The 72089-nt window shown below is 34.4% G+C and overlaps 2 protein-coding genes and 1 non-coding gene across 4 annotated transcripts; 1 reads left to right on the forward strand and 2 right to left on the reverse strand.

Annotated features, from left to right (window-relative positions):
• The first annotated feature begins 7775 nt into the window (after positions 1-7775).
• On the forward strand, positions 7776-7882 carry LOC139894978 (small nucleolar RNA R71). Its single transcript, XR_011775450.1, has one exon. It is a non-coding gene; the product is annotated as a small nucleolar RNA R71 (small nucleolar RNA).
• Positions 7883-25947: 18065 nt separating this feature from the next.
• Positions 25948-32031, reverse strand: LOC139893827 (filament-like plant protein 6). Of its 2 annotated transcripts, none has more exons than XM_071877016.1 (6): positions 31830-32031; positions 30112-30240; positions 29719-30031; positions 27559-29632; positions 27423-27468; positions 25948-26573 (listed from the first exon to the last, which is right to left on the reverse strand). In XM_071877016.1, exons 2-6 carry the CDS (start codon positions 30229-30231, stop codon positions 26166-26168), a joined length of 2961 nt encoding a protein of 986 aa, XP_071733117.1. In that variant the 5' UTR covers positions 30232-30240; positions 31830-32031; the 3' UTR covers positions 25948-26165. The 2 variants fall into 2 exon arrangements, with proteins under 2 accessions (XP_071733117.1, XP_071733118.1); XM_071877017.1 differs by having other exon boundaries at positions 31805-32031.
• Positions 32032-34503: 2472 nt separating this feature from the next.
• On the reverse strand, positions 34504-35421 carry LOC139890183 (uncharacterized). Its single transcript, XM_071873079.1, has 3 exons — positions 34998-35421; positions 34807-34925; positions 34504-34713 (listed from the first exon to the last, which is right to left on the reverse strand). Exons 1-3 carry the CDS (start codon positions 35419-35421, stop codon positions 34504-34506), a joined length of 753 nt encoding a protein of 250 aa, XP_071729180.1.
• Between the last annotated feature and the right edge of the window lie 36668 nt (positions 35422-72089).

The raw sequence follows: 72089 nt of genomic DNA on the forward strand, positions 1-72089 counted from the left end.
GGAACAACTATTTTCATTCAAATTTAATTTCATATTCGGATTTTGATCGATCAGAATCCAAGTCAAGATTTGACAAGTGGCATAATGAAGAAAAATAATGAACAAAATAAAATTGATTAGTAACCAATTAATTAACTACGAAAAACTTTAAAACTATATTAACCAAATCCTAGCTAACTGTTCCTAACTAAGTGTCCCTATATGACTATTTCCTTAAAATATACTAGTTTTGGTGGAACTATTGAACTATTGAACTATTGGACTATTGGACTACTATCGTGGACAATTAAAAAGTATTACAAGAGTAGGAAATATTAATTACAACACATTTTGACTTAAAAGAGCGTAAATAAATTACATCTACTACAGTTAAATATTTCCTCAAGTTGCCACTTGATTTCATCTTAAACCTCATTTGTATCTTGACGATTACAATCCGCATTCAAACCCTTTATGATCCTTGAAACCCCTCAATTAAGAAACAATATAGAGGATGATCCAACCACACGTATCTGTGTCATAACATGTCTTTCCATGACATTTCACAACAAGAACTCTATTCATTGTATAGCACGCATTCAAAACTGCTTCACTCCAAAATGTAACTGGTAATTCTGAGTCAGCCAACATGGTTCTGGCAGTCTCAATTAGAGTACGATTCTTTCTTTCAGCTACACTGTTCATCTGCAGAGTGTACGGTGAACTAAATTGTTGTTGAATTCCTCTTTCATTACAGTACTCCTCCATCTTTCTGTTTTTAAACTCTGTCTCATTATCTGTTCGGATCCTTCTTACCCTTAACTTATATAACGTTTCAAGTCTCGTGATCAGCAATCTGATTTGTTCAAATATATCAGCTTTACTTTTCAGCATCACAACCCACGTAAAACGCGAGTACTCATCGGTAACCACCAAGCAATATGAATGTACAGTGATACTCTTCTTGTTGATTGGACCAAAGAGATCCATATGAAGAAGCTCAAGAGGAGTATTAATGGGATTATGTTTCTTAGCTGTGTGTGGTTTCTTGGCTTGCTTCCCTTTCTTACACGGCACACATCCATCAGGAACATGAAACCCTTTTACATTAACACATTCCACCAAATAATTGTGAACTAAATGGTTCATTTTCCTGAAGCTCAAATGATCCATCCTCTTATGCCATAACATAGACTCCTGTTTAGTAGCCTTGAACACAAAAGCCTGATGCCCTGTAGCTGCTTTCACATAGGCATTAGACATATCAAGAATGTATAAGTCTTGATATCTGGGTGCCGTCATAAGAATCATATTTTCTGGAACTTTATAATCCTTTCTCATAATGTAACATTGTTGCTCGTCAAATAGAACTTTATGCTTCTTATCACACACTTGAGAGACGGACAACAGGTTATTCGACATTTCCTTCACGTAACTCACTTTGTCAAAACTGGCCGAGGAATTTGAAATCATCCCTTGAGCAGTTATAAAACCTCCTTGATCACCTGCAAAAGAAACTGGTCCACCTTTAATTGATTTAACATCATGAAGCAGAGACATGTTTCCTGTCATGTGCTTGGATGCTGATGTGCGAGAGGAGGTATGTGATATACTATTATTTTTAATATGGAATACGATACTAATTACACAAGTTTTATATATTAATTTACAGATGGGATATACCTAAACCTTGCTACAACACTTATAGGCAGTGTACCTAATCGTAGAGTAGTGTAGTTTTTAGTAAGTCCGGTTCGTTCCACAGGGAGCTGGTTGATTATGTACTATATTTTTATAAAACTATATATATACAAATATATATATGTATATATATATATACACACACATACATACATACATACATACATACATACATACATACATACATACATACATACATACATACATACATACATATAAGTGTTTATTATTATTAAAGGGGGTTTTACCGTTTAATGACCGGTTTGTCGATTTTATATTTTTAAGTGTAAAGATAAATAACAATAATTAAAGTGCGTAAAATAAATAACGATAAATAAATGATGATAAATCAAATAACAATAAATAAAATTGCGATAGAATATGAAATGAAAGAATTATGCTTATTTAAACTTCCGTAATCATGATGTTTGACGTTTTGATTTTAATTCATTACTATGGGATAATTGTCCTTTATCCTGGATTTATTTGAAACCTATCTGGTTTTTGTCCATAATAGTCCATCGGTCATAATTATAAAATGCTCGTCAAATTAACCTTATTCTCGAAGTCAAATATTTCAACTAATTAGGGATTTAAACTGTAACAAGGTTTTAATACTTTGTTAATAATTACACCAGGTTATCGACTGCGTGTAATCCAAGGTTTTAATACTTTGTTAACAATTACACCAATTACCCTTGTATGTAATCCACCCCTATTTTAATAAGATATGAACATTAATTTACCCACTTGATCAGTTTGAATAATCAATTACCCAACCCGAATAATTAATTAAATGATCGTAAAAGATGTCCTATAAACGTCACTAAATAGGACATGCATAATCATTTAATAATTATTAGATTAACTAATTTGAAGATAGGTTCGACAAATTCTAATGAGTTGTCATTCGATTAGACAATACCCCTCATCTATTAATAGTCCATAATCCAATGTCCACAAGTGTCGGTCTTTTGTCCAAACCCGAATTATGGTACAAAATCCAATAACCCCGTCTTAATATTTAGTCCAACATCATGATTACTTCGGCTCAAATAAGCATATTAATAACTTAGTTACGAGATATTAATTTAAAAAGAAAGAACATAGCTTACAGTGATTATTAATCGTGTAGCGTTACACGGACAGAGTTTCGACTTTAAAACCCGTAAAACATTCCTTACAATAACCCAATTATTATTAACTTAAATTAAAATTATAATTATAAATATAAATATAAATACATATAGAGAGATTGAGGTTGGAAAAATGGGTGCCGAATTCGTCGATCAGAGGCTGGCTTTTATAGGCATTTTTGTCCCAGGCAGCTCCGTGATCGTGGTACTTTTGTGCCTTAATGCTCCACGATTGCGGAGGTTCGAAATCCAGCTCATCCAATAAATACAAAACGTGGGCTGCTGGTATTTTTTAATATATAATATAATATATATAATTTTATATAATTATATATATTATATTATATTCTTGTACATAGTTGACTTATAATTTTAGCTCCATTGAGTCGTACGTTGATAGTTGGTTCATGTCTCGGTTCCGGATTTTCGAACGCCTTTTCGTATGATTTAATATCTTGTACTTTACGTTTCGCGACTTGCACTCTTATCAATATTTAGACGTTCTTCATTAATAATTGAACCACTTGGATTGTATCTTGTATATTTAAGCTTTTTGGTCATTTGCATCTTCAAATCTTCAATTCTGTCTTTTGTCTTCGCACTTATTTATTTAAACGAATATTACTTGGAAATAGAACAATTGCAACTAAAAGCTTGTCTTTCTGGAAGGATAATGCTATGAAATATATGTTCGTTTTTAGCATTATCAAATATCCCCACACTTGAGCATTGCTTGTCCTCAAGCAATACAGAACTTGAAATAAAACAAACTTCACTAGAATCACTTTTTTATTCTCACACTTTATACATCAGTGATTTTGATACGGCGGTATAAACAATGATAGTAACGATGTAGTTTACAGTCCCACATGACTATGAAAATTTAGATCCTTTAAGGAAATTGAATCTTTATGAAAACATTTGATCTTTTGAAAATTTATTCTAGCTTACACCCTAGATAAGTTTTCTGGAATAACCCTTTACCGGTGTTTGAAAATGTTTTTATGGGTTTTGTGGGTTTCAGATTTTAAAATTTTAGCTCAAAACTTGCGATTTTGTGTCACCCACTTGCTAACCTTGTATTAGGAAAGCACACGTCCAGTATACTTGCTCTGTATATTACCTTTCGGTAAACTACCATCCGGTTGTAAAGGAAAGCGATGAACAAGCAACTGTTAAGGCAATGTCTCATGACATGCAGATAATTGTGGTCAAAAATGTGTCGGATGCAATTACTATCCTTTGTAGGAGAAATAGTAAAGATCACCCTATAATTTTTCGGTCTGGCACAAGGTCCTATCTTCAACCATGCTATGCAACCACCGTTCTTACGGTTGATACCCAATTTGGTTCAAGTGACCTAATGAATTTCGGTGAATTCTTAGGATTTTACGTTCAATAGTAATGAATGCATTGAAAATAGGTTTTCAGAAAACAAATTGGTTTTTAATTTTGATCAAAATATTTTCTCGTTCAAGCTCGAGTTTAGATATCATCGAATTTCATGAGTTTGTAATTCTCAATCTTTAAGGTCAATCTCTAGGATTGAGTAATATCAGGCTTAAATGCTGATTTTTAATCTTTAAGGAGATTATCCTTTTTGGGGGGTCTAATTCATTAGTCTTATCAAGCTAATTTGCACGGATCTCTCCCCATTTTACGAGACAGATTCTCTCATGGATAGGATAAGTCTGACCACATGGCGACCCTGTTTGATGCTGAGGTCCGTGGATTTCCTGCTAATTTTAGAGATGACTTTTCTAGATTTTTCGTCAACCTACAACTGGTCTGGACGACAACTTCTTGACCTAAATCAAGAAGCGTGTGTCTTTTTCAGAAGACTTTACTTCCATTTAATGATGGAATTGATTCATCGTGTAGATCTATCTTTCTTTCAAATATATTACAGTAAATCGGTTAAAACTGATTAGTTTAGTTCAAAGCAAAAGTCCCTGCAATAATCTGAACAAAAATATTTGATATATGTTTTAAAGAACTTGGTGAATTCTTCCCACACTTAGCTTTTATTTATTTATTTTTTCTTTGCCTTTTTATTCTCCTTTATTCCATTTTAAATGAATTCGAACGTTTTTGGTTGTTTCTCAATTTATGTCCTTTCTGAGGCAACAATAATTTCGGTATTAACACCTAGTTTTATCGTTCATAAATATGTATAAACATGATTTTGAGTTCATTTAGTTGAAAATTTTTCAAATTTTCACAAAATTTGGCAATTAAACAAAGTGTAAACCCGAGAGAATTTATAACCCTTCCCCACACTTGAGATCTTGCAATGCCCTCATTTGCAAGAAATCAGTAAAAATTTAAATTCATGAGGTTGATTATCGTAGAAAAATGATTAAAAATACCGAGTTTGCAAACATATTGTTTTATATCACATTTGATATTTTACGTCTTGTCGTTAAAATTAGTAGCTTTTGCTGAACTTAATGCCAGTCTTTGAAAGTGTTGTTTTACCCTGTTTTGTATATAACATAAAATACAAATATATATATATATATATATATATATATATATATATATATATATATATATATATATATATATATATATATATATATATATATATATATATATTTTTAAAGTTGGGTATATCACTCCACGTTCAAAAATTTATAAAATCTAATATATTTTTTTTTTGGCATACTTTAGATCAATAATATTAAAATAATGATAAAAAAAATTTCGTCCCGTCCTTGGGTGAAGCAATTTCGGTTCCATGACCTAGTCTTTAACTTACGACGAATTTAAGAAATCATTTTTTAAACTTAATGAAATAAAGTAAATTTTATTTTTAAATTCAAACAAAACTTAAATTTAAAATGCATATTAATTTTATACAAAACCTACAAAACAAAAATTCTGAATGGGGGGAAGAAAACTAGTTCTTTAGTGTCTGCTAGTGAAAAAGACCAATCAGATTCCATTCTCGGAACTACACGAGAACAGAACAACTAACTCTAGACATCATTTTTTCTTAGAACATTTGAATCTCCCCACACTTAGGTAGCTGTGGTGTCAAAATTGTGATTAGCTTCATTGTCAATTTCTCTTGGACCATAATCAACTTGCATATCTGTGACTTTTGCTTTAAGCCATTGGTCGAATTCCTATGTAATTTCCACAAATTCAACTAGTTTCGCCTTTTCTTTAGGTGATAGATTAGATACTAACCGGTTACATAACTTAGAGTTCCCCTTGGTTCTAGCATCGCGAATTCGTTTAATAAGTTTCTTCATTGAATTATTAATAACGGGGTCATTTAATTTCGTATCAACAACGGGGTTCTTTGTTATCAAGTCATCATTAGGTGTTACTTCATCTTCCCCACACTTAGGCGTTTTATTATTGCTAAGTACTACCGTTGGAGTTGGTAAAACAATATGCTTCTCATCGATCATTTTTATTGGTTCAACGGTTTTGGTTGGTGGAGATTTAGACTTTCGAATCACAAAGCTGATCGATTTTTCACCATTACTAAGTGTCATTCTACCCTCTTTTACATTAATAAACGCCCCCGTGGACGCTAAGAATGGTCGACCTAAAATTAGAGGAATGTTTGAGTCATCTTCTATGTCAATGACAATAAATTCGACTAGAAAAGTTAAATTACCCACTTTAACGGGTAGGTTGTCAGCAATTCCAACTGGGTGCGTAATGGTTTGATCAAAGAGTAGAACACTTATTTTCGTTGGACTTAACTCACCTACTCCTAATCTCTTATATAATGAAAGAGGCATAACACTCACACTTGCACCTAAATCTGCTAGTGCATCATACATGACATAATCACTAAGTAGACAAGGAACAATAAATTCACCCGGATCACCCAACCTGGGTGGAAGTTTTGGTGGAACTGTCTTCACCGGGTTTACTTTTACGATTTTTATTTCTTTTACTTTCTTATTCTTCTTCTTCTTTCCAGAGGTATCACAAACTTTATTACCTATTACTTGCTTATACTCAACTCCTTTTCTTGGAAACGGGAAGGGTGGTCTGTATGGTGCCACCACTGGCTTTACATACTCGGGTGGTGGTGGTGTTGTAACTTCTTCATTGTTACTCACATCTAAAACCTTCCCATCTTCTGGTGCTGGTTTTTCAGAATTCGTTGAAACCATATTAACATTCTCACTCCAAGGATTTACTTCGGTATTACTCGGTAGCTTTCCTTGATCCCTCTCACTCATCATGCTAGCAAAAGTACCTAAGTGTTTTTCTAGATTCAAAATGGAAGCTAGTTGAGTTCTAAATGACTGATCAAACCTCTCATTTGTTTGGGTTTGAGATGTACTAAATTGTGTTTGAGATTCAACTAGCTTTTGTACCATTTCTTCCAGATTTGACTTTTTCTCTTCGGTTTGTTGTGGTGGTTTATACAAGCTAGGTATTTGTTGATTGAAAGTGTTGTTTTGAGTTGGTTGGTTATTCGGAACTTGTTGGTTGTACGAGTTATTGTTGGGTCCATTTGGATTGTAAAGAATGTTTTGATTTTGATTGAAGTTTGGCCTTGGCGGTTGATAATTATTTTGATAACTATTTCCCGGACTTTGGTTCATGTAGGAAACATTCTCACGTTGTTCCATCGTTTGCTCAATGTGACAATCTTTCGTTAAGTGTGGTCCACCGCATTGCTCACAACTGATTCGTATTGCGTGAATATCTTTAGTCATCTTTTCCATTCGTCTCTCGAAAGCATCTATTTTTGCAGAAATGGAATCAAAGTCATGGCTAGAATCGGCTCTAGCCACTTTAGATGAATGAAAAATATCTTTTTCCTGGTGCCACTCATGCGAGTGGGAGGCGGTGTTATCAATAATTTTGTGAGCTTCGTTTGCGGTTTTCTTCATAATGGAACCACCAGCTGCTGTGTCGAAGTCCTTTTGTGTAGCGACGTCAACAACTTGGTAGAATATTTGTACTATTTGATAAGTGTCTAAACCGTGCTGAGGACATCCTCTCAACAACTTTTCGAATCTTGTCCACGCTTCATATAATGTTTCATTTGGATTTTGCGCGAACGTAACAATTTCTCCTTGAAGTCTCACAGCTTTAGATGCCGGAAAGAATCTTTTAAGAAATTTCTCAACTAAAACATCCCATGTGTCAATCGCTCCTCCAGGTAACGATTCTAACCAATCATTGGCTTCTCCCTTTAAAGTCCAGGGAAACAACATGAGATAAATCTGTTCATCCTCAACTTCTCTGATTTTGAATAGAGTACATATCCTATTAAAGGTTCGAAGATGTTCATTTGGATCTTCTTTTGGCGTACCACTAAATTGGCATTGATTAGTTACCATATGTAGGATTTGTCCTTTGATTTCATAATCTGGCGCATTAATGTCTGGCCGAATAATGGTGTAACCTTGGCCAGTGCGTGTGGCTCTCATTCGATCTTCCATAATTTGAGGTTCCATTACTTCCATAATTGAATTTGTTGAATACGAATCACTAGAGAATTCTGATTTAACGGTTTGTGGTTCAGGAGGAATGATTAGTGGTTCAGGATCTTGAAATTGTCCTTGAATATCTCCGGGTTCTCAATTGTGAAGTCGGGTTCAAAAAATGGATTATCAGAAATTTGAATTGGAGTACTTGTTTGACTTGATAATGATTCTAAAGAAAAATCAACGGCAATTATATTGGCTAGATGTCTTGATTGAGTTACAGGAGGTGAACGTATGAAAGGTGGTGAACGTTTTGCTCGGTGCATTCACTGAATATCTTATTAGTTATAAAGATAAAAATTATATAAGTTATCAAATTATATATAAAAATTATATAAGTTATCAAATTAAGTTATCAAATTAAAGAAAATTCTATGCCCTAAAAACTAGCGCGTAGAAACGAAAAAGAGCGTCGAAAAACGTCGAAAAATAAAAATGAGAAAGAAAAAGGTCGAAACTTAAAAGTCTAAAAATTAAATCTAAAAAGTTGCGCCTAAAAGTATTAAAGCTTAAAAGGAACTCTATATCCAAAACGGCAATAACTTAAAAGGTACTAAAATCTAAAAACTGCGTCGCAAAATTCTAAAAGCGCCTAAATCTTAATCTAAAGAAAAAGCGCTTAAGAGATTTTACGGCAAAACCTAAAAATCTTGAAGTCTAAAAATAACTACGGCAAAAACTAACTTAAAACTAAATACGAACGACAAATATAAAAATTAGGAATTTAAATAAATAAAAAGATACAAAGTATAAAAAGAAAACTAAAGTAAAAAAAATACAATTTTATAAAAATATTATATTTATATTTATATTTATATTATTTATATAAAAGTATTAACCTATATATTTAATAATAATATTTAAACTTAATATTACAAAATATATATTAAAACTAAAAACTAATAACTAATTTAATAAACTAACCCTAATTAGGTTTTATTAATAATAATTTAATTAACCCTAATTGTGTAATTAATGATCCTAGGTATTAACTGTCAGATCCTCTCCTAGATCGCTGCGGTTTGTTACTTCTCAGCTCCGAGATCGCGGAGTTTAATAGTTCCGGGCTGGTACTGGGCTAAAACAGGTTCGGCCCAATTCGAAATTTTAATTAAAAACTAATTTGGGATTCGAATTAACTAGCCCAGTTTGTTTTTTATATTTATTTGAATTTTTTTTTTAATTTTCTAAAATAAAAGATAGAAAATAAAAATAAATTTATATTTTAAAAACTTAATAAAAATACTTTTTATAGATAAATTCTTAAATATATATATATATATATACACACATTTTTTTAATTTTTTTTTTTACTCTTATTACAAAAACAATATATTTTTAAAAAATTAAAAATAAAAATTATATATTAAAAAAAATTGAAATATAGTGTTTTGACGGGTCTCCGACAGCGGCGCCAAAAACTTAATGGATGCAGCGGAGGTGTACGAAATATACTATTATTTTTAATACGGAATACGATACTAATTACACAAGTTTTATATATTTAATTTACAGATGGGATATACCTAAACCTTGCTACAACACTTATAGGCAGTGTACCTAATCGTAGAGTAGTGTAGTTTTTAGTAAGTTCGGTTCGTTCCACAGGGAGCTGGTTGATTACGTACTATATTTTTATAAAACTATATATATACAAATATATATATGTATGTATATATATGTGTATATATATATATATATATATATATATATATATATATATATATATATATATATATATATATATATATATATAAGTGTTTATTATTATTAAAGGGGGTTTTACAGTTTAATGACCGGTTTGTCGATTTTATATTTTTTAAGCGTAAAGATAAATAACAATAATTAAAGTGTGTAAAATAAATAACGATAAATAAATGACGATAAATAAAATAATAGTAAATAAAATTGCGATAGAATATGCAATGAAAGAATTATGCTTATTTAAACTTCCGTAATCATGATGTTTGATGTTTTGATTTTAATTCATTACTCTGGGTTAATTATTCTTAGTCCTGGATTTATTTGAAACCTATCTGGTTTTTGTCCATAATAGTTCATCGGTCATAATTATAAAATGCTCGTCAAATTAACCTTATTCCCGAAGTCAAATATTCCAACTAATTAGGGATTTAAACTGTAACAAGGTTTTAATACTTTGTTAATAATTACACCAGGTTATCGACTGCGTGTAATCCAAGGTTTTAATACTTTGTTAACAATTACACCAATTACCCTTGTATGTAATCCACCCCGGTTTTAATAAGATATGAACATTAATTTACCCACTTGATCAGTTTGAATAATCAATTACCCAACCCGAATAATTAATTAAATGATCGTAAAAGATGTCCTATAAACGTCACTAAATAGGACATGCATAACCATTTAATAATTATTAGATTAACTAATTTGAAGATAGGTTCGACATATTCTAATGAGTTGTCATTCGATTAGACAATACCCCCATCTATTAATAGTCCATAATCTAATGTCCACAAGTGTCGGTCTTTTGTCCAAACCCGAATTATGGTACCAAATCCAATAACCCCGTCTTAATATTTAGTCCAACATCATGATTACTTCGGCTCAAATAAGCATAATAATAACTTAGTTACGAGACATTAATTTTAAAAGAAAGAACATAGCTTACAGTGATTATTAATCGCGTAGCGTTACACGGACAGAGTTTCGACTTTAAAACCCGTAAAACATTCCTTACAATAACCCAATTATTATTAACTTAAATTAAAATTATAATTATAAATATAAATATAAATACATATAGAGAGATTGAGGTTGGAAAAAGGGGTGCCGAATTCGTCGATCAGAGGCTGGCTTTTATAGGCATTTTTGTCCCAGGCAGCTCCGTGATCGTGGTACTTTTGTACCTTGGTGCTCCGCGATTGCGGAGGTTCGAAATCCAGCTCATCCAATAAATACAAAACGTGGGCTGCTGGTATTTTTAATATATAATATATTATATATAATTTTATATAATTATATATATATTATATTATATTCTTGTGCATAGTTGACTTGTAATTTTAGCTCTATTGAGTCGTACGTTGATAGTTGGTTCATGTCTCGGTTCCGGATTTTCGAACGCCTTTTCGTATGATTTAATATCTTGTACTTTACGTTCCGCGACTTGCACTCTTATTAATATTTAGACGTTCTTCATTAATAATTGAACCACTTGAATTGTATCTTGTATATTTGAGCTTTTTGGTCATTTGCATCTTCAAATCTTCAATTCTGTCTTTGCACTTATTTATTTAAACGAATATTACTTGGAAATAGAACAATTGCAACTAAAAGTTTGTCTTTCTGGAAGGATAATGCTATGAAATATATGTTCGTTTTTAGCATTATCAGACGCCCCGCTATCAACAATCCAAGCATTTTTGTTTGGACTGTAGGTGACCTCCATAAATAAAAGAAAAATGATTAGTTTGAGGGGGATACCCATGCCTTTTTGGCAATGGGTTTGCCGTTAACGGTGACAACCTTTTCATTTTCCTTACAAGCGGTACCCGAACCACTGGTCCCATTAAATCCCTCCTTGGTTACCCACATTTAATTTTTATGTAAAGGTTTCTTAAAATAAACATTATCTTGCATAACCCTTTTACCATTATCAGTCTTGGAAGAATTTTCTTGAATCACATGTTTATCATACCTTTGAGAGTTAGGTCTAGACGACATATGAGTCTTAGGAAGAGAAGCTGATCTAAACTTTTGAGACCTTTTAGGGGGACTCAGCTCAATCCTCCTCCTGGGTGCTATGAAACGTTTGGAACAGTGTATAGCCCTATAACCTCCCAACCCGCAATGTAAACATGAACGCGTAGTCTCAATATTTTCATCTCTAAAATAGGAATCAAATCTAGGTCTATAAGCAGGTGGAGATCTATGTCTCCGAGGTCCCGGTGGAGACCTCCTGCTTACAGGAGATTTCTCAGGAGTTCTAACTGGAGGCCTTTTAGGTGGAGGAACGTACTTCAGTGGTGAGTTACAAGCTGGTTTCAAGAAGTCCTCCTCCTCAAAATTAGGACCTTTAACAAATTTAATTGGAGATCGGTTCCTAATCCCGATAGGTCTCTTTTTAGCTGGGTTTTTCAAAATCTTAACATGTTTAGGGTTAGGTTTATCTACCTTCTTGGTATTATCTACCCCTACTTTAGGAATCTCTGATGTACCTACCCTTTTACCCTTTTCTTGTTCGGTCTCAGTTGGTTGAATTGGAACATAATCCTTGTTTCTCAGGTGGTGAAAAGCTATAATCGTGCTCAAAAGGTGGAGGACACTGCTTATAATCACCATTAGTTTCTTTTCCTCCTACATTTTGACAATACTCTAGAACAAAAGCAGACCTCTTATAGATATAAGCCTTATCTCTTTATGTCTTATAACTAATCCTAAAGTATTCTTTTTCTCTCTTAAGCTCATATATCTCAGTGATCTGTCTCATAATAGTCTGAGTATTTAATAGCACATTTGACTTCAAATCTGTCACCTGGTCGTCTAATGTTTTAATGATTTCCCTAAACTCTTTTTTCCTAGATTTCAAGAATAAATTGTCCTCATACTGCTTCTTAAGAACCTGATTACCTTTTTTAAGCACATCAATTTCCTGTTCTAAGGCAATACATTTATTACAGTTTAGGCAAATGTCAGACAACCTTTTAACCTGATCCTCTAAAGTCACACATCTAGTACACGTCTTTACTGACTCCCTAAGTTCATTTAATTGTAAATCTAAGCTAACATAATTATTACAAACATTATTAGTTTCAGGTGTTACCTTAGATTTGTTTAAAGAGTCTGCGATAAAGGCATATAGACGTGGAGCCTTCTCTTTAACTTCACCAGATTCTTATTCAGATTCCGATTCTGACTCTGAACTTGAGCTATCCGAACCAAGATCCAAGTTGACCAACCTTTCCTTATTCAATTTCTTCGTCTTAACAGTTTCTGAGTTGCACACAGAAGACTGACCAACATACACACCAGATTTCTTTGAGTCGTCGTCTGAAAAGGATGACTCACTGTCTGTCCAAATGTCTCCATCACTGTGAATGACCCACTTAAACTTTTCTTGCACCATTTTGTTTACGTACCCTCGACGCAAGTAATTCTCCCAGTACCATGCTCTGTCAATCCTATCTTCCATTCTGCATCCAAGGCACTTGCATTGCTTATCTCTACCAACACAACCCATCTTTTCTCTCTCAGCCTTTTCCTTTTCAACCTCTTCCTTAGAAATTTGAACCCTCACAACATTCACATGATGATCGAAAGCATCAGTTACATCAAGAGACCAGTCATAAGACTCATCATCATAAGTAACGGCTAAGGCCTTTGTAGACTCATCCATAACTGGAACGTTAACCGTATTTTTTGATTCTCGCTTCTGATTATGGAATGGATTATGAAAGCCTGTTTGCTTCGGCTTAGTGCAGTTTCTCTTAAAGTGACCCAACTCATGACAGTTGTGACACCTGACTTTGTTCATTTCGAAGCCAAACTTGGTGTTCATGCTCACACCCAAGTGTTTCTCACCAGTCTTCTCAATATATCTCTTGGCCCTACGAATAACACTACCCATAGCCCAGAGGATATCCATCTTTTCCATTTCATTTTCATCAATCTGATCGTAGTCCTCCTGTTCTAAATGACTGTTCCCAAACCTTCCATGCAACAGATCATTGTAAGAATTCACAACCATAGTGACCAACGCCATATCCTCCTTAACCCCTTGAATTGTACGCAATCGGATGTTTTCAGTTCTCAAGACCTCGGTACTTGCATCTTTTCTTGAAGCGACTTGATAAAGAACACTTTGCGCTGCAGGAGTAACATAGCTAGACATTATCTTCTGAGTGTTTAAAGTAAACGCTGTCTGAGGTGGTGCGTGTTTCTTATTAGCAGAACCAATTTCAGGAGCTTTATACACCACAAGGTTCTGAACTGTCTCCAAGCTTTTCAACCTCTCTTGAAATTCAAGCTCCTTTGCTTGTAGCTTTGTAACAAAAGCACTAAACGAGTTATCCAGAATTGCAAAGGACTTCTCAATCTCTAGAATAATGGGATCCCACTTTATCGGTAGACCCTCACGAAAACACTGTACTATCTTCTTATTCAGAAACACAATATCAACACGTTTGAGCTCTGTCAATAAGTGAAGATATCTAGCAACAGCATCTTTCGATGATTCATCGGGCTGAACGAAAAAATTCTTCCATTCTTTCTTCAGAACCTTACCCTTTGTTTTTCTATACTCAGCAATCCTCTCATTTCCACCCTCAAGAGCATTTCACAAGGCGTATGTGGTCAGATGCGTCTCAAACTGATGGAAAATGTCCTTAGAAAGTGCCTGAGTGAGATGACTGTAAGCTTTGCATTCTAAATTGTAGTCTTCTCTTTCTGCTGCACTGAGTTCCATTAGAGTCTTGGACTCACCATGATCCATAGTTGGAAAAGTATATTCAGCCTTTAAGAAATTATTCAATCGAGAGTCTATTCAGTTTAATGAGATCAAAAACCTAGGTTTCCATTCTGCAAAGTCATCCAATGATTCTAGCCCAGGTACACGATAAGAACTACCAATCTCATTTTCTGTCTTTAGTAAGTGATGAAGACCCGACGAAGAAGCACCAACAAGAGCTGACTGCATTTCTGAAGTTTCAAAGCTGTCTGACATTGTTACCATACGGTTGCACTATACGGATGCAGAAGTAAACACGGTTGCACTACCCGGGTGCAAAATTTAACACAGATGCAGGTTACACGGTTGCAAAGTGTAACCGGATGAGATTATACGGTTGAAATGTATAACCGGACGGGTACAGGGTGTATCCGTACGGTTGTAGTGTTACACGGTTGGAGTTTAAACGGATGTAAATGACACGGATGCAGAGATGTATCCGTGCGATTTTAGTATCCGGGTGGGGTATCCGTACGGTTGCAGGTTGTAACCGTACGGTTGTATTCTTGGTCAATTCTGGGCAGAAAACTGCATAGTAATTAGGGTTAATGGTTTGGGTTGATCTAGCACTCGATCTGGAGCAAAATCACTGATTGTTTTACGTTCAAAATAATGTTTTTGACCAGATTAACAACTTTCCATAACAAAAACACGGATTATTACGTAAAAATTATGAGATTTTAATGATTTTTCTAGAAAAACACAAAAACTCAACTTTTCTATTCGATTTTGATTCAAACCGATCGTTCAATCAATCACACAAGCTCTGATACCACTTGTAGGATCGTGTTAACATGATTAAACGATCTTAGATTCAATAACGAGTGCGAAAAATCTCGTTATTAGGTTTTATACCAAAATACTCTAATAATCTTTAATCTTAAAGAAGAAAACGACTTTCGTATGTTAAAGATCGACTTAGATGAATGCTAGAACACTAGGGTATCGGTTTAGACGTGTAGGATAGGTTAGCATTCGTAACCCTAACAATGAACCCGTAATCCCCATTATATACACACAGCACGTGCAATCGTGCGGTTGCACCTTACAACAGCGCGGTTGCATTGTCTATCCGTACGGTTGCTACCTGCAACCGTGCGGTTGCATTCCAACAGTGAAAGTTAAACGTTAAAGCATTTCAACATGATTGTAATGAACTCGGGGACTATAATGCACCAACATATCCCTAAAATATAAAATGTACAATTAATTAAACACAATGTACAAGCAAAAAAACACATGGTCCCACCAAAACTCGTTAAAGCTTCGTTGCAGAAGCAACGAACGGATCAATTGAGATTTGATCCTTATTAGTATGAGCCTTTGGCTATCAAAAGAGGGCTTTCACAGAACGGTCTAAGGAATTAAATTCTGATTTTATCAAAATCCCTTGAGATTACATGAGTCAAACGGGGCCTCATACACGTAACTTTATAATCATGTTCAATAAAATATAATTCAACTACTTAATATATTTGTATGAAGATTCTAAAATTTGTATTTGTATAAGCAATAATAACAAAACTATATTGTATAAAAAGTATAACAATTCCGAACGAAAGGTCTGAATATATATAAGGAAATAATAAAAATGAAAATTGTAGTTGTTCGAGTTGCGAACGTCCTCGATATTGAATCAACTAAATATAAGTTTGTATAAAAGAAATATGCCCTAAACGGTGACAGCTCGCAAATTTCGCGAGCTTTCACTATTTTAGCGAGATCTTCTTTATGCAGACTTCGAGATTTTAGATTTGAGATTCGAAATTCACTAGAATCATATTCATATTTTATTTTAGTGTTATAGTAAAACTGTAAGAAATGATTATTCATATTCATATTTTAGTGTTATAGTAAAACTGTAAGAAATGATTATGAGATAATCCGGCTAAACTACAAGCAAAATATTCGTCTTCTCTCTTATCACTAAAAACCTTGACCGTTTTAAGGGAATTTAGAGGTGGCATAGTTGATTACATATAGGCGTAAGATTTTATTTCAGAAAAACAATTTATTCATAAATATTTATAGGAAATATAGAGTGGTCCTAAAATTAATCTTATGGCAGGTGTCTATCTAGTTGTTATGTAGCAACATCATGTGTTATAACTCTATCGAACCACGAGTTTGTGGTAAGTTCTCTCAACAAAATTGCTACTTATAAAACAATTTTATAATGTTTCAAATTAATTGTTATGGAAATAAATAATATGTTAAAAAAATTTATGCCTCTACTTTATTCATGTAGGATAAAAATATAGGTAAAAAGTAAATGGTAAAACTAAAAAGTTAACAAAATGTACATGTGACATGTAATTTTTCTTAAACTGTGTATTTTTTCTGAGGACAATAGATTTGCGAAAGAGGGAGTATCTTATTGTCCATCATTATCTTAAAGATTAATAATTTAATTTATATAAATTAAAAAAAAAATATAATCAAATGGTCGTTGGTCTAACTGTATCGAGGTTCTCTTCTAATGTTGAGTTTATGAGTTCAAAATTCAAGGTTGACATTATATATATATTCGTTTAAAAAATCGTGTTGAATGTGTATGTGTTTGGTTTTTATGAAAATTAGTGTGTCACCAACTCCCACGTATCCTCCATTTGATCAAGGTAGCCATTGCGAATAGAAAATACTCCATTCGTCCTATAATAAGTGTCATATTATATAATGCGAATAAACATATAAGGATTATTCTGACGACAATTCTTAGCGTTGTCATTAAGGTGCATAAAAGTCTTGTCCAATTTTTATAAGAGTCACTAAATTAGAAAAATAGCAGCTACATACAAGATCTTTTTACACTCTAATGACAAACGTTAGAAAAATCCTTTTTAAAGGTAATAATTTGTATATTCAACTGTTTTGCACAAATGAATTTGTATTACGAGACACTAATCTTATTTTTTTCAACGTGGTTGGTCTTCATGGTTTTCAGTAATCGTGTAATTGATATTTCTCACTAATAACCCTTCCAGACGTTCTAGTGGCGAATTGGATATCCTTAATGAGCTACTTGTTGGTGCGGTTATCGATCCCTTAAAGCATGATTCATGGAGGTGGAGGGCGGGAGGCAACAACGAAAAATTTACAACAAAGTCACTAACGGCGATGATCGAAGAAAACTAATTCCTCGGGGTAATCATAATGATGAAACTCTACGCAACAAGTTAGTACCAAAAAAGATAGAAGTGTTTGTGTGGCGCGCAAGGAGAAAAAGGCTTCCAACGCTAGTCGAATTGGACAAAAGAGGGATTGATTTACACTCGGTTCGCTGCCCACTTTGTGACGAGGTCATTGAATCGGTCGATCACTCCCTATTTTTGTGCAAGCATGTCATCGAGGTCAAACAAGTTCGGGACTTGGTAAGAGCATTTGGCACGCGGTATTATAGTCAAGTTGCTACGTTATTTGGAAAAATCGTAACCAAAAGGTTTTTTCGAATAAGACTTGGAATTTACCCGTTGCTCTTAATGAAATCCAAGTGAAAAGCTATGAATGGGTCGCGAAGAGGAGCAAGGACAAGAATATCGATTGGCACAATTGGATTCATAATCCACAAGTTATTCTTCAATGAGCTTCGAACAAATTGCGAGTTTCATGGTTCAAGTTGTCACCTTGACATCTTCATCTTGGACTTACTGTTTAAAAATTTATGTATATAATTTGGGATGCTGAGAACATTAGATAGATCCTTTCTTCATGTAATTGTGAATTTTTTTGAGTAATAAAATTATATTGCCTTTCAAAAAAAAAAAAAAAAAAAAAAAAAAAAAAAAAAAAAAAAGATCTCGTTCAGTAATGACATGTATCTAACACCAGAAATATTTTGTGAGTTGGACAACTAAATGTTTTTAAGGCATCTCACGATTTTCATGTATTTTATACTTCAAAAATAAGATAAAAATATGATTCGTGCAAATCCGATAGACCTTCAAATCCAAATACACCTCCAGGACAATTAAAATGTATTTACGTATAACTAATTAAATCTCAGTGTCCAGCTATAAATATCAATTTTAGCTAGCAGGAGGTACAACTATAAAAAAAGTGTTATGTCGTAAAAGCTTACAAGCAGTATAAATATAAACCGGTTTGTCTGTAACTCACTAAATACGATGGTCGATGGACATGTAGCGAAATGCTTCAAATAATGTTGAAATACAAGTCCCTTCGCGATTATATGTGTTCATAATAATACCGCGAGGGAACATGTATATCATGAACAATTGAACATGAACTCCGACAACATGGTATCTCATGAAATGGAGGTCAATTATGTTTCGTCCGTCAATGATAAACTGGATTAGACGGAAAATCTAACTGATCTTGTTATCACAACAAACTAGAGTGAGGAGGACAACAAGCTGTGAAGCTCACGTAAAAGATTGTGTAACCAACAAGTTTCTAGAACCGCACTAGCGACACCAAGATAGTCGGCATAAATGATGTGTGATGCCGCTTTGATGGCCATGACAAAAGGATATTGTTGAGAATGACACAATACTTGGATATAGATCGACGAGTAGTCGAGAAACTTGCTCACTCGGCGTCCAAATAAGCCTCGAGAGATGTAGTAAATGATGCAAAAGCTGATCAAGTCCCATATCCAAAGTCCGTTGACTTCAGCGAATGGTCCTCTTAATAGCCGACCGGTGAGGTCGTGATGATCATACATAAATAAACATATTTTTTGAACTGCATAAGAGATACAATAGTGTTAAAGTGAGGTACATAAGTGCTCCTTCAAAGCTGCAATAGTGCAATGTAAAGTAGTATCGTCGAACCGAAGCTTCAAATCGGTGTAAACTCGTCCGGTGACCTGCTCCAATTCGTCTCACCCCCATCACCCTGCAAACTCGTCCGGTGATCCAACCATCACGCCGGAACCTATTTTCTCCGATGGCGCCGCGTTAGGGCGCGGTGGGGGCGTGATGCACCCAAAAAAAAGTCCGATCGCGCTGGGTTAAATATGGTCTAAAGTGTCCATGTAGCATACTAATTATGTGAGAATATTCTAGCTGAGGTCCTAATAACAAATGAGACGGTCAAATATCGTAAGTCCAAACAACTCAAAAGTCTCATCTTCAAAGCTGATTTTGAGAAGGCACTCGATAGTCTTAAGGAGTGTAGGGGTTACCCACGCGTTGCTGCGGACAGAATGATTATTGTTGTACAAAATTATATATTTCTGGTACAAATATTTTAGCCGTATGCTTAAAGAAAACAAAACAAAAAAAGTCACTTAAACATACCAAAACCGCATAATTTAATTATCTATTATCCCGCTAATCAAACCCACATAATTTTTGTTACGAAAATTTGTTTGCAATGATAGATTTCAGTATATGAATTAAAAATTTATTCTAATAGTTTACAATTAAAATATGCATATCAACGATTGTCACAAGGATATATGTTTCCCATTAGACTATTTTACCCGCAATGAACCTAAAATAAAAACAATCTAATTAAATTGTTAGTATATATAATTTGATATATATTACTTGAAAAATTAAAAAATATAAAAAGAATACTTTAATCATATTAGATATATCAAATTAATTGTTATAGATAGTTAGCATATAACCTATAATTAAAAAATGCTATTGAGTTAAAATATGTATTAACCAAATTCATAAATGAAAATAAAAAATTTAAAAAATATTGAAAATATGAAAGAAAATTAAGAGACTCATACTACTTAGAAATCTATATATATATCTAAATTTTGACTCCCATCTCCAATAATTAGATCATTAACTTCATTAATTTAATTTTTTTTACCCATCTTAACACTTAACCACATGATAAATCACTTTTATTTAAAAAAAAATATATTATTGTTTGCCATTAATATAATAATAATTAATAATATATATATATATATATATATATATATATATATATATATATATATATATATATATATATATATATATATATATATATATATATATATGTGTGTGTGTTCATTAACCCAACTTAATTACTATTATTTTTTATCCAATATAATCTCTTAACCACATGGTAAAAATTAATAATCTTATCTTTATTATTATTATTTTATTATTTTATTATACACTTAAAAATTGAGTCCTAGACTCATAAATATAATTTAACTCATTTATTAAATTATAGTAAAACGGTAAAAATTTTAAGGTAAAAAATAAAACTTTTAACCAAACATTTAATAATATTAAAATAGTAAATAGTAACTAATAGTTAAAAAGTTAACTAATTTAATATCTAAGGTAAATAAATTTTAAGCCTATTGAAGTTATATCTTAAATAATAGTAATAGTTATAAACTTTTCATTTTTCTTTAATTAAATACCTCATCTTACAATTCCTTTCATTTTCCATGAGATGTTACAGTTTTTTTTCTCCTATAAATACTCATTCTCATCTTCACATTACTCACATATTCAAATGTAATCCATCATCATCATCATTTTTGTAGGTTGTTTTGCTCTTTTTATGTTGATTTCATCAATGACATAACATCGAACGTATATTGCGATATCACTATATAAAGATGTTATTGAGGTTCATATAATTTTTTTCTTCAATTTTTGTAATTGTTTATCAATAATGATAGTAATTTAGAGTTCATTTATATATGTATATTTTTTATACAAGTTATTTTATAATTATATATGTAGTTTACTTTCTTAGATTTCATTCTAATGTTATTAGCATTTGTTTTGTATTTGTATATTAGTTAAGTAATTACTCTGTAATATGTAACAATCGTTTAATTTGTGTGTATGTATAAACAATATAAATATTAATATTATGATAATAAGAACAAAATTATTATTATTATTGATTTTTTATTCTAAAAAGAAATAATTTAGAATTGTGATTAAAATTTGGTATAGTTCAAGAAGACTTGCAAGAGAATATAAGGTTTATGTTTTATTCTTTTATTTTTGAGATTTAATGTAATAAAGGGAAATTATTTATAATATTATTTTTTTATTATAAAAAGAAATAATTTAGAATTGTGATTAAAATTTGGTATAGTTCAAGAAGACTTGCAAAAGAATATAAGGTTTATTTATTATTCTTTTATTTTTTAGATTTAATGTAATAAAGGGAAATTATTTATAATAAATAAAGATAAAAAGTATTAAATTAGTTAAAATTGTTCGTGGTTGATTTTTATTTTTATATGATTATATATTGTATTATATGTATTATATGTCCAATAATAAAGTGTACCTATAAATAACACTTGAATCTAAATTGTAATGCGCAAATGAATATCTACACGACAATTGCTATATATTAAACTAAGTAAAATAATTCAAAACAATTGATATTATCAAAAACGTAATAAAAATTGTATGTTCATTATAATTAAATGTATGTAAACTTTGATAAATTTAATTGATGTTTATTGTGCTAATAAATTTTTGTTCATTTGAATTTTAATACATTAGTCATACATTTTACCAATGTGGTGGTAACTATTTTTCTAGAAGAAACGATTTTTTTTGTTTACTTTGGTGTTTATTGTTTATTTTGTGACATATCGGTTTTAAGTTGTTTGATAAAAGATATAACCTTAATACATTTTATTATCGAAAGCTATGAGTTTGTATAGAACAACATCATGGTTTACACAAGATTTTATGTGATTATTTACATTTGTTAATTGATTTTACATGAATTTGCAATGACGTACTCATCAAATATCTCAGCCAACTCGATGATGGAATCATTCAAAAAATTATTATCAAAATCTTGAAATTTGGGGACAACCCGTGCAACGTACGGGCATTGTCTACTAGTATATATAGTACTACAAATATTAGAGTATTAAATGGTGGTTATGTTACACCCTACATCCAATGTCGTTCTACAATGTTAAACTTCAAAATTAAGGAGCTATTTTAGTATAACAAGTTTTCCGATCAGTCGCGCACTGGGCCACGAACCCTTTACTTTTTATATATGACATAACAATTTTATATTTATATTAAGTACTTAAAAGTTTGTAACCCCGAAAAAATCAAAGACAAAATATGTTTCAAATCAATAATTAAAATCAACATTACTTGAATATTCTTGGTATTTAATAGTATAGTGTGGGAGGAAAAAATTGTAAAGAAAAAGAGAAAAGAAAGAAGTAAAATAATATATATATATATATATATATATATATATATATATATATATATATATATATATATATATATATATATATATATATAAAAGTGGCTAGAAAAAAATAAAAGAATTGATATAAATATTGTAAAAAAAGTTAAATTAAAAAAATAAAAATAAAAGGGTGAGAGGACTGAATTTTAAATAAGAAATATTAAGGGATGCATTATAAAAATATTTATAAAAAAAAGGGGGTTAAAGGAGTAAAATGTAAAAAAGCAAGAAAAAGAATGAGGGAGGGAATTATGTGAGACTCGAAGCTATGACACTTTAATCAACAGAAATCGAATTTAAGCGTTGCTCCATGCTTAGATTTGTTTTATAATTACCATATTTGATATTTAAGGGTTAAGAAAATCGATTTCAGAATTAAACTACAACTGAATTTTATTGTTCATTCATTTTTTCAAGTGAATATATATACAAATTAAACTCCAATTGAATTTTATTGTTCATTATTTTTCAAATGAATATATATAGAATATGTAAACTGGAACTTGCTAGTTGAAGTTATGAGAAACATGGAATTTGATACTCGTTGGAGGAAATAGATATTATTGTATCTCAAATTAAAATTAGCCTCAGTTTTAATATTGGTGAATGGATCCCCTACTCCTAAATTCCATTTCGGAAAAACATATTCCCCAAAGTAAGCCACTCTCACCTTTCATATTCATCATCGTTGTAGAAGGTCTAAATATTCTTACAAAATAAACCATTGAAAAAGGAAGATTCAAGAGAGTTGAGGTGGTTTAAATAGAGTATTAATTTTGCATCTCCAATATGCGGATGATATTATTCTTTAGAGAGTGGAGTATACTTAGTGTCGTTAAATGATAAAACTCTTGAAGTATTTCGAGTTATCTTCTAGTTTGAAAGTGAATTTTAGAAAATGCCACATGTTTGGTATCGGAACAGATAATAGTGAAGCCATCAACATTTCAAGTCGTATGGGTTGTGATGTAGGTTCTTTCCCCTTTGTCGATCTAGCTCTTCATGTGGGATCTAACATGAATAAAAGTGATGCTTGGAATCCGATGGTAGAAACATTCAAAAAAAGGGGTTAGTAGATTGAGGGCAAAAACTATTTAACTTGGAGGCCGCCTAACGCTAGTGAAATCCGTCCTAAACTGTCTTCCTTTGTATTATATTCTTTCTTATGTCCCTCGCAATGTGTGATTAATAAGTTAAAATGCTTTATTAGGAGTGACGTTCTTTTTGGGAGTCGGGTTCCGAGCACAAAAATGCTTGGGTTTAATGGAAGAAAACTTTCCTTTTCTATTCATATGGTGGGTTGAATCTTGGTTCACTCAAGTGTAAAAACCTTGCTCAAATCAGAAAGTGGTGGTGTATATTTAAAACTGAACCCACGTCACTTTGGTGTTTACTCATTAAAATTTTTTTTTAACAGCAGTACGGATCACTCAGGAGTGACTTAACCACCTCACGTGTTCATCTTTCACAACTGCATAACTCGCCCTCAACTGGCGCCCAAGAGGAAACCCGGCCCATCCGAGGGCATGAGCGGTAAAACCCCCTCCCCCACTGCCCCGCAACGCGATGTGCGAAAGGCACTATTGGGTGGAATTCAAGGGTAATGGGGCAACCTTGTGTGCAATGTTGCACCCCAAGTATCTGTTAACATTCACGCCTCAAAGAGTATTTTGTCTAATATTCTTATTCCAGGTGAGACTATTGATGCCAAAGGCGTACAATTCAGAAATTGTGACGGAGCAGATACAAGGTTTTGGAAAGAACCATGGTTAAGTGAATATTTGATGAAGTCCAAATTCATGAGGATGTCGCTATTGGACATGGATATCGAAGATTCAGTTCGTGACAAAGGGAGGTGGATTGAGAATGGCTGCCTTCACTCAACTCGGCTGCCCAATTTGTGACGAAGACATGGAAACTGTAGAGCATTCCATACCATTCTATAAGGTGGTGCCGGATATTTGGTGTAGAGTATATAAGTGGTCGGGTATTGATGTTGTCCAGAACTTAAGCATTAACGAAGTTTTTTGTTGTTCAGCATGAATATTTGGAATCCGTATTATCAAAAGAGATATCACTTTTGATAATTCGAATTGAAGCATGATATAGAATCGGAAGAGTTAGCGCACTGATCCTTATTACTATTGTACACATTTCTCTTCTAAAAAGTCTATATTCATATATTCAAGTTTTGATACCGTCAATATTGTACGAGTATTATTTTTGATGTAATTTGTATTATTATTGTATGCATTTCACTAAAATTCTTTTGATCTGTATCTACTTACTCATTTTAATATTATATTTTTTGAGGGAAAAAAGAAGTAGTTGAGTAGAAATGAAGTAATTGGTGGATAATGAAGTGGTATTGAATGTTAGGAGGCAGGTCGAAGATTGAACCTACCATAAAATCACGATTGAGCTTAAATTTAATACTCCCCTGTTTGGTGAGATGCTCTGCTATCCACTCTTTTGGTCCTTTCATCATCTGACCAGCACTTGCTCACAAAAAACCCAATTTTACTGACTGCTTCAAAATTAATCATTTCTACTTTTTATCATACCACCAGTTTCCACAATTTTAAGCTACCCAACAAACAATTGACAATCATCATTCATCATACAAATCATTCAAAGAATAACAACATTGGGTGCCGTTTACTTTTTTTCTGAATTAAGCTATGTTTCCATATGCCTCTTATTCTAAAGGAGTATCTGATTCTATGTCTCCTGAAACCAGATCCATTTTCAGATTAAGTGGGCATAGTAAGTGACAAAAAAACAGTAATCTTACTTAATTCATTACTGAATTAAGAAGTGTACAAAAACAAAATATTCAGTGAAAAGTAAACGATAAACAGGCCCTTAACATTACTATATATTATGATGGAACATGGAACATGGAAATGGAATAAAGCACTCTGTTTTGTTATTACCAAAACAACATTGTAGTAGTAAGACAACATAAAGTTGTTTCAAGTAAATAAAAACATATTTCATAAAAAAACTTATGTCATGTCCTGTCAAACAAACCAAAAAATAAAATAAACATACACTAGCTTAACCATTATATATGGTGGTGGTAGATCAAGATGATGATCATGACCAACAACATCAACATCAAATACAGTCATGTAATACAAAAATTTACCTCGCAAATTCACGACTTTCCATTTCAATAGTATCTACATGAACAAACACACGGGTCTAGGTTCACTTTGCTTTTGCAGAAAAGAATCGGCTGAACCCACGAGTGTTCTTCTCGGGCGTAGGGTTAGATGACGATGATGAAGACGATCCTGATTTAGTGGGTCGATGTTTTGAGGTTTTTGAACTCACGGGTGATCTATCTGGACTGAATACGGGGTTGTCTAATTGAATAGGGGATTCGTTTCCAAGCTGCTGGTTCATGGCGCTACTAGTTGTTAATTCTTCTTCTTCATCATCATCATCATCATCGTCTTCTTTTTCTACTTCTTCAGCCAAGGTTTGACTCTTTTGAGTCAATGGAGACCCCATGAAGTCAGATTGCGGACGCATGCCCTGCAACTGCTTTCCTAGAAGAAAAATCGTTTCTTGACACTCTGCTAGTTTCTCTGCAGCAGCTGCCAGTTCTTTCTCCTGACAAGGCGAAAGATAATATTTATTAAAGTTTTTTGATAATATTTATGACTATAATTAATGCTACAATATATTAAATGCTATTTGTTCCATTAACTAGTGATGTTGATCAGAAACTGAATTAAGTGCTTAACTACAAGCAAAAAGTCCTGCAAAGTCTCGGTTGCGAGAAAATTATGCAAATTACGTGAATCAATCCAACAACTTATCAAACAAGATATATATGCAGAAACGTAGTTTGAAATTTCAAAGGTGCCAGGAAAGGATATAGGATTTTGCTAACAACGGCCCAGAGTTGTCGTTAACATGTTTTATATTATAGTAGAATTTTATAACCACCAGTTAAAAACTAACTGATAACCGCTATGTAAAATGTTAACGACAGCCCAAATCCTATATTAAATTATTATATTAGAGAATTTATATTTATATTTTTAAATTATTTATATTATATTATTATATTATATATTATTATACGAGAACACAATAACATATTTCGCAGGGAGTGAACGATGATGATAACTATATTTGGCTTGAAACTCGCTGATAGTATAAACTGCGTGCAAAATTAGAAATATAAAGAGGATATGTTTATCTTTTTTAGCCCATTGGGAAACATTAAATTACGCGGAGATACAAAACGCAACTCTAAAGTCAGCAGTACTAGATAGCTCATTCATATGGTATCTAATTCCCGAATGAGAACCATGTAACATATTGTGATGTACATGCCCTAGAAAAGCAAATATATTTTGCATAATGAATCACGCAAACTTCAGTATGAACATGGTAATTCAAGGCATCATTATGATAAAAAATGAATGTGCATAACGAAACATAGAGACGCACCTGGTTACTTTTTGGATCACTATCAGCAACAGGGGAGGTTTCAATCCTGACGTAATTAGCCAAACGATAAATCAGATTCGTATCTCAACTGAATAAACAAACAACAATTTCCACATAAATAAGTAAATTTGTTTACCTTTGCAATTGCTCTTGAAGATCCTTACATTTTGCCTCAGTATCCTTATGACTTTTTCTCTCTTCCTCAAGTTCATTATCCAACATAACTATCTTTGACTCCAGTTGGTTGACCCGCGACTGCAAGTCACCAGCACGGGCTTCGAGTGAGTTATACGATTCAGCCATGCACTTAAGCTGAGTCTCAGACAAACCATTCAACTTTTGTGCAGCTGTTAACTGAGATTTAACTTCAGATAACTGATGTGCAGTTTCAGTTAACTGTAACTTAGTAGCTTCAAGATTCTCATTACATCTAGAAAGTTCCATAGCCATATTCTCTTTTTCCAATTTAATCTGTTCAAACTCCTCAAACGAACACTTCCATGATGTCACGTTTGAATCAGACATCGGGACCGAGTTTCCATCATCGGAAGTTGCATCCGAAAATTGGGTCAAACCGTTTGAATAGTTGACTTTATTTTCAGGTAAAGCAACTTTGTCTATGCAATCTGGACTGCTCGCTTCAGCTTCGTTATTTTCGTACCCCTCGAAACTGAACTTGAGTTCACTAGCTTTAGCAAGTACACCAGAAACACTAACAACAAAATCGTTCAGATTTATTTTGTTACATTCTGCGTCTTTAAACGACACAGAAAACTCCTCAACCTTCTGGAATATTCCGTTCTCGTCGACCGAAGTTCCCAAAACAGACTTCGATTCCTTTCCTAAAAGTAACACAAAGTCGTATATCCTGGAAATAGCAGCAGACGATTCTTGATTATGGTCATGTAATTCTTGTATGACTCGGCTAATTTCTTCATAAAGTTTTTCCGAATCTGTATCTTTAGGTAATGAATTCAGTAAAGTAGATATTTTCGATTTAAAACTCTCATCTTCATTCGGTTTCTCCAAACGATCAGACTCGGACTTTTCGGTGACGACTCTTGACTCGTTTGACGAATAAGCCAATTTCTCCATCTCCAAGAAATCATCCATAAGCTCCAAACGATTTGTACTGTCGGATCTTTGATGACTCTCAATGTTCTTATCTTTTTTGTTATCGGTGATCACCACCGTAGCCCAAGATCCCGCAACGCTAACATCGTCATCATTACCTTCTTCAGAAAACGAGGCGACACTTGGCGGGTTACTTGCATTTTGACTAATAGCAGTTTTGACTTGAGAATTTGACTGCAGTTGACTTTCCAAGCTCTGAAGTTTGCTAACTGTTTTAGCACAAATGTTTCTAGAAGCTTGAAGCTCAGTATTACGTTTAGCCAACGCTTCTTTCAGCATTTTTGTTTCTTCTTCCATTGCCAATAGACGCTCGGTCAACAAATCGTTTTCTTTTTGGTATTTTTGTAGATTGTCAAGAGAAAAATCGGGTAAAGCCGAAAACTGTGGACTTTGTGGGCTTGGGGGCTTAACTGGAGACCGTTTGACCCGGGTTTCACCATAATCGCGGCCCAAATTGTCAACCTCAAGTTTCATTTGGGCCAGAGCCGCGGGCCCAGGCAACTTCTTTCTTACAAGCCCACGTAATCTTTGACACTCGCCTTCCAACTTAGCTATTTTCTTAACTCCTTCAGCATGTTGCTTGTTTGCCACCTCAGCAGATCGCACACTCATATTCTTCTCCTCGTTACGAATTTCTAACTCTTTAGCAACAATATGCAATTCATATTTCAGAGTATTTATTTCCCTTTCACATGATTCGATGTTACTTTTTAAGAGCTCGATCTCTGCTTCTGCTTGTGATTTTTCTTCGCTTATTTTAATTAACATGTTTGAACGATCTTGTAAAGATCTCGAAACGGCAGCGTTTTCGGCTGCAGATCGCATTAATTCGTGATCTAAATTCGCTATTCGTGCATCAAATTCTTGCTTCATTTTGTCAAACTGTTTAGTTTTTGCAAGAACAACATTTTGCACATTTTGTTCATGTTCTTCCTTTAAATTTCTTATTTGACGCATGCACTCCTTTAACGCACCGTCCAGATGTGACGCTCGATCTTCAGCTGTAAGTTTTAACAAAGTCATTGATTCCAAATGATTTCTCAATGTTGCGGCCTCTGCTTCCGCCTTTTCCCAACCTAAGAAAATATAATAACAAATTAACAAGTATATAATATTATTTATTATTATTTATTTCAAATAAAAGGAGTGAAAATCAACAAACCTGAAACAGCGTCCTCAGCAACTTTACTGTGCTGTTTGACCATATTCTCCTTTGTTGTTATCTCCGAATGCGCTTCCGAAAGTTGCTCGTTCAATTCCTTAACTTCGTCTTCTAAAGTTTTAATCTGATCTTCATATACCAATTGTTGATCTTCATATCTTTTCACTTGTTCATCGTATGATTTCACTTGTTCATCATACGATTTCACTTGATCTTCATATGATTTCACTTGATCTTCCAATCCAGTTAAATGTGAATATTGATCCACAGATATCTGAACATAATTAGGCTTTTTGTAGCCATCCTGTTTCACCTGAAAATAAACAGTCACAGAATAAAATAAAAAATAATATATTTTTTATTTAGAAAATATATAAAGGTGAGCCTATGAACCTTGTCACCCTGAGAACCAGCTGAAGCGGGAACCGTAACAGATTCTGTTATAACAACTCCTTTATCAGCACCTGACTTATCGGATGATTTCTTCTTCCAAGGCCAACTTCGGCGATCCATAATTTAGTACTGTAAATCAGTGAAAGAATAAAATAAAAAAAATAATAATAATCCAATAATTATCATATGTTTAAAGAACACAAAATCATATATTGAGTTAATTGCTTCTAATAATAATTAAACAAATAATTGCATGTAATTTATTATTTATCTAACAGATGTCCGTTTAATAATGTTAAATTAACCACCCAGAACCACATTACATCAGTCATCAGTCATAAAACTTATAATGGAACAAAATTTCCTCAACTTATAACTATGATAATTACAGACTTGCATATGCATTTAATAAGTCTCATAAAAGGCATTCACTTTCATAAATTAGATACATTTACTTTACCAAAAGTCATCTAGCTTTTTTTTTTACCTACAATCAATAGACACATAGATACATAGATACATAGATACATGATACAACAATTCAAGCAAAACCAAAACTGATCTGTAAGAACAAACAATCCAAGTTTAGCTAAAAACTATCTTATCATCAAATTAACAATTCATCACAAGACAATACACCAATTTGGAACTATCTCAATAACTGCATCAAGATTACTTCTATCCTTTTTAGAAAAAAAGTTTCACTCATGTAAATTTTACTCCAACTTTTGTAATAGTAACTAAAGAACACAGTCCCATACCATCAAATCAAATCAAATCAAATCAGTATAAAAAAATACATTTTGAATACACATTTTGAATGCAAACCTTGAATGGAAACAAAAAAGTTAAATTTACTTGTGATCCTGGGTACAATAACCAGGAAGATGGTATCTGAACCTTGACTGAAAATGGGGACCTTTCTGCTTATACAGGTCATTCAGAAACCTTTAGTACTATTACTAGGCTTAAAGTTTAATATTCTTTTTTTTTTATTAAATAAATTTTAAAAATTGGTAAGTATGGGATTGAGAAAAGAGAAAAACAGATTATGACCTAACACCAACAGCCCTAGATAACAATAGTTCAAAATTGACATTTAATTTTTCCTTTTTTAAAGTAAAATAAAAAGTGACAATTAAAAGTTGAGGGATAAACTAAAATTGAAGTAATCTCAATCAAATCCAATAAGAATAGCATGCATCACCAAATCTGGAGCAATTTATTTTCATAAATAAATAATTTTAAATATAAAGTTCAAAATAAAAAGAACCAATACATTTACACCGACATCAATTGGGAAAAATTCAAACCTAATCATCATCATTCATCATAATATACTAATTAATAATTTAATTAGAATAATAAAATACTCCAAATTACAGATTCCTCCAGTTCATAAATACATAAATCAATCAATCAGAACCTAATTTTTTTTTTTTAAATGTTAAAAAGGAATCAATTTCCGGCACTTTGATTTAGCAACATGACCTAACAATGTATTTTAATTTTAATTCATATCCAGTTAAACATCGGTGAAGTTAAATCAATTCATGAATTAATAAATCTAACCTTGATTAGATCAAGTACAGATATAGGATAACATAATAAAACACAGAGTCTCGATTAAAGTGTAATTTTTGAAATTAATTACTAAATTAAAAAGTACGGAGTAAATCAAAATTGTATATACCGATTATAATTATCAATCGACTTACCAGCAACAATGTAGTTCTCAAATAGATTATTTGAAATACTGAAATTAAATTATGTGTTGTTTTTCAGGTTCTGTAGCAATCAGAGATCCACAGTTATGTAGATTATTTTGAAATTGAGATTACCGACGACGGTTGTGAGGGTGGTTATGACGGTGGCCGCCGGAGTTGGTGGTGGTGGTGGAAATGGAAGGGTGAGTTAGGTGTCACTGAAAAACTCAGGGGGTTTGAGAAGCTGTTTAAAACACTACTTCACACTGTATCTATATATCTATATGTATGTATGTATATATTTGCAGTAACATGGAATTTTTCACTTTCATCCCTTACTTTAACTTTTTTTTATTGTAATTACAGTTGTAGTCCTTATAGTATCACTTAAGTACATTAAATCATCCAATTGTTCATCGTTAGGTTATAGCTTTATTATTCATTCTATTTAATGTTAATTAACTAGTTGTTGAACCCTCGTTTCGCGCCGGGAATTCGGTTTTTAATGTATTTTATTGCGTTTAGTTTGTAAAACTATTTCGTGGCTAAAGAATGATGTCGTTGAAGCGCAACTCGAGTCGAACTAAAAGGTATAACCCATGAAAGATTTAAATGTTATTTTAAATTAACAATATATGTCCATCTCCGAGTTTAGCTATGTAATTATCGACTTTTAAAAATTTAATGCAAAATCAACGTGTATGAAAAGTACCCCAATTTTTTAGCGTTTTTTAAAAAGCGTCCGTTTTGCGTATAGTTAGTGACATTGTGTTCCTAAAATTATTTCGAGTTTAACGATGGTGTCGGAAAAATTTAACTCGTTGCGAGCGAGAAGATATGACCCGTTGAGTCCAGCTAATCGTATTAGTTGGGGTAGTGCGGTTCTCGCACATCTTTATAGAAATTTGTGTAAAGCGGCCACAAACTATGAAGCCAAGGCCATTAATGGTTCGCTACTTTTAGTACAACTGTGGGTGTATGAACGAATTCCATCCCTCGCGCCAATTCTCAAAAATGATGTACGAAAGATTCCAGCGGACATGCCACCGAACGAGATTCCATTGATTCGAGCACCCTATGGTTCTAGGTAATAGATCATTGTAACTTTAAACCTATAGTTATTGTAACTATATTTAATTTTATATGTTATTCATATGTAGGTGGCATGGTAAACGGACGAACAAAAATACGCCAGCACATGTATTGTCTACGGTTCGCTCCCTACTTTCGGCGTTAACGCCAAGACAGGTAAAATTTATTTGGTGTGAAACTATAGAAGCTATGTTAAAGTCAAAACATTTATGAAGTATTATAATATGTTGATGCAGTTTATATGGCAACCCTATGATGATTTGTTATTCGCCCGACTACCCCAGCAGTGCGCAGCTGACAGACCCTTATGGTCATACCGTGGCGCTATTATATTTTGGGCTACTATTGATACACATCTACCGGATCGGGTCTGTAGGCAGTTTGGATGGGGTCAGCCAATTCCAGGTGTTGAACACTTGCTTCCCGCTCAGACGCATCATTATTTGCACAAAACAAACCTTTACATGAAAAGAAGTGCTGATATGAGGACTATTGCCCCCCACTTCACGTACATCGCACAATGGAATGACCGAGCCAACCGTTTATTTGTTGGTAGAGATGGTGGGGGTGTGAGTAGGGATTACTATGACTGGTACAAGGCTCGCACTGTTGTGCACATTACAGATCCAGGAATTGACGAGGGCACCAAAACATATCCTAATTGGGCAGAGACTACTAATGTCTATGTAAGATACAATTGTGTGATATTTTAATTATTTATAAACAAGAACCTCACGATCGATAATATTGGTTTACTTTTAACTATATACAGGAGGAAGGGCTTTGGAGGATGCAAGATATGGCATTTGCACAAATGCAACCAAACAGTCAACCTAACCCGCAAGCATTTTATGACATGCCACATCACCTACTTTCATACGCGCATCACCAACAGCCAGGTGCTCCATTTGAATACTATCAGTCACAAAACTTCGAGTTCCCGGCTTATGATTACGGTGATCAGGCGCATTATCATGATCCTCGCCAAACCTATCCTAACCCTCAAGATACATACAGTACCCCTCGAAACACATACACTACCCATCAAAACATCTACAATACCCATCAGAACGTCTTCAATAGCCCTCCAAACATATACAATACCCCGTTGAACACGCATATTTGATCATCCTCTCGGACCCCTCAAGAAACATATCATGGATCTTCCTCTCGGACCCCTAACCGAACATATGTAGGTGGCTCGTCCTCTCGAAGCCCTTTTGACGTGAGTGTTTCTGATTACCCACTTGAGGATGAGCCTGTCGAGGATTTAACCATGGTCGATGATGAAAACCGGCAACAAGTACCGCGGAGGAGTGAAAGGCAAACACAACCAACAAGGTGTGAAACCGGTCATCACCTACGATATATACGTGGGGGACGTCATGGTCATTGATTAGTTGTATTTAATTATATTGGTTGTAATGTTTATCTTTTGAACTTGTTTTAATATATTTGTTGCGTTTGTGATTTACATTTAGTATCGTTTTTAAACAAAACTAACAACTAGTTTATTTTAAATAACAATAACAACAGATTATTTAAAACAATAATAACAATAGTTTATTTTAAACAACAACAACAACACAATTCTCTACGTAGATCCACCGTCTTTAAAGAACACCTTAATTAACGCCTTGCGTGTAATGTTAAGGATCTTAACCTTCACACTAGGGAAAAAGATAGAACAGTTTTGTAGCACCAGAACAGCTCCCTCACGTATGCCTTTTACACCTTCATACTTCCCATGTACACCATCGATGACCTTGCTAGATACTGTTCCTCGAATAGTACCCGTAGTGTCCTATTAAACATAAATGAATATAGTTACATTAACCTGTTTTAGTGAACGCAATACAATTATGAAAATATACATAAGTTAGTGATGTAAACTCACTTTGAGCGTTACAGACAGATCACCGACACAATTTTTCTCACAAGTCTTAACAACACCAACAACTTGATCAGCTGGTAAAAATCTACGTTGTCTCAAAATGCTTGCTATATCAGAACTACCTACAGTTACAACAATACACATAAACTGTTGGCTTACGGTTTCAAGAATAAGTATACAATTTTGTTGTTTACCTCCGTACGGATATGCAAACTCCATCGCGTGTAGCCACGGATCCAGTGTAAACGAATCATCCGCTTCAGGTCTATTGATTATTTCCCTTACAAAATCTTGCGTAGACATGTCATCCACAACGTTATTCTCGTTATTTTGAATTTCATACGCATCTTGGAAAACACCAGCGGGTCCAGGGATTCGGTAGGATAATTTGTTCTTTTTGTTAGACCCGGAACCACGAAGAACAGGTCGTTGTGGTGAAATAGGTTGTTTTTGTTTTTGACGGTTAAGTTGGAGGGACTCTAAAGGTCGGGGGAATGGTGGCGAATCAGTGGGCACCAATATGGTTTGAGTGGGTTTTGAAACTGATACAGGTTGAGTGAGATCGGAATCATCAATATCAAGTAGGTATTCCCATTCATCGTTCTCATCATCGGCCATTTTTTTAGAATGTGATTTTGTGTTTTTTTTTAGTTTTCAACTGCTGATTTCAGTGAAAATTAAAACTCAGTTTGAGGTGTTTGAAATGTGGTTGTGTTGTATGTGATGTTGTAATTGATAATGAAGTTTCAACTGGTATAAATAGTTGTATAAAAGCATAGATTTCGACCTGCAAAAGCAAGATTCGGCTTAGAAGTGAACAAAATATGGCAGGGCCAAAACCGAAGTTTCAAACTTCGGTTTAGGGCACGGGTGGCTAAGCTTGTACACATGTCTGCCAAGTCATTGTGTAAATGGATAAAGTATCAAACCGAACTTTCAAACTTCGGGTTTGACCAAAACCGAACTTTGGAAGTTCGGTTTTACCATTTTCGAAATGATTTTGCTAAAATTTTCATTTTTGCAAGTCTGTTTAAAAAAATTACTATTTTAAAAAAAATCTACATATGTGTGCACGCTCGCATGCATGTTTCTTATTTTAATTTTTGATAAAATGAATACTAAGCTTGTTTAAAGAAAAAAAAAACTAATATACAAAAAATTCAAAATATTCCGACCATTTACCGTAACCAATTTTCTAGATGATTTGGATCATTTTTATTAAAACTTAATAGAAGAACATTTTTGTAGGAATGATAACTTATGTATAGTTTTTTGGAACCTTTTAAGTATATTAAAAGTAGTTCTCTCATTCTCTTTATAAATTAGTTTTTCCTAAATCATTTCAAAAGTTTATATACATTAAAGAATTTATTTGTGGAGATGAAAAAACATGAGAGATGACAAAGTACGACAATCAAATACGGAGTTATTTGAATGTGTCAAAATAGGATTTGAAAGCGTCACTTTATGCTTCCACATTTATTTTTGGTATATATTTGGAAATATAAGTTTCAACCCTTCCATTAACTTCTTGTAGAAATTTGGAAAGTTCATTATGAACCTCTATTTTTAATTTTAAAAACAGTACTATCACTTACAATAACATCGATACCTGTCTCATATATATTTCACATCTACCAACTTAATTACCTATTTACTAATTCTTTTAAGTTCTAATTGAATTATCGAGTAATCGTCTCATGTTCAAGTGGACCTCCTTTCACCTTATTATTCTTTATAACTAATAACTATAACTATATATGTTAACATTTAGTTGTGGCTTTATTTCGTCTTACACTTTAAATTTTAGTAAATTTTAAATCTTGTAGTTATATTTAGTGATTGTTGATTTGCATAATTACAGTTAATATATGGTTTGTTAATGGCGCTAATCGGTTACTTTGATCTATTATAGTCGATATAGTCAAGTCGATGTTAACTATTACGTGTACAACATAACTCTTTTACCTACGGAGTAGGCCGAGTAGTTTAGAAGGGATACGAAATGCGACAATAATTAGTGATTACGAAGTATGAATGATCTTTGATCGGTGGTTAACCTATTATTCCGTGTGCATAATATTTTGATCATATAAATAGTCTGTAAACTGTTTTGTTGTCGAAACACTTTGAAACTATGATTAGTAAATAACGTGATGTGTCAAAGACCAAAAATAGAAAAAACAATTTCGCATGAAAGTGAGCTCAACCCACGTCATTCTACTCCACACTTTAATGCTTTTTTTACACACACACAAAAAAAAAAAAAAAAATATGAAAAAAAAAACAAGAAGAAGAAGAAGAAGAAGTTGTTAATCTTATAAATAAAACATACGAACTACAAAACTCGACCCAAAGCAGGCCAAAACAAACGAAAAACCAAACACGACAACAAAGAACCTAAACGAAACCAAATCTAGAAACCCAACAACACAAACTAGTCTAAGACAAAGGAAGAACAACGGGGTAATCAATCGAAACCATTCAAACGATTGTAAACCATATAGATAATCGAAACAGATAAGCCCCTAAAAAAGACACTACAAGCTGTCTACAAAGAGATTGTTAGTTTCGGCACAATGAACCTTTTTTTATCTTAGTTTTCTTAGGTTTGAGTTTGGACAACGTGCTAGAATTAATGATTTTTCGCTTCAATCTTTGAACCCTCCACCCCTTGAAGCACATAAACAAGACACTACAAGTCGTCTACTAATCACTTTCATGTTAGGTCATCTCATATCTTAACTATTTTTAACTGAACTTATTTTCTTCACATCAGCGCCACATCAGGACCAATCCCTTTAACATTCCTTTAACTTATCGTTCACTAAGACTGGTAGTATTGATCGATAGCACCAAAGGATAGGCAAAGGGAGCTCCCATGTTTGGCACCGATACTAGCGAGCTCCAATGTGATTGTCGTGCTCCCACAAGCGAATATCAAGCATTTTTCATCATGGTGTTGTGTGTTTTCTTTTTTGTACATTATGTTTTGACAATGATACGATGTGATAATTTATTAATATAGGTGGGTTCATTTGAAGGTAAAGGGATATGTCATAGATACTACTAAAATATGATGAATTGGTGATGGGAAAGATATAGTGAGATGACGCTTATGTGACACAATGTTAATTGTAACAACCCAACCCGTTATCCAATCGTAATCAGCAATTTTTTTTTTTTTTATACAGAGGGGTGCGCGGTGCGCAACCCCCTCTGTGCGCGGCGCGCACAAGCTGTTTCAGCTTCTGTCCGAATTTTGCATTTTTCGTTTAATGATCTCCTACTTCCCGACATATTTAGACGAAACGTTTTTCACATCACATTATAATAGTTAAAACTAACGCATTTCAATGATAAAACAAGTTTTACGAAACCGGGCCCACATATGCCGAATTACGAGTTTCGTACAAAATATAAGTTTCGACCACATTAGTTTAAATTCCAAACTACACTTTGAGCATGGTGCTTGGGGGTTAAACTACCCAAATCTTGGTCAAACTTCAAAAGCTAAACGTCCCAAAAAGCGTCTCCTAACAACACAAAGCGGGATCACTAGTCCGAACCAATACCCTTTCCCTTGTCTACGCCGGAGCCTATAAAAAGGTAAACAACGAGAGCGTAAGCAAAACGCTTACTGAATGCAATAATTATACATATACATATATAACTCACTTACTTGCAATCATTTACACCATTTCCGCATACATAGTAGCAATATAATTAGCATACCATCATAAAGTATAACGCTAAAATTCCCGATAACACAAGCTAGTATAACAATAGCATATAACACAAGCAATATAATATGCTACACCACAATACACAAACATTGATGTTCACAACATCCATTAGTATTCAAATTCCAAGGCTAGCCCTACGAATGGTATCGTCAACATCGAACTTAAAACCCACACATATGAGGTATCGTCAACATCGAACTTTAAGCCCCTCATCGGATATCACTACAATAGTGGTATGGCTTCGTCAACATCGAACTTTAAATCCATACATGAGGTATCGTTAACATCGAACTTTAAACCCTCAACCAACAAACAAATAGTGGTATGGCATCGTCAACATCGAACTTTAAATCCATACCCCACAAGCAAATAAATCATATACATACATATATAATTATTCTACTCACCTTAACGCTTCGGTGACGGTTTTATACTTCCGCAAGCTTCAAAGCAAAGTACCTAATACATTAAGTACTCAATCAACACACAAACTAGTTGGACTAAACACCAACAATACACTCTTGTGCATTTAATGACTTAAATGCATTAAATGACCCATTTATGCCAAAATCGTTCATTTAATGTCAAGACCATCAATAACCACTAAAAGCTAGTGATTAAGGTCCAACAACACTAACTAATACATAATTGGGGTATTTCATACCCATCTTTCCCAACTAGGTCAATCATTACCCATTTGACCATTTTAAAGTCAACACACCCATTTCGGGTTATCCACTAACCCAAATAACACCCATTTACTTAATATCTAGGTGTGCTAGTAATCAACTAACCAATTAAGACTCATAAACACCAATTAACACTTAAAAACCCTAGGTTAGTTATTATTGAGTCCTCATGACTCAATCTTACCCAAGAACTCTCAAAATCACCAATAATGGGTTTTATGTTCATCACTAACCCAAACCCTAACCCTTAAACAAATTAAAATAAGAAAATCAAGATTAGAGCTTACCACCACAATCACAACGTAGCTAGTGATTAGATGAACAACTTTAATACAAACGTTTTGGCCCGAAATCAACTTCTTCCTCCTTGATTTGAGCTTTCTCTCTCTCAATTGGGTTTCTCACTCTAGAACTTTAATTTGGGGAGAAGATGAGGTTGGTGTAGTGTTGAATGTGTTTTCAACCACCACACAACTGGCCACTAATGACCTAAACTCGTCTTCATGTGAAAAGACAAGAATACCCTTCATTTAACTTTAATTCAAAAAGCAGAAAACTGTGCCCGGGAGCAGTGTGCCACGCGCACCCTTAATAGTGCGCCACGTGCACAAGTGTCATGACAGGCTCTGACCTCTGTTTAATTACACAATGTTTCCTACACTTTATGTACCCTATATACACTTCTGTACAATAATTATTCGGGTCTTACAACTCTCCCCCACTTGAATCGGAGCACGTCCTCGCGATCCAAGCCGCATGACAAGCGGGAAGATAAACCAACACAAACTCTTCGGGCTCCCAAGTAAACTCGGAACCTTTACTACGACGCCATTGAACTTTAAAGGTTCTCACTTCTTTATTCCTCAACCTTTTCATCGAGTATAGCAATCGGCTCTTCAACATACTCTAACTTGTTGTTTAGCTCAATCTCATCTAATGGCACCCATGATGAATCATCCGCAAGACACTTACGGAGATGGGAAACATGAAATGTACTATGGATCCCCACAAGCTCTTCGGGTAATTCCAAACGATACGCAACTTCACCAACACGAGCTAAAATTTTAAATGGCCCAATAAACCGAGGAGCTAACTTTCCCCGTTTTTAAAAACGAATAATACCCTTCCATGGAAAAACCTTAAGCATCACCATGTCACCTTCTTGGAACTCAATCGGTCGCCTACGTTTATCGGCATAAGATTTTTGCCTATCTTGAGCCGCTTTCAAATGATTCCGAATCATCTCAATCTTACTATTCGTCTCTAACACCAAATCGGTACTCCCGATTTTCCTTTGTCCCACTTCACCCCAACAAATCGGAGTTCGACACCTTCGCCTATAAAGCATCTCATAAGGTGGCATTCCAATACTAGTATGATAACTATTGTTGTACGAGAATTTCACCAAAGGCAAGTGCTCATCCCAACTACCACCGAAATCGATAATACACGCCCGTAACATATCCTCCAATGTTTGATTCATACGTTCGGTTTGACCGTCCGTTTGAGGATGGTACGCCGTGCTCATTCTCAATTGTGTACCCATATCTTCATGAAACTTTTCCCAAAACCGAGACGTAAAACGAGTGTCCCGATCCGAAATAATAGATATAGGAACCCCATGTTTCGATATCACCTCCTTGATAAACAACTTTGACAAAGTCTCTGACGATATCGTTTCCCGAATGGGAAGAAACAAAGCACTTTTCGTTAATCGATCAACTATCGCCCAAATTGTATCAAATTGGGTTCTCGCCTTCTTTGGTAACTTGGTAATGATATCCATGGTAATGTGCTCCCATTTCCATTTCGGGACTTCCAATGGTTGTAACTTACCATACGGCTTTTGGTGCTCGGCCTTAACTTGCAAACACTTGACACATTGTTCAGCATACTTTACAACATCACGCTTCATGCCCGGCCACCGATACTCTTTCTTCAAATCAAAATACATTTTTGTCGCGCCCGGATGAATGGAATACTTTGACTTATGTACTTCATCAAGTAGCACTCGTCGGAAATCTCCCATTCTAGGCACCCACACTCTTCCTTGAAAGGACAACAAACCATGCGGGCCTAATGTAATGGACTCCGTTTGCCCCACGATTTGTTCTTCATGCTTGTTGTTAACAAAAGCTTCAATTTGAATCTCACCAAGCTTTACAAGAAAATCGTTAGTAATAATCATGCATAACAATCCTACTCGTATCGCCGGATGTTGACTTTTTCAACTCAACGCATCTGATGTGGTAGCGTGGGGGTACGTGATAGTACTATATTTTACTACGAAATACGTTACAAATTACACAAGTTTTAATTATTTATTTACAAATGGGATATACCTAAACCTTGCTACAACACTATAGGAAGTGTACCTAATCGTAGAGTAGTATAGTTTTTAGTAAGTCCGGTTCGTTCCACAGGGAGCGGGCTTATTGCACACTATATTTTTAAACAACTATATTTGTACAAAATATATATAATTATATATAATAATATATAAAAGGGGGTTTACCGTTTAATGACCGGTTTGTCGATTTATATTTTAAGCGAAGCGTATAGTAAATGACGATATTTAAATAACAATATAAAATAAATGACAATAATTGAAATGACAATAAATAAAAGTACGAGGAAAAATGAAATAAAATATATTATGCTTATTTAAACTTCCGTAATCATGATGTTTGACGTGTTGATTTTAGTTTTATGCCCTTGGGTTAATTGTCCTTTGTCCTGGATTGTTTAATATGTCCGTCTGGTTTTTGTCCATAACAGTCCATCAGTCATAAATATAAAGTGCGAGTGTCCTCATCAAATTATTCTTATACCCGAAGTTAAATATTCCAACTAATTGGGGATTCGAATTGTAACAAGGTTTTAATACTTTGTTTAATGAATACACCAGGTTATCAACTGCGTGTAAACCAAGGTTTTACTACTTTGTTAGCAATTACACCAATTACCCTTGAATGTAATTTCACCCCTGTTTTAATTATTCTAGTGGCTATTAATCCATTCCCGTGTCCGGTTAAATGAACGATTATTCGTACATATAAATACCCCGCCCATCGTGTCCGATCGAGTGTATATGGTAATTTATAAGGACGCCCAATTGTAAATCTTTATATTAACATTAACAAACTATCATTTAGTTAAACAAATATAAAGCCCATTAATAGCCCATAGTCTAATTTCCACAAGTGTCGTTCTTTTGTCCAAACCCCAATTATGGTACAAAACCCAATTACCCCATCTTTAATATTTAGCTCAACATCATGATTACTTCGGCTCAAATAAGCATAATAATAACTTAAGTACGAGACATTAATTTAAAAAGGAGAACATAGCTTACATTGATTATTTATCGCGTAGTAGTACATGGACAGAATTTCGACTTCAAAAACCCGTAAAATAACTTTTACATAACCCAAACTAATCTAATATAACACTAATCTATACTATATATATATATATATATATATATATATATATATATATATATATATATATATATATATATATATATATTATATTATATATATTATATATTTATTTATTTATTATCTTACGGAGTATTATTATTATTATGTTTTTAAACTCGGCAGAATTCGCGACCTTTTATAGGGATTCTGAAATTTCTGTGCTCTGCGAGTCGCGGCACTTTGTGCCTGAGAACTCCGCGAGTCGCGGGGATATGGAATACAGCTCACACCCCTTTGGATCTTCTTTGCCGACGTTTTATATATATAAATATAAAATATAAATAATTAATATAATTATTTATATATTATATTATATTCTTGTGCATAGTAGACTTGTAATTTTTAGTCCGTTGCGTCGGGCGTTGATAGTTGACTCATGTCCCGGTTCAGGATTTTCGAACGTCCTTGCGTACAATTTAATATCTTGTACTTTGCGTTTTGTAACTTGTACTCTTGTCATTTTTAGACGTTTTTCATCAATAAATTGAACCTTTTGAATTGTATCTTGAACATTTGAGCTTTTTGGACGTTTGTGTCTTCAAATCTTCATTTTCGCCTTTTGTCTTCGCACTTATTTATTTAAACAATTACAATGAAAATATAATACAATTACATATGAAAACCTATTATTTAGGAGGGATATTGCTATGAAATATATGTTCCTTTTTAGCCTTATCAAACATCCCCACACTTGAGCGTTGCTTGTCCTCAAGCAATACAGAATTTGAAATAAAAACATACATGAATCACTTTTTTATTCATCACACTTTGTACATCAGTGATTTTGATATGGTGGTATAAACAATGATAGTAACGATAGAACCATGGTTAAAGGTGGGTGTGTCATCCACAGTTGCCTCGGGTTTAGGTCAACGACACTTACAATCAAATAGCCGATTTACTTTCGGTTTCCAAAGCAAAGTGCACATTTGAAAGGCAGTTTACAGTTCCACATGACTATGAAAATGTAGATCCGTAAGGAAATTGGATCTTTATGAAAACATTTGATCTTTTGAAAATTCAATCTAGTTTTTACCCTAGATAAGTTTTCCGGAAAAACCCTTCACCGGTGTTTGCAAATTATTTTTGTGGGTTGTGTGGGTTTCAGATTTGAAAATTTTAGCTCAACACTTGTGGTTTTGTGTTACCCACTTGCTAACCTTGTATTGGGAAAGCAACACGTCCAGTATACTTGCTCCGTATATTACCTTTCAGTAAACTACCGTCCGGTTGTAAAGGAAAGCGATGAACAAGAAACTGTTAAGGCAATGTCCCGTGACTTGCTTTTGATTATGGTCTATAAACGTGTCGGATGCTATTACTGTCCTTTGTAGGAGCAATAGTAAATATCATCCTATGATTTTTTTGGTCTGGCACAAGGTCCTGTCTCCGACCATGCTATGCAACCACCGTTCTTACGGTTGACACCCGATTTGGTTCAGGTGACCTAATGAATTCCAGGTGAATTCCTAGGATTTTACGTTCAAAGGTAATGAACGCATTGAAAATGGGTTTTCAGAAAACAAATCGGTTTTATTTTTGATCAAAATATTTTCTCGTTCAAGCTCGAGTTTAGATATCATTGAATTCTATGAGTTTGTAATTCTCAATCTTTAAGGTCAATCTCAAGGATTGAGTAATATCAGGCTTAAGAGCTGATTTTTAATCTTTAAGGAGATTATCCTTTCTGGGGATCTGATTCATTAGTCTTATCAAGCTAATTTGCACGGTGCCCCCCCCCATTGTACGAGATAAATTCTTCTCATGGTTAGGATAAATCTGACCACTTGGCGACCCTGTTTGATGGTGAGGTCCGTGGATTTCCTGCTGATTTTAGTGATGACTTTTCTAGATTTTTCGTCAACCTACAGCTGGTCTGGACGACAACTTCTTGACCTAAATCAAGAAGCGCGTTTCTTTTTCGGAAGACTTTACTTCCTTTAAATGATGGAATTGATTCATCGTGTAGATCCATCTTTCTTTAATAAATCGGGTAAAACAGTTAATTTAGTCCAAAACAAAAACACCTGCAATAACTTTACAGAAACATGTGATAGATAGTTTTTAATTGAATAACTTGGTACATTCTCCCCACACTTAGTTTCTTTCTTTGCCTTTTTATTCTCCTTTATTTCATCTTAAATGAATTCAAGCGTTTTAGGTTGTTTCTCAATTTATGCCCTTTCCGAGGTAACGATAATTTCGGTATTAACACCTAGTTTTCACCGTTCATAAATATGTATAACATAATTTTGACTTCATTTAATTGAAAATTTTTTAAATTTTCACAAAATTTGGCAAATAAACCAAGTGCAAACCCGAGAGAATTTATAACCCTTCCCCACACTTGAGATCATGCAATGCCCTCATTTGCATGAAATCAGACTATAATTATAAATTCATGAGGGTGATTAGTGTAGAAAAGTGATTAAGAAACCTAGTTTGTACTTACAAAGCTCTTCGAATGATAGATGGCGCGCCTCATCGTTCATTCCTTAATGTTGTTTTATCACATATATTTTTCTTCAAAAACGGTTGCTTTTCTGAACTGTTTGCTAATTTTGAAAATGCGTCTTTTACCCTAACTTATCATGCATTTTTGTTAACGAGTTATGCACTAATCCGAACCCCTAATTTAACGTTAAGTGGGGTTAGACTTCCCCACACTTAGCTGACGACATGTGAAGTCGGTAGAATAAGTTCCACGAATTAAAATAGTGAGCCAGTTATTTACATCTCGGGTGGTGTATAATATATCAATGGGTTTAAAGTTTAGACTCACCCGATCGTCACTACTTAATTCTTTTTTAAGTGTAGCTTTTAGTAAATGGATATGTCTCTTTTCTGGTTCTTGGTCAAATGGATCGATATATACCGACATACATATTTCTATAGGGTGGACAATTCCTAATATTTCCTTCCGTTTATTCTCGGGATCAAAGTTTTCACCTCTATTACCCAATTGGGTGAAATTCGAGGTGTCATTATCTATTATAGCTCGTAGTTCATCTTCGGTAGATGACTCTTCTATAGAGAATATTGGGTTGGAAGGTTGTGGAATGGTGAAGTTCGGTTTGGTCTCGGGGTTAAAATTTTCAACGTTATCGTTTTCCCAAGAGTACCAATTTGTCACCCTTATTTCTTCTTCATCATTCATTGATGGATTGATGATTTTGTCTGTAGAGGCTAATGTGTCGATATGTTGTGAATTTGGTAAGACTGAATAAAAAGTATCATCGGGGTAGTTGGTGATTTCGGAGCTCTTGAATTCATCAAAATTCGATGATATGGGATTTTTTTGAACATGTCTCCTCAGATCAACAGGTGTGTAATTTGATAGAGTTTCAGCTTGCCGGTTTACAAACTCTCTCATTTGTTCATTTTGAGCATCGAGTTCTTCGAGTTTGATTTTTATAATGTTTAAAGAATTTTCGGACACGTAATTTTCCTCGTCTTCTGGTTGTTGACTTTGGATATATTCTTGGGAATAATCCCAATTTGAATTGTGTTCTTCGTAATCGTTCCATTCAGGTTCCGTGGGTGCGTAATTTTCCATAGGAACGTAATAGTAACATTCCCATGTTGAGTGATAATCTCCACAGATTTCACAACCAGTTATTGTTTCGTCGTTCGCGATCCAAGATTGACCGAATGAATTGTTATCAACACTCGTTTGAGGGTATTGATTTAATTGATTTTGGAGTTCAAAAAGAGTTTCCAAGGCCCTGTTTTCAAAATTTTCCATTTTATTGCGATGGACAAATTTTTAGCTACAATGTGGTGCGTTCACTAATTATCCTATTAGTTATAAAAATAGAAAAACTTATATAAGTTGTCCAATTAATAGACTTTTCTGCTTTTGCCCACGTTTCGAATAGCCAAAAGATGCAGCAGGGAGCCAGAACCCTTTAAATCGGAAGTTCACAACTCAGCCACTAACAAATCCAACTATTACTACGAAGCAGAAAATTGTCAACGTCCATTAATTTAACCACTTAAATAATTTTTCTTTCCGTTTGAGATATTAGATAAGAAATAGAGAAAATTTCTAAGTCCTAAAAACTAAAGCGTCGAGAAATAAGAAAGAAAAAGAATGCGCGTCGAAAAATGTCGAAAAATAAAAATAAAAATAAGAAAATAGCGCGTCGTAACTTAAAAGTCTAAAAATTATATCTAAAAAGTTGCGCCTAAAGGTCTAAAGGTAAATGCAATTTTATTCAGAAAACGGCAATTATTTAAAGGCACTAAAATCTATTTAAAACTTAAAGCGAAAAATGGCGTCGCAAAATTCTAAAGCACCTAAATCTTAGTCTAAAGAAAAAGCACTTAAGGGATTTTACGGCAAAGCCTAAAAATCTAAAAATAAAAATAAGCTACGGCAAAAACTATGTCTTAAAACTAAATACGAGCGAAAAACATACAAATATTACGCTAAAAACAAATAAAAAGGGACAAAATATAAAAATATACAAAAAGTTGTAAAAAAATATAATTTTTATAAAAATATTATTTTTTTATAATAGTATTAATTTTTATATATAAATAAAACTAATTAAAACTTAATATTACAAATTAATTAAAAACTTAAACTAAATAATATTATATATAAAACCTAATTAGGTTTAATAATAATAATAAATAATTAAAACCTAAATCGTATTAATTGTTGGACCAGGTTCGTGTCAGACGGCTCCGCGAGTCGCGGTTCCCGAAGCTGCAAACCCCGCGAGTCGCGGGGTTCCAGAATTCAACTCTGGTACAGTTTGAAATTCGACTTTTTTTTTTTTTTTTTTTTTAGGATTTTATATTGTTTTTCTAAAAATAATATATATTTATACAGAAATGAATTAAAAATATAGAGTTTTGCCGACTCCCCGGCAGCGGCGCCAAAAACTTGATGTGGTAGCGTGGGGGTACGTGATAGTACTATATTTTACTACGAAATACGTTACAAATTACACAAGTTTTAATTATTTATTTACAAATGGGATATACCTAAACCTTGCTACAACACTATAGGCAGTGTACCTAATCGTAGAGTAGTATAGTTTTTAGTAAGTCCGGTTCGTTCCCCAGGGAGCGGGCTTATTGCACACTATATTTTTAAACAACTATATTTGTACAAAATATATATAATTATATATAATAATATATAAAAGGGGGTTTACCGTTTAATGACCGGTTTGTCGATTTATATTTTAAGCGAAGCGTATAGTAAATGACGATATTTAAATAACAATATAAAATAAATGACAATAATTGAAATGACAATAAATAAAAGTACGAGGAAAAATGAAATAAAATATATTATGCTTATTTAAACTTCCGTAATCATGATGTTTGACGTGTTGATTTTAGTTTTATGCCCTTGGGTTAATTGTCCTTTGTCCTGGATTGTTTAATATGTCCGTCTGGTTTTTGTCCATAACAGTCCATCAGTCATAAATATAAAGTGCGAGTGTCCTCATCAAATTATTCTTATACCCGAAGTTAAATATTTCAACTAATTGGGGATTCGAATTGTAACAAGGTTTTAATACTTTGTTTAATGAATACACCAGGTTATCAACTGCGTGTAAACCAAGGTTTTACTACTTTGTTAGCAATTACACCAATTACCCTTGAATGTAATTTCACCCCTGTTTTAATTATTCTAGTGGCTATTAATCCATTCCCGTGTCCGGTTAAATGAACGATTATTCGTACATATAAATACCCCGCCTATCGTGTCCGATCGAGTGTATATGGTAATTTATAAGGACGCCCAATTGTAAATCTTTATATTAACATTAACAAACTATCATTTAGTTAAACAAATATAAAGCCCATTAATAGCCCATAGTCTAATTTCCACAAGTGTCGTTCTTTTGTCCAAACCCTAATTATGGTACAAAACCCAATTACCCCATCTTTAATATTTAGCTCAACATCATGATTACTTCGGCTCAAATAAGCATAATAATAACTTAAGTACGAGACATTAATTTAAAAGGGAGAACTTAGCTTACATTGATTATTTATCGCGTAGTAGTACATGGACAGAATTTCGACTTCAAAAACCCGTAAAATAACTTTTACATAACCCAAACTAATCTAATATAACACTAATCTATACTATATATATATATATATATTATATATTATATATATTATATATTTATTTATTTATTATCTTACGGAGTATTATTATTATTATGTTTTTAAACTCGGCAGAATTCGCGACCTTTTATAGGGATTCTGAAATTTCTGTGCTCCGCGAGTCGCGGCACTTTGTGCCTGAGAACTCCGCGAGTCGCGGGGATATGGAATACAGCTCACACCCCTTTGGATCTTCTTTGCCGACGTTTTATATATATAAATATAAAATATAAATAATTAATATAATTATTTATATATTATATTATATTCTTGTGCATAGTAGACTTGTAATTTTTAGTCCGTTGCGTCGGGCGTTGATAGTTGACTCATGTCCCGGTTCCGGATTTTCGAACGTCCTTGCGTACAATTTAATATCTTGTACTTTGCGTTTTGTAACTTGTACTCTTGTCATTTTTAGACGTTTTTCATCAATAAATTGAACCTTTTGAATTGTATCTTGAACATTTGAGCTTTTTGGACGTTTGTGTCTTCAAATCTTCATTTTCGCCTTTTGTCTTCGCACTTATTTATTTAAACAATTACAATGAAAATATAATACAATTACATATGAAAACCTATTATTTAGGAGGGATATTGCTATGAAATATATGTTCCTTTTTAGCCTTATCAGCATCCGCGACAACATTCGCCTTACCCGGATGGTAAAGTATCTCACAATCGTAATCTTTCACCACATCCATCCACCTACGTTGTCGATAATTCAAATCTCATTGGTCAAAAAGATGTTTCAAACTTTTATGATCCGAATAAATCGTACACTTGACACCATACAAGTAGTGGCGCCAAATTTTCAACGTATGAACCACCGCCGCCAATTCAAGATCGTGAGTCAGGTATCTCTTTTCGTGTTCCTTTAATTATCGAGAGGCATAAGCGATGACTTTACCTCTTTGCATTAGAACACAACCGATCCCATTTAAAGATACATCACAATAAACCGTCATGTCTTCTACACCTTCCGGCAACACTAACACCGGAGCTTGACACAACTTCTCTTTTAACAATTGAAAAGCAATTTCTTGCTCGTTTTCCTAATTAAATCTCGCGTTCTTCCTCGTCAACTTCGTCAATGGAGAAGCGATCTTAGAAAAGTCTTGGATAAACAGACGATAATAACCGGCCAACCCGAGAAAACTTCGGATTTCCGTAGGCGTAGTCGGTTGTTCCCAACTCTTCACCGTCTCTATCTTCCCCGGATCTACTTGAATACCTTCTTTGTTCACAATATGGCCAAGGAATTGAACCTCCCTTAGCCAAAATTCACACTTGGAGAGTTTCGCATATAACTTCTCCTTCCGCAATGTCTTCAACACTTCGCGCAAATGACGTTCGTGTTCCTTCATGCTCTTAGAATAGACAAGAATGTCGTCGATGAACAAAATTACCGACTTGTCCAACATAGGTTGGCACACTCGGTTCATAAGATCCATGAATGCCTTCGGTGCATTCGTAAGACCAAAAGGCATTACAACAAATTCGAAATGTCCGTATCGCGTTCGAAAAGTCGTTTTCTCGATATCTTCCTTACGGACCCGCATTTGGTGATAGCTGGACCGTAAGTTAATCTTAGAAAAGTAAGTCGCGCCTTGGAGTTGATCAAACAAATCGTCAATCCGAGGCAATGGATAACGATTCTTGATCGTCACTTTGTTCAACTCCCGATAATCGATGCACATCCGCATACTACCATCCTTCTTCTTCACGAATAAAACCGGAGAGCCCCATGGCGAAGCACTCGGTCGAATAAAACCCTTTTTAAGCAACTCTTGGGTTTGATTTAACAACTCTTGCATTTCCGTTGGTGCTAAACGATAAGGAGTTTTAGCAATGGGAGTAGCCCCCGGAACCAACTCGATGCGAAATTCAACTTGTCTTTCCACCGGAACACCCGATAATTCATCCGAAAAAACGTCTTCAAATTCATTAACCACCGGAATTTCACGAATGGATGGTGGCTCTTCACGAGTATCAACCACATGGGCAAAAAAAGCCATGCCACCACTAGTAAGAAAACGACGTGCTCGTGCATAAGTGCATAATGGCACAAGTCTTCTTCGTTTCTCGCTATGAATAATTAACTCTCCCCCACTTGGGGTCTTTACACGAACAGACTTTTCATGGCATGCAATATCGGCTCTATAACAATCGAGCCAATCCATACCCACAACAATATCAAATTCACCCAAAGTCATCGGGATAAGATCGATTTTAAATGCTTCGGTACCAAACACAACATTACAATCGTTACACACATCAACCCCTAGCACCGTCTTACCATCCGCTATTTCAACCTCTACCGGATGACTTAACTTGGCTAGAGGTTTGTTAAGCTTAGACACAAATCGAGGTGACACAAATGACAAACTTGCACCGCTATCAAATAATATCCTTGCCGGATTAGAGTTAACCATGAAAGTACCTGAGACCACTTCATTGGATTGCTTGGCCTCATCATTGGTCATTAAGTAATTTCGTCCTCTGGCCATACCCACCGCCTTCTCTAGCCGTTTAACATGATCGGTGTTCAAATCGGGACACTCCGACTTTCGGTGTCCTTCTTTGTTACAATTAAAGCAAGTGAGCTTGTTTGTCGAAGAAGGCTTTGTACAATCTCGAGACAAATGACCTCGTACCCCATAATTGTAGCAAGTAAGGATAAAACTCCCGATGTAACATCCCGCATTTTTCCGTTAAATTATTTTAACGCCCGTCTTTTTCTTTTTAAATAATACCCTTCGTATCTAGATTCGTATCCTTTGTTATGTAACATTTTAAATATTCTCGTTGTTGGAAGATAACGTCTCCCGTACTCTCGTGGAAATTAAAATAATTCGTTTGGTTAATTCACGCACCCGCACCCGAACTAGAGGGACCATTTTTGCCAAGTGATCAAAGGTGTGACTAGGTCAACTAGTCAACACCCTTTCTCATCCATTCATTCATTTCCATTTTCATTTCCATTTTCCTTTAACACTTTCAACTTTTCTTTCAATCTTCATCATCAAGATTCATCATCCATTCATGATCTAGCAAGCTTCAATCAAAACAAAATACATATTTGGAATCCTCTCTTCATCCTCTTCAATTTGATACCAACTTCATCTCTTTTGGGTAACTTTCTAAAATCACTAATTTTATGTGTTCTTGAGATTTTTGAGTTATAAAGTTGTTAATTAGTGTCTATGGCTCATTGTGATGTCGTGTATGTAATTTGTATGCTCGATTCGTTGTTTTTGGTGTAACTAGTTCAATATGAAAATTACTTGCTAAATCCTTGATTTTGGATGATCAAATGTTGTTAGATTGTTAAAGTGCATGTTTTAAAAGTGTTACTAGTATCATTAGTTTCGTTTTGATGTATAGGTTGATTAAGGAAACTCCAAAAACATGATTATTGATTTTGTGATGCTTGATTAGGGTTTGCTAGTTCTTGAGATGAATTTTTGGATGCTTGAATGCCATGGAATGTTAATTGTTAGTGTTTTGTTGCAATGTGTGTTTGATTACCTTCGAAACGGCATAACATACATGTAAGTTGGTTGCCCGAATCATAAAATGCGTTTTTGGAACTTGAACTTTGATTATGAGTATTTAATTGCGGTTTTTGGTTGTTTAAAGTGAAAGTTTGATTGATGATATGTGTTTAGTTGCATTCCTCGTCAAAATACCTTTCCAACGATGTATAATAGGCGTTATAAGCGTTTGCTGGTCAAGTGTTGTGTTAGAATAGGTTTTGGCTCGTGTACACTTTTGAAAAACAGAAAATGCCTGCACAGAGGGTGGCGCGGCGCGCCCCTTCCCCGCGCGGCGCGCAATCTGGCCTGGCCAGATTCTGCCCACTTTGTCCCTTTTCACGTAAAATGTTTGACTAGCTATCGACCTCCGGTTCACATGAAACTTGTTTTAATATACTTGTATATGAATATTTAGCATAGAAAAATAGTCCGGGACCCGACCCGAACATGTTGACTTTTTCGTTGACTTTGACCAAGCTTGACTTTTTGTCAAACTTAACCAATTAATTATGCAATCTTTCTAACATGATTCTATACTTGTATCTTGCATGAAACTTGACAATTTGACTCACATGCTTCATAATCGAGTCGTAACGAGCCATAGGACTAATTGAACATCTTTGACCGTTTGTGTTTACCGTTATTGATATAACCTATATGTTTAGGTCAAGACTAGCGTTGTCTTTGCACGCATTTACTTGTTGAAGTACTTTTATAACTCTCGCTCTCAAGGTGAGATCATAGTCCCACTTTTTACTCTTTTGAACTTACTTTTGGGATGAGAAAACATAAACGATTCTTTTGAACTAAGTGAACACAAGAACGGGAAAACAAACATTCTACATACGAGTTTAGAACGAAAATCCTCAATCCGATTATCATTAGTTACATCAGATGGTGTAAGCGAGAACTTATGTTATATGGCCATATGGGTTTGACAAACCCTCATTCAAACGGTTCGCTACCGTTTACGAATGAAATATATTTTCGGGAACAGTGTTGTTCTAGCACTAATTGATGGGGTATTCAACGGACGGAACGTTAAGCTTTGATAATTGGGTGCTCGTGAATATTAACTTTTAGAATGTATTACTATTATTTCAACTTGCAAATCTTGTGGTTCGGCTTACTTTATTTTTACTCACTACTTACTTAAACCTATGATTTCACCAACGTTTTCGTTGACAGATTTCTATGTTTTTCTCAGGTCTTGCACGATATGTGAAACATGCTTCCGCTTACTATTTGATACTTGCATCCGATGTCGAGTATACATGCATTTCATGGAGCGTCCTTTGTCTTTACTTTAAACCGTGTCGCCTAGATTTCAAGCGTACTTATATCGTTGTAACTTAACTTTTGGTTGAACAATTCTTGTAAACTTTGAAACAATCTGTATTTTGGAATTTAAGGCGACATATTTTGGTCAAACGTTATCTTAAAGACTTATAATCAGGTAATGGGACCCACGTAGCCGACGCCGTCACTTGACGATTTGTCGGGGTCGCTACAAGTGGTATCAGAGCCTAGGTTGTAGGGATTTAGAGTTCATTTGTGTCCACCCCGAGTCATAGGGTACATAGGTGAATCTAGACTACAACCGGCATATAGACTGAAGTAGGAATTACTTGACTATTTGTGCATTTATGCTCGAACTCTTCTATCATATCTGACTCGTATTCGATCTTGATCTTACGTTGATAAATTTTGTTGATGCGCCACCTTGACTTTATGAAGTAATGTTAAATGCACATGAGAATCAGGGTAATATAATTTCCGGGATTATATTACGGTGATTCACACGGACGTTCCGACATTATGACATAAAAGAATTTAAGGCGAGTCAAGGAAAATTTTCTCTCTATCCTTATTCCATACTGCGGTTAGTATTGTTGAAAATACTAACCAACGATATTCTTGTGTCATGAAGGAACAATGGCTCACCAAGGTCAACACAACACTCCTCTCGAAACTCTTGAACAAGCTCTTCAACGAATGATAACCACCGCCGTGGGTACGGCCGTGGCCGATCACTTTTCTAACAACAACAATCATGGAGCCGGTAATTCAAGCGAAGGTTGCTCCTACAAGAACTTCATGAAGTACAACCCTCCCACTTTCGATGGAACCGGAGGACCGGTTACTCTCACCCGATAGTTTGAACAAATGGAGACCGTTTTTAACACAAGCGGCTGTCGAGACCAAGATAAGGTCAAGTTTTCCACCCTCACTTTCACCGGCATTGCTCTCTCGTGGTGGAACAAGTACGTACAATCAGTGGGTATCGATGAAGCCCTTACACTCTCTTGGGCCGAATTAAGAGAAAGAATGATCACCGAATACTTCCCGCGCGACGAGACTCGAAGGCTCGAGCAAGGGCTAAGGAATTTGAAAACGGTCGGGAATGACCTCGGAGCTTATAATCAACGGTTTACCGAACTAGTCTCAATGTGTCCGAATCTCATGACTCCCGAATCACTAAGAGTCGAACTTTACATGGATGGCCTCCCTAAGAGCATTCAACACGGGGTAATGGAATCTCAACCCACTAACCTACAAGAGGCTTTAGCAAAGGCCCACCAAACTTTAGAAACGGTAACTGAAATGGAAGCACCGGCACCAATGATCGAGAACCAATCGAGCGGCAATAAAAGAACATGGGAAGCCTCTCAATCAAGCAACCGCAACAATAACAACAACCCCGCCAAGAAGCCTTTCACCTCCAACGACAAGAAAGGCTATGCCAGAAAACTACCTTTTTGTAACGAATGCCACAAGCATCACTTTGAAGGATGTGGTAGGTTTCGCCACCGGCGCCAAGGAAGTGGTCACATCGCCAAACATTGTGGAAGTGCCACCCCCGTCACTCGGAAGGGACCCAACACACAAAAGTCGGTCACTTGTTACGCATGTGGCCAAACGGGTCATTTTAGGAATGAATGCCCAAATAAGAAAATCAACCCCAACGCGCGCCGTTGAACTTTCAACTTCAACACTTAGGATGCCCGAGACGACGATGGACTAGTCACGGGTACGTTTCTTCATAACAAACCATATATTTCATACTTATTCGATTCGGTTACCGTTAGACGTATTACAACCGAGGCTTTGACTTGTACTCTTTACATTCCACTTTTTTTTTTCCCTAGATACTACTTAGGCAATTTAAGCGACCAATGGATAAATTGTGAACCTATAAATTTTATTGGAGGATATACGTTAAGAATTTTGACTTGACACCTATAGAACTAGGGAGCTCGAAACCTATTTGTTAAGGAGAAATTATTCCCCTACAATTATGTATAGAATATTGTGAACTAAGTAATTTTCGGTTGGAAACCGATACCCTCTTCCTCGTATCCACAATTGGGGGTTAAGGGAGACGATGTCTCCTAAGCCATTTTCCGAACTCGCAACGTTAGTTGTAAATCTCTCTTAGTACCATTCGATTTATTTAGGACTCTGTCCGTATTCATGAACCTCCTAAACCACGTATGCAAACTTACCTAGACAAATCTGTTATCGTATTTATAGATGACATCTTAACTCATTCAAGTAAAGAAGGAAAACGAACAACATCACCATCTTAGTCTCGAACTTTTGAGAAAAGAGCAACTCTATACCAAATTCTCCGAGTGAGAATTTCTGTTGAATGAAGTCTAGACCATGATGTTAATGGTCGAGGCACTACAATCAATCTCGAAATCAAGCCACATGTAATCAGGAAACTCTCCCAACTCAAACTTGTATTCGTAAAATCTTAGATCTCGCCTGTTATTACCGAAGATTCATTTCTGACTTTTCTCGTGTTACATGACTTTTAAACTCGTTAACTTACTAAGGAAAACTTTAAACCTCTCCGTGTTCGAACCTTGAGCGTGATTCTTCACACCAACATTTCTAGCTAAATTCGTATAGCAACAGATGGAACTCAAACATGGAAATATTTCTACTTGAACGCCGAAAGGCATACCCTCTCGACTCAAAATCAACGTAACTGAAATTCGTTATTTTGCGCGAAGAATTCTAATACTAAATTGTAAATCCGATCAATTTTCTCGTCATCACGTACCACACTACATACCTCTGTTATTTCACCGTTACCGTCTGATATTACTGGAATTTAAGATAACACACAATCCAACGATACTTCACTCTTCTTTGACTTAACGCCCTTGTGAATTCTGATAATCGGCCAACTATTATTCAACCCCGAACTATACAACTACGTGTACTACCTCGTTTCTCTTTCAGACTTCAACTTTTGACAACTAGAGGCACGTTATGGCAACCTCGAGGTGTAAACTCATCCTATTCTAAGTCCTCATTTCACTTCTATATTTATCGCTCGCACTTCCGTATAAGGAAACTTTTGTAAAATTTCTCATTGGATAGAGAAACTCCTCATATTACATTAGTATTCGCCACGAGGGTGAATAGTCCTAACGAACATTTTTTTTTTCGAACCCTAACTGACTTGTTCAAACATATCTTAAGAGATTCTATTCCAACACGGTGTATCTTTGTCAATTATCCCGTATCGAAATACTCGTTTCACTTCTAGTTTTACAAGAAACCTTGGAGACCCGCTTAGACATGAGTACCGCGTACCACCCACAAACCGACGAACCGGGCAAACGAACGATTTACGTCTTGGAAAGACATGTCACAAACTCGTATTGTCACCTTTAGTAGATCACTCTTACAACAGTAGTCACCACTCGTGTGTTCACACGCGCTTTCCGAAACCCTATATGACCGCTAATGTCATACCCCTGCTCATTTAACCAAAGCATCAACCACCGAAATCTGAACTCCATCAAGAAACAACAATTGAGATCGTTCAAGTCTGAAAAGGGCTCGAGACAACCCATTGTCGCCAGAAGAGTTATACCAAACTTAGAGGAGAACCTCACCAAACCCAGTGTGTAACCGCGTAATATTGGGAAACCGCACCTTGGAAGGGTGTAATCCATTTTGGGAAATCGAGAAAGACTATATCATCAATATTGAACCTTCTGAAACCTTGGGGCGTATTGGAACCGCTTCCTACCGTTTAGAACTCTCGACTCAATTAAGTTTCCGTTTACCCTACATTTCGTGTAACAAACTTAGAAACGTGTCCTGCGGAACAGGAGCTTGCAATCCTGCTAGATACATCAACTATCGATGACAACTTCTCTTCATAGGGAAAACCAGTTGAAACCGGGGATCGTAAAACCAAACCCAAATACAACGTAAAACCCTAACTATCCAACTCATGAGAACACTCAAGGACGTACTTTCACTTATTCATTGCATGGACAACGTAAAGTCTCGAGTAAGAGATATCGACTACTACTTCCAACTAAATTTCGGGACGAAATTTCTTTTGAGGTGTGGATAATGTAACATCCCGCATTTTTCCGTTAAATTATTTTAACGCCCGTCTTTTTCTTTTTAAATAATACCCTTCGTATCTAGATTCGTATCCTTTGTTATGTAACATTTTAAATATTCTCGTTGTTGGAAGATAACGTCTCCCGTACTCTCGTGGAAATTAAAATAATTCGTTTGGTTAATTCACGCACCCGCACCCGAACTAGAGGGACCATTTTTGCCAAGTGATCAAAGGTGTGACTAGGTCAACTAGTCAACACCCTTTCTCATCCATTCATTCATTTCCATTTTCATTTCCATTTTCCTTTAACACTTTCAACTTTTCTTTCAATCTTCATCATCAAGATTCATCATCCATTCATGATCTAGCAAGCTTCAATCAAAACAAAATGCATATTTGGAATCCTCTCTTCATCCTCTTCAATTTGATACCAACTTCATCTCTTTTGGGTAACTTTCTAAAATCACTAATTTTATGTGTTCTTGAGATTTTTGAGTTATAAAGTTGTTAATTAGTGTCTATGGCTCATTGTGATGTCGTGTATGTAATTTGTATGCTCGATTCGTTGTTTTTGGTGTAACTAGTTCAATATGAAAATTACTTGCTAAATCCTTGATTTTGGATGATCAAATGTTGTTAGATTGTTAAAGTGCATGTTTTAAAAGTGTTACTAGTATCATTATTTTCGTTTTGATGTATAGGTTGATTAAGGAAACTCCAAAAACATGATTATTGATTTTGTGATGCTTGATTAGGGTTTGCTAGTTCTTGAGATGAATTTTTGGATGCTTGAATGCCATGGAATGTTAATTGTTAGTGTTTTGTTGCAATGTGTGTTTGATTACCTTCGAAACGGCATAACATACATGTAAGTTGGTTGCCCGAATCATAAAATGCGTTTTTGGAACTTGAACTTTGATTATGAGTATTTAATTGCGGTTTTTGGTTGTTTAAAGTGAAAGTTTGATTGATGATATGTGTTTAGTTGCATTCCTCGTCAAAATACCTTTCCAACGATGTATAATAGGCGTTATAAGCGTTTGCTGGTCAAGTGTTGTGTTAGAATAGGTTTTGGCTCGTGTACACTTTTGAAAAACAGAAAATGCCTGCACAGAGGGTGGCGCGGCGCGCCCCTTCCCCGCGCGGCGCGCAATCTGGCCTGGCCAGATTCTGCCCACTTTGTCCCTTTTCACGTAAAATGTTTGACTAGCTATCGACCTCCGGTTCACATGAAACTTGTTTTAATATACTTGTATATGAATATTTAGCATAGAAAAATAGTCCGGGACCCGACCCGAACATGTTGACTTTTTCGTTGACTTTGACCAAGCTTGACTTTTTGTCAAACTTAACCAATTAATTATGCAATCTTTCTAACATGATTCTATACTTGTATCTTGCATGAAACTTGACAATTTGACTCACATGCTTCATAATCGAGTCGTAACGAGCCATAGGACTAATTGAACATCTTTGACCGTTTGTGTTTACCGTTATTGATATAACCTATATGTTTAGGTCAAGACTAGCGTTGTCTTTGCACGCATTTACTTGTTGAAGTACTTTTATAACTCTCGCTCTCAAGGTGAGATCATAGTCCCACTTTTTACTCTTTTGAACTTACTTTTGGGATGAGAAAACATAAACGATTCTTTTGAACTAAGTGAACACAAGAATGGGAAAACAAACATTCTACATACGAGTTTAGAACGAAAATCCTCAATCCGATTATCATTAGTTACATCAGATGGTGTAAGCGAGAACTTATGTTATATGGCCATATGGGTTTGACAAACCCTCATTCAAACGGTTCGCTACCGTTTACGAATGAAATATATTTTCGGGAACAGTGTTGTTCTAGCACTAATTGATGGGGTATTCAACGGACGGAACGTTAAGCTTTGATAATTGGGTGCTCGTGAATATTAACTTTTAGAATGTATTACTATTATTTCAACTTGCAAATCTTGTGGTTCGGCTTACTTTATTTTTACTCACTACTTACTTAAACCTATGATTTCACCAACGTTTTCGTTGACAGATTTCTATGTTTTTCTCAGGTCTTGCACGATATGTGAAACATGCTTCCGCTTACTATTTGATACTTGCATCCGATGTCGAGTATACATGCATTTTATGGAGCGTCCTTTGTCTTTACTTTAAACCGTGTCGCCTAGATTTCAAGCGTACTTATATCGTTGTAACTTAACTTTTGGTTGAACAATTCTTGTAAACTTTGAAACAATCTGTATTTTGGAATTTAAGGCGACATATTTTGGTCAAACGTTATCTTAAAGACTTATAATCAGGTAATGGGACCCACGTAGCCGACGCCGTCACTTGACGATTTGTCGGGGTCGCTACACCCGAAGCCACCCTTCTTCACGCAATTTACACTTTCGAAACCCTTCTTGTTTTCTTGTTGGAAAAGTTCGAATGACTCGAACCTTCGAATTTCCTCTTAGAGAAAGAGAAATCGCTTCTTTTTGAAACCTCCGGTTCGAAACCCCGAGCCAATTCAAATAACTAATCAAAAGACTTAGCCATTCCCCGACTAATCTTACCCTTCAACTCATCGCTCATGGTACGATAGAAATCTTGCATCAACTTTTGATCATCACCAACATACTCCGGGAAAAAACGAGTCTTTGCCAAGAAGGTAGACTTGAGAGTAACCAAGTCCATCGAACCTTGTCGCAAATTGTGCAACTCGTCCCGGATTCTACTAAGGTCGGCAGGAGTTCAGTATTCCTTGAAGAATTCCCTTTTAAACTCTTCCCACGACAAGCTCATACATTTCTCTTCACCATATAATTGAATTTTATCGTCCCACCACAACTTAGCCTCTTTACGCAACATGCTAGAACCGTAGCTTGTCTTATTCTCGGGAGGACATTCCGCGGTACGGAAAGCCCCCTCGACGTCGGAGATCCAACATGTACTCTTCAACGGATCCCTTACCCCATTAAACATAGGGGGTTGAGCATCCTTGAAATTTTTGTAACGGAAGTCTCGCCTTCCATGTCCACCATTACCATCACCCCTTCGCCCCGAGGATAAATGTTTTCTAGCTTCTAATGCCTCTTCGATTGCGGCATTCATTCGCTCATTGATTAACTCGGTTACTTGCCCATCAACCGATTCTTGGAAAACCTTTCGGACATCCTCAAGAAATTCCGCCTTTTGCTTCTTAAAGATGGCCTCAACTTTGGCCGTGAATTCGGAGTCCTCGCTCAGGCCTCCGTCATTGGTGTCGTGTCCGTTTCTCATCTTCATTATATAAAACGAACTAGGTTAAATAACGAAACGATAACACATGACACATACATACCACACCACCCCATCTTGCTCAACATTCGTCGTACATCGCTTGCATTGACACGACTTGGACCCGTAACAATGGTAGCTAATCATTGTTACGTGAGCATGTCGCATTAATCTTGCTAGTACAACGTCTATCTCGCTTGATGATTGCAAACACAACACAAAACAATTAGTGCAAGGTTAGTTCACATAAACTTAAGCACTAACCAATTCCCGGTCCGACCCGTCTCCTACAAGTCCCGCATAAAACGCATACACAATAAAGTTTAAGTCTAGGCACATATCTCTAGTCGCCTAAATCCCTTAGACCATGCTCTGATACCACTTGTAACAATCCAACCCGTTATCCAACCGTAATCAGCAAATTTTTTTATTTTTTTTATACAGAGGGGTGCACGGTGTGCACAAGCTGTTTCAGCTTCTGTCCGAATTTTGCATTTTTCGTTTAATGATCTCTTACTTCCCGACATATTTAGATGAAACGTTTTTCACATCACATTATAATAGTTAAAACTAACGCGTTTCAATGATAAAACAAGTTTTACGAAACCGGGCCCACACATTGAAATGTCCCGTTCATATCGATTATAAACGTTCCATATTAATTGATTTCGTTGCGAGCTTTTGACCTCTATATGAGACGTTTTTCAAAGACTGCATTCGAAGACATATATTGTTGTGTAATATTATTGTAAACTATTATGTAATGGTCGTGTGAAAACGCTATATTATAAACATTCCATATTAATTGATTTCGTTGCGAGGTTTTGACCTCTATATGAGACGTTTTTCAAAGACTGCATTCGATTTTTAAAACAAACCATAACCTTTAAAATATTACGACGATTATCAAATAATGATAATCTAAAATATAGCATTTTCACACGACCATTACATAATGGTTTACAATAATATTACACAACAATATATGTCTTCGAATGCAGTTTTTAAACAATATTATATAAGCATGCAGACTCCAATCTTGTCTTTATTTAACATGCAACAGCGGAAGCTCTTAAAATTCACCTGAGAATAAACATGCTTGAAACGTCAACAAAAATGTTGGTGAGTTATAGGTTTAACCTATATATTTATCAAATCGTAATAATAGACCACAAGATTTCATATTTTCATTTCTCATAAACAACATGCAATCTGCATAAAAAAATTATTCATATGATGAACACCTGGTAACCGACATTAACAAATGCATCTAGAATATCCCCAAATATACAGGTACACTCATCTGTATATAAAATCGAAGTACTAAAGCATCCATAACATGGATGAGGTTCGTTAGGCCCATAGATCTATCTTCAGGATTCGCGTTAATTTGGGGGGTCTGTTCCCAAATTCTTAGGCTACCAAGCTGAAAGGGTGATATCCGGTATAATGATTCAATCATAGAATATAGTTTCAAGTACTTGTGTCTATTTTGTAAAACATTTATAAAACTGCATGTATTCTCATCCCAAAAATATTAGATTTTAAAAGTGGGACTATAACTCACTTTCACAGATTATCACTTCGTCGAAAAATAACACTTGACCACTGGTCGATTCACGAACGTTAAGACTTGTAAAAATGACATGACGATATATATATATATATATATTTAACATGATATTATGATATGTAAGTATCTCACAAGGTATATTAACAAAGAGCTATATTGCATAAAATGGAACTACTGAATTAAAGAAACTCGAAACGATATATATAACGATTATCGTTATAACAACGTTTTAATTAAAATAAATACATATGTATTGTATTAAGATATGAACACACTATGTTTAACATGATAAAATGATAATTAATTATATCATTAAGTGTATTAACAATGAATTACACGAGTAAGATGAGACTACTAACTTAAGAATTTCGAAACAATATATATATGTAACGATTATCGTTGTAATAGTATTTTAACACATATATATATATGATATTAAGATATATTCATACACCATGTTATCATGTTAACATAACAATTTAACATCTCATTTGGATATAATAACAATGGATTAATTACATTTAACAAGATCGTTAACTTAAAGGTTTCAAAACAACACTTACATGTAACGACTAACGATGACTTAACGACTCAGTTAAAATGTATATACATGTAGTATATTAAGATGTATTAGTACACTTTTGAAAGACTTCAAGACACATATCAAAGTACTTCTACTTGGCAAAAATGCTCACAATTACATTCTTATTCATTTTCATCAACAATTCTACTCGTACTCAATCCGTATTCGTACTCGTACAATACCCAACTTCTAGATGTATATACTATTGGTATATACATATAAAAATCTGCTCCTTAGCAGCCCTAAATGATTAATAACATGTGGGACTCAAAGCTTTGTCATCTAATACCAAATATCTAACTAGAAAACATGTAAAGTTGGTATCAGAGCGGTGGTCATAGCGAACCAGGTCTTGCATTAGTGTGTCTAACAGAAATTCGTTAGGATACATTAGTGTGTCTGGACTTCGACCGTGTCTGCATGTCAAAAGTTTTGCTTATCATTTCTTTTCGGAAATTACCTGCTTATCATTCTTAGTCTAGACACATCTTGCTGCATTGATTGCATGAATAGTGTATAGACAAAAATTCATATCTTAGCGTATCTGTTACTGTAAACTTTGCCTAGCATATTCCGTTAATTCCTCCGTAATCTACGAAATCTGTTGCTCTATATATATAGATATTCTATGTAATTAGAATACCATCCAATAGTCGGAAATCATTTCCTATCGAAAAATCCTTTACTCAATCGTACGAAATGGAACTCGTCACTAGTTCAAATTCTTCAGAACCCGATAGCTATTCCGACATGGATGTTCACCTAAGCTCCGAAAGCAGCGTCACCAGAATGAATCAACCAATCATCCATCCCCAATTCATCTGATGGGTTCGTAGTCGACTTAATCAATGGAGACGAGAAGAAGGCGATCCTTTCCACCTACCAACCTGCACTCTTGGCGAAGAATCTGAAGCACTTACCGGCAAACCAGTCCGAAACACCATTTTCACCATCATTCCCGAATATCTCGCCATGATTATATACTATCTCAAATTCAAAACCTTATTCGTCTGCTCGTTCCAACCGTCAACCATCCCGGAGTAATAGCAGAAATCAACGAGCTTCTTTGAAAACATGGTGCAAAACTTACCAGCTTCAGCAACATCACCAACATCAACCGAACCACCAGCAACAGCACCCGTACCATCAACAACACACGCCTCAACTTCACGATCTGTACCTCGAGCATAATCATCGTTCTACATGACGTTCTACATCATTTATCTTCGTTCGACATGGCGATTATGTAATCTCTAATGTTTTAGAGATTATATATTCTGTTCTAACGGTAAATCAAATGAGTTTAATATCATATTGACTCATTAAATCCATAATTATATCTGAAGAAAATATATATGTATATATGTTTTCATAAAGATTGTAATTAAAAATTCTTTTGTACAAACTGTTAATGGTGAAAATATTTTAACGGGTAGGTAATACCCGAGGAATATTTAGATTTCACATTAATAAGTTACACTGTACATTCTTCGTATCTGATTCAATAGTCACTTACTATCCTACTTACATCCACCGATATACGTATCCGTTCACCACAGAATAACCATTTTCATTCAATTTCATATTTGGATTTTGACCTATCAGAATCCAACAAGTGTCATAATGAAGAAAACATTTGACAAAATAAAATTTGTTAGAAACAGACAAATTAACTATGAGAAATTTTGTTAAGAATTCACGCTAACAAAATCCTAGCTAACTGTTCCTAGCTAACTGCTAATTCCTTATTACATTTATTAATCGCAATTTTATTTATCGTCATTTAATTTCTGTTATTTATTTTACGCACTTTAAATATCGGGACACGTATACAATGTTTTGACATATCATATCGACGTCATCTATATATATTATTTGGAATAATCATAAACACTCTATATGCGGTAATGTTCGAGTTAGCTATACAGGGTTGAGGTTGATTCTCAAATAATATATATACTTTGAGTTGTGATCGAGTCTGAGACTTGTATACATTGGGTCGTGGATTGATTCGAGATAATATATATTGATTTATTTCTGTACTACTAACTGTGGACAACAAATTGTGGACTACGAACGTTGAACTATAAACTTAATAAACTTAAATCGTTAAAACATAATAAAATATATTGTGAATATATTTCGATCATACTTTGATATATATGTATATATTTGTTATAGGTTTGTGAATCGACCAGTGGCCAAGTGTTATTTTTTGACAAAGTGATAATCTGTTAAAGTGAGTTATAGTCCCACTTTTAAAATCTAATATTTTTGGGATGAGAATACATGCAGTTTTATAAATATTTTACAAAATAGACACAAGTACTTGAAACTATATTCTATGATTGAATCATTATACCGGATATCACCCTTTCAGCTTGGTAGCCTAAGAATTTGGGAACAGACCCCCAAATTGACGCGAATCCTGAAGATAGATCTATGGGCCTAAGAAACCCCATTCATGTTATGGATGCTTTAGTACTTCGATTTTAAATACAGATGAGTGTACCTGTATATTTGGGGATATTCTAGATGCATTTGTTAATGTCGGTTACCAGGTGTTCATCATATGAATAATTTTTATGCAGATTGCATGATGTTTATGAGAAATGGAAATATGAAATCTTGTGGTCTATTATTACAATTTGATAAATATATAGGTTAAACCTAGAACTCACCAACCTTTTGGTTGACACTTTTAAGCATGTTATTTCTCAGGTATGAAAGAAATCTTCCGCTGTACATTTGTTCATTTTAGAGATATTACTTGGAGTCATTCATGACATATTTCAAAAGACGTTGCATTCGAGTCGTTGAAGTCAACAAGATTATTATTAAGTCATTTATAGTTTGGACATATTATGAAATGGTATGCATGCCTGTCAACTTTCGATGTAAAGAAAGTTTGTCTTTTAAAACGAATGCAATGTTTGTAAAATGTATCATATAGAGGTCAGAACCTCGCGATGTAATCAACTATTGTGAATCGTTTATAATCGATATGAACGAGTCATTAAACACATACCGAATTACGAGTTTCGTACAAAATATAAGTTTCGACCACATTAGTTTAAATTCCAAACTACACTTTGAGCATGGTGTTTGGGGGTTAAACTACCAAAATCCTGGTCAAACTTCAAAAGCTAAACGTCCCAAAAAGCGTCTCCTAACAACACAAAGCGGGATCACTAGTCCGAACCAATACCCTTTCCCTTGTCCAAGCCGGAGCCTATAAAAAGGTAAACAACGAAAGGGTAATAAAAACGCTTAGTGAATGCAATAATTATACATATACATATATAACTCACTTACTTGCAATCACTTACACCATTTCCGCATACATATTAGCAATATAATTAGCATACCATCATAAAGTATAACGCTAAAATCCCCGATAACACAAGCTAGTATAACAATAGCATATAACACAAGCAATATAATATGCTACATTACAATACACAAACATTGATGTTCACAACATCCATTAGTATTCAAATTCAAAGGCTAGCCCTACGAATGGTATCGTCAACATCGAACTTAAATCCCATCCGTCTCAATTAATGTGGTATCGTCAACATCGAACTTAAGACCCACACATATGAGGTATCGTCAACATCGAACTTTAAGCTCTTATCGGATATCACTACAATAGTGGTATGGCTTCATCAACATCGAACTTTAAATCCATACATGAGGTATCGTCAACATCGAACTTTAAACCCTCAACCAACAAACAAATAGTGGTATGGCATCGTCAACATCGAACTTTAAATCCAAACCCCACAAGCAAATAAATCATATATATACATATATAATTATTCCACTCACCTTAACGCTTCGGTGACGGTTTTATACTTCCGCAAGCTTCAAAGCAAAGTACCTAATACATTAAGTACTCAATCAACACATAAACTAGTTGGACTAAACACCAACAATACACTCTTGTGCATTTAATGACTTAAATGCATTAAATGACCCATTTATGCCAAAACCGTCCATTTAAGGTTAAGACCATCAATAACCACTAAAAGCTAGTGATTAAGGTCCAACAACACTAACTAATACATAATTGGGGTATTTCATACCCATCTTTTCAAACTATGTTAATCATTACCCATTTGACCATTTTAAAGTCAACACACCCATTTCGGGTTATCCACTAACCCAAATAACACCCATTTACTTAATATCTAGGTGTGTTAATAATCAATTAACCAATTAAGACTCATAAACACCAATTAACACTATAAAACCCTAGGTTAGTTATTATTGAGTCCTCATGACTCAATCTTACCCAAGAACTCTCAAAATCACCAATAATGGGTTTTATGTTCATCACTAACCAAACCCTAACCCTTAAACAAATTAAAATAAGGAAATCAAGATTAGAGCTTACCACCACAATCACAACGTAGCTAGTGATTAGATGAACAACTTTAATACACGCGTTTTGGCCCGAAATCAACTTCTTCCTCCTTGATTTGAGCTTTCTCTCTCTCAATTGGGTTTCTCACTCTAGAACTTTAATTTGGGGAGAAGATGAGGTTGGTGTAGTGTTGAATGTGTTTTCAACCACCACACAACTGGCCACTAATGACCTAAACTCGTCCTCATGTGAAAAGACAAGAATACCCTTCATTTAACTTTAATTCAAAAAGCAGAAAACTGTGCCCAGGAGCAGTGCGCCACGCGCACCCTTAATAGTGCGCGGCGCGCACAAGTGTATAGACAGACTCTGACCTCTGTTTAATTACACAATGTTTCCCACACTTTTTGTACCCTATATACACTTCTGTACAATAATTATTCGGGTCTTACATTAATTCTAAGACATACATCATATATAAGAATAGTCTAAACACACTCTATCTTTCAATAATGGTCTGTTTACTTTTCACTTAATTATCTGTTTCTGTACAGCTCTTAATTCAGTAAGTAAAATTTGTTGTTTCTTTGTTTAATCTGTCACGTAATCTGAAAATTGGTCCATCTAGGAGGCATAGAATCACACACATCTTGCCATTAAGAGGCAAATGAAAACACGACTTAATACATAAAAAAAGTAAACAATCTCTAAATAATACCCACAAACATACTCATGAAATACTATATGCACAACTTATCAAACATAAAGTACAAAATGAAAAACATTTGTGTCTCATCTTTGTGTGTCAAGACACGCCAAGGAATTGTCAAAAATTACTTTCAACATATTGGTGCCTATCCACGTTAAAATTTGACTAACGCCAAATCCTTCACTTACTAAAGTCGGAGTAATCACAATATTTTCTCTCGCTACGACTAAGCTCAATCGGGACAACCCTATCAGCAATCCGATTAGAAACAATTGAACCCGTCTTGGTGAGACCATCAGGACCCAAAGTCGGCCCAACATTTGGGCCTTCAACATCACCCACAAATCCAAAAATTATCCCCGACCCAGTTACACTCTCGCCATGTCCAAGGTTTAAGTCCATCTTCGAACCAATAAAAGAAGCATAAGTAACAGAAGCCTTACCGGGCTTAAATTCAAGCCCGTTAGATGACATTCCAGACTCGATATTAAATGAAAAACAGTAGCATCATGAACAAGACTGTTGTGTTCTTATGATCATATTGAAAGAATAACATCAGCAGCAGGAACAAGGCTGCAATGTTCCAAATAATACCGAATCGGTACCATACCATTAGAATTGGTACGTTATTCGATACTTACATATTTGATTTTTAAAAGCGGATTTTTTAGTACGATACTAGTATTTTCTTCCATTTTATAAATGGTAGTCACTTATTATATTCACCTTTTTCAATTACAACTTGTTAATTTTGCACATATCTTTGTTGCAAAACATGTTACTTTGAGTTCTATTATTTAAGTTGGACGTAAATATTACTTAAAGTTAAAAATTAAAAAAAAAAATTGAGTTAAAGATGTGACAAAGAAAAACTAAGTGTAGGTTGAAGACATGACAATATTAAATTTATACTCGAACTTTATTCTATGCTCAAATCAAAAAAAGCACGATAAACCAATAGTTTTATATTTTTGAACTTTACTATTACATTATGTTAATAGTTTGTACAATTAAGTAGTTTTATAAGTCAACAATATTTTTTCCTAGGATTTATTTATGGTGAACGTTTTTCTTAAAATTTGTATGATTTGGTACATTTAGTTTTAATTGTTATTTGGTTGATGTGCCAGTCGAGTTTATTTGTGATTGTACTTAAACTAGCATGATTTAGAACTTTAGTAATTTTATTATATTTTTTATTTCGGCATCAAACGAGTATGATGCAACTTTTAGCGTAGCGGTATCATAACCATATCAATATTAAATCAATTTTACAATACGTTATTCGGTAGTCAAGTCAGGGTAAATAATAATAGTGGTACAAAAATGGTTCTGTTTGGTACGGTTCGATGCCATTAGAGTACAACACTCGTCTTTAATGTAATGTATTCTTTTATTTTTCTAAGATTGGTGAATTAAAAAAATAATAATAAAAAAGAGGAAATGTAATTTATGGTAGATCTTAAACTATCATTTTCTTATTAGTATTTCTCTTTTCATTATATTCTGATGGCTTAGAAAAAGAACCTGAATATAAATTGTGTTGCATCTCGTTCGTAATAATCAATTGTTGAAGTTTAGAGCAATATTACTTCTTCAATCATGCTCTATATATGGAGTATGATGAATTGCTTCATAGATGGAGTATCGTCTAATCACATGTTCTATTGGATGACATACATATTACATACGAGTGTATAACTTAATTAGTCTAATGATTAATATATAAGTGTCTCAAGTATGATATTTAAGGTATGTTTGTTGTTGGATACGAATCATTCTTCATATATATATGAAAAGGTTCTTAAAAAAATGGTTCTAGATATTACATTCAATATTTCTTATGTCACATGCGGAAAGAAATGTGTAGAAAATGTCAATATTTTAAAGTATGGGTAAGAATTCGATTTAGTTAAGTAGAAAAAGGGGTAGACTGTAATATTGAGAACAGTTAAAAATATAGTGGGAGGGAATAATCATGGTTGGATTTACCGTTCTTTTAAATTTTAATTTTTAAATGTATTATTTATTTATTTATCATTTATTATTTCTTATTTATTTCTTATTTATTCTTAATTATACTCCGTATTTATTTATTACCTCAGTATATGTTTTCCAAAGAATTACCAATACAAATACGACCGAAAACAAAATTTCTAACTTTAAAGTCTCTATTCTTGTTTCCGTAGTTTTTTATACAAAAAACAAACCGTAGTTATGCACCGGTGCATGCAATTGAACGTTAAATCAAAAAACCAAACGCTAAGAAATTGAATCTAAGACGTGTACGTACCCTATATTGCTATGCATCACTGTGCAATAAATTCGTATAGCTGAGGACTATTAGACTATATATTGTTTAAATAGTATTTAACTCACTAATTATTTTTCAATGCATTTATAAGTGTAAAAGGGTGAATTATTACACATAAATTCATACAAGTTCATCATTAATATATTATACATATATGTATAATTGTATACATACATATGGAGTGTTTGTATTTGTGAAATCTTGCAAATTACTCAAAGTTGTTCAATTGGTTTGTTTCATTGATATATTATAAATTATATTCCGTAATTTATGAATTGAAATAAATACTTATTTTAGTAATTTCGTAGCTTTAGCTTTAACTCGGCTTTATTTAATTGGTCTCCATTAAAATAGCTAAGAGAAAATAGATGGACGGATCATGTTTGTGTATAAAATGGTATAAAGTAGTTTAATAATTATTAATTGAATAATAAAAAAATAAGCTTGTGGTAGAAGAGAGGTATAATTTGTGCTTGTGCTTAGCTGTAACCGAGTCTAATTGCAAATGGACCACCGTCACTCACATACTACAGCTCACCACTCGAGTGTGACTAGGAATGAAGAGTATGACTAGGAACGACTGAGTATGACTAGGAAATAGATCAGGTGATGTCATATTTGTATCCATTTACAAAATGAGATACTCTCTTTTTCTATAAAATTGATATCGACATCGAATGCCCTCATTTGTTACCCACACACGCGTTAGGAGGAAACTCAATTCGCAACGATGTTGGTAGTACCATCGAAGGTTGGGAAAACCCTCCAGAGACTTTCTCAAATCTCATTGACGTTGACAGTACCCCAAGTTGGATCTCACTCCATACCACTCAAGCCAAGCTTCGGTGATAAAGAGAATATTCTCTTAATTTTATTGATATGTGCACATATATACATCGATGCATTCCTACAACATTCACTACAACCAACAAGACGCAAAAATGTTTGTATTCAGGTTTACGATGATGGAGCATTTGAGTGGGGGAGAGGTTGTTGATAAGTTTGTTCGGAAGAATGTCAAGATAGATAGCCATTTCAAGAGCGCGTAGTCAAAAAGTTGTGGGGGCGGAAGCTTGAGACATGACAGTGGACATGATGTTTTTGCATTGATTGATGGGCGTCGAAGTACCCGTCAAAAATAACTTAATTACCTTAAACTAGTTAGGGTAAGTAAGGTTTGTTCCACGGGAGATTGTGGTCAAAAGCAAAGAACATAAACACTAGATCGAAAACTAAGAGTTGTAAACAATGGATTAAAAACATTTATCCCTTCTCAATCCCAATTAAGCATACATTCATTCAAACAAGTATTATGCTATCAAGTTCTAATCAATTCTCATAGCAAGACTTCTTAAGTTCACTAATACAATTATTTTGGCCACACATTATTTAACTTTAACACTTGTCTTTATCCTTAATCTAAATTAACTAAGTTGGGTCAAACACAATATGTTAAATCATAATAATATGTCTTGCAATAATCGATAATTAACAAAC

Source organism: Rutidosis leptorrhynchoides, chromosome 2, assembly GCF_046630445.1.
Source record: "Rutidosis leptorrhynchoides isolate AG116_Rl617_1_P2 chromosome 2, CSIRO_AGI_Rlap_v1, whole genome shotgun sequence".
NCBI lineage: Eukaryota > Viridiplantae > Streptophyta > Magnoliopsida > Asterales > Asteraceae > Rutidosis > Rutidosis leptorrhynchoides.

Bases quoted from the DNA above. Each gene is read 5' to 3' on its own strand.
- LOC139893827 (XM_071877016.1), bottom strand. From the start codon at position 30,231: ATGGATCGCCGAAGTTGGCCTTGGAAGAAGAAATCATCCGATAAGTCA. The intron at 29,633-29,718 runs GTTTGTTGATTT...ATATTTTCTTAG, and splicing joins TGCTGAGGACGCTGTTTCAG to GTTGGGAAAAGGCGGAAGCA. The intron at 27,469-27,558 runs GTAAACAAATTT...TAATTACGTCAG, and splicing joins CTTCAAGAGCAATTGCAAAG to GATTGAAACCTCCCCTGTTG.
- LOC139890183 (XM_071873079.1), bottom strand. From the start codon at position 35,421: ATGGCCGATGATGAGAACGATGAATGGGAATACCTACTTGATATTGAT. The intron at 34,926-34,997 runs GTAAACAACAAA...TTGTAACTGTAG, and splicing joins GTTTGCATATCCGTACGGAG to GTAGTTCTGATATAGCAAGC. The intron at 34,714-34,806 runs GTGAGTTTACAT...TATGTTTAATAG, and splicing joins ATCTGTCTGTAACGCTCAAA to GACACTACGGGTACTATTCG.